Source organism: Temnothorax americanus, unplaced genomic scaffold (genome assembly GCF_048541705.1).
Source record: "Temnothorax americanus isolate GAGA-0224 unplaced genomic scaffold, ASM4854170v1 Scaffold55, whole genome shotgun sequence".
NCBI classification, from domain to species: Eukaryota; Metazoa; Arthropoda; class Insecta; order Hymenoptera; family Formicidae; genus Temnothorax; species Temnothorax americanus.
In genome coordinates, this window is record NW_027509705.1 from 821,429 (window position 1) to 883,928 (window position 62,500).

Genomic DNA, 62,500 nt, shown 5'->3' on the forward strand with positions numbered 1-62,500 from the left:
GTGTGTGGTGTGTGTGGTGTGTGTGTGTGTGTGTGTGTGTGTGTGTGTGTGTGTAGGTGTAAATAATATCACCCGCGCGCGATATTATTTGACTTTGTATTTATATAGACTTTTAATGTGCCAATTATTTTCTGCTTCAAAAAAAGCATTAACTCCATTTCTATTATCTTGTTTAACCATTAAGTTAAAAAAAAATAATAGAAATAGTTTATGCTTTTAAAGCAAAAAATAATTAATATATTGAAAATCTATATAAATACAAAGTATAATAAATACAAAGTCAAATAATAGCACATAATTAAAGTAAGGCGCCAGACTATTATAGGACAGATTGCCATTATACTGTATTATTATTGTAATTTCATGTATTTTTACGTCACTACGCATTATCATGTGCGTCTACATCATGTCGGTATGACAGACATTCTAACCACGCAATTATCAATTTTAGTACTTAATAACTTTTTTTCTAATTGAGAACGACAATTTTAACTTATAGATTTATGTTTTACGCACCAAAATACACAAAATTAAAATTTTTGCCAAATCAGTGTGAGTTAAAATAAAATAAATAAATTTTTCTTGTAAAAAACTTTATCTCTTTATGCATATGCTTATGCATCTATATGCAAGTTTGTCTGGATTGATCTTAAAAAAGCAGCGCCAAGTGTCGGCGCTGTATTGTCATTTCGATGTTTTGTATTCCGCGGTCTCGCAGTCGAATCGTGCTCTCGCGATTTAATGGCGCTGTCGCGGATTGGGTCGCGCAGTTACTCTAGAGCTCTAAAAAAGAAGGTATTCTTGTTCCGCCATTTTGGATCCAATCATATGTGAAAACATAACCTTTTCGTAAATGTCAATACGCTTTTCGGTCTCGTATCCTCAGTTTCAGTTTTAATTTTACAGAATTGATATTTCAGCTAAATTTTTACATTAATCGCGAGACCGAAAAACGTATTGACGTTTACGAAAAGGTTATGTTTTCACAGATGATTGGATCCAAAATGGCGGAACAAGATTACTCACATTTATAGAGCCTTAGTTACTCACGCTTGACGCGCGTGTGTTGCTTTCCCCCATTAGGTTTTTGTTCTAGAGAGTTTGAGTTTGCTTGTATCCGTAGAAAATAACACTCTCGTACGTTCTGTAAGAAGAAAGTCCCTCAACATAGCGTGACTTTATATGTAAAAATTGAGCGATATATTGTTTGTATCAACACGAGAACGAGCTCAGTAAAGACAACTGTTTAACATCCACAAAGAGAGTATTTCTTTGCCAATTAATCAAGCCACAAGGCTTATGAGAAAAACCGCGTGCACATACGCAAAGGGCACATACCCCCACTGTTTGGCGCTCGCCTGTACATATTAGATGTTCGTGTCATTAGTAATCGTTGTATATATTAGTTGATAAGTTGCGCGTACAAGTAACGTACGAAATCGTGTTTTTCGTGACTCGCGCGAGACGTTGGCGGATCGCGACATATAGCAACACTCGCGCGACTCACCCGACTCGTGCTGCCCGCCCACGGGTGGCCCGCAATTATTTGGAACCATGAGTACTCGCTCCGGCCGCTATTCGCAGGTGCGCGAGCCGAGGAGTACCGTGGGGAGATTCGCTGTGCAAACGTGGACTCGAGAACACACACTCGCCTGGCGTTCGCACGGTTCGGAGTAAACGGAGCGAACTCGCAATTTCGGAACTCGACAATTCGCCTCAGCAATCTCGGGCTTGGGTGTTTGCTTGCACATGTGCCTGCTATATCGCTTGCTTGCCGTATTGTACGTTATTGCCTGCCTGCCTGCCGCGGCACGTGAGTGCCTGCACCTCCTAGCCTGCTGCACGCCCTCCGCTCTCCATCACGACAGGGAGGACCGGACGCCACGAGGCCGCGACAAGACCATCGGGCAACGATACGGTGAGTCGCTTTTCGCTTGCTCCCGCTTTATTCGCCTAATTAAAATTGTGAGGGGATTGCCCCTCTGGTCCTTCGAACCGCGAAATCTCGTAGACCGATCGCAAATCCGGGGCGATTAACACCCCCCCGAGCACCCACATTATGGTCCTTCGAGCCGGATCTCTTTCCTTCTCGCGTCTAGAAGCTTCCGCCGACCTTTCGCGCGATTCACCGGAACTCCGCGTGAGCGTTTGTCATTACATTCGACTAATCGGCGTGCGTTATTGTGGTCTTGCCTGCGTGCGGGCCATCATTTGAATTTTATTGCATCGTGTGATCGGCGCGTGCCCCCTTGCCCTGCGTGATATCTCTCGTCCTTCGTCGCACTCGGCACGGGGCGACGAAGATAGCCGCGTAGGAGTAATTGCTTGCGCGCGTGCTATCACTCGACCACCTAGTTGGTTCATTAATCGAACATTGATCTCGCGGTCCATCGGGACATTAGAATCGGATAATCGGGGTGTGCCTTTCGCGGGATATATCTTGTCCGCACGTCGCACGGCACGTCGCACAGAGGTCATTTTCATTTATCTAGGAATTAATAATTCAATTTATCACCATGTTACAGATTACGTTGGTACTCGCCTTCGGCTCGGGCGGCAAACTTCACACTCGTTTGAAAAACGCTACTTTCGTTTTAACCGGTCCTAACCTCTATTATTTATTTATTAAGATATTGTTACCGTACATAAAAAATAATTGTGAAAAATCTATCACACAGCCTTGGTTATTTTATTTATTGGATATTATTTGTTCAAGGGGTATATACTGATTCTTAAAATTACTGTACTCGTCACATATTATATTAAAAATTTAGAAAAACCTTGATGAATGTCGTTTTTTCCGTTTTTACATTTATAAAATAAACCCGCAATACATATATCCGTGTTTGTTCGTAGTGTTTTAATTTTTTTTTTAATACCTAGATATGTCAGCATTTCAATCCGAGTATTTTTTTTTGCCAAGAAATGCCAGTGACTTAGTATTTATATTTTTTTTAGGTATTATGTCGCTAAATAAGAGAGAATTGTTCGAAGTTTGGCGTAAAGAAAAGACAATTAAACAGAAGAATTTATCGGTTTTGGCTTTTGTATCTTTCAAATTTGGTGTAGAAGAGTGTGCTAATGATGAAAAATACAACACCATTAGAAAAAATGTTTGTCGTTTTAACAGCAAGGTAGCTCAAATGTGGAAGGAGTGTAATCGTACATTAAAGTTTTTTGAAGAAAGACACCATCAATGGCTTGATGAAAACATCGAATTTTTTAGTAAAGATGTCGGTGAAAGAGGTCATTCGCAAAGAGGTCGACCTTCAAAAGATTTCAGTAAAGTTGGCAATCAAAGCAAAAGGCAAAAAATTTTACCATTATTAAAAAACTATTCTTCTGAAGAGCTAGCTTTTGCGACGCGTAAAAGCCTTGAAACCTCTGGTAGGAGAGATGCTGCTAAAATAGTACAAGAAGCGACCACATCTTCGCCCACTAGAGCAACTAAGATTAAAAAAGCTTACCATTCTACTGTATCATTGCCTACTAAGTACACACCAGAAGAAGCTCTTGCGTTGTTTGTTGATTGCCATTGTACAAAAAAATCATATATAATGATGCAGCAGGGAGCTAAATCAAGGAACGCGAATATTTATCCAAACTATAATGTTATTTTACACGAGAAAAAGAAGTGCTATCCAGACAAAGAACATATTATCATAACAGATATTTCAGCGGAGGTTAATTTGCAGGAACTAGTCAATCACACAGCAAGAAGAATCATACAAGTGCAAAGTGATGTTATTAAACAATTCCTATCTGAGATATCGAACGGAGTGATACTTTTGTACAAATGGGGATGTGATGGCAGTGCTTCACAGTCTACTTACAAGCAACATTTCAATGAAGAGACCAGTGATAGTAAAAGTGATGCAAATTTATTTGCTGTGTGTCTAGTTCCATTGCGTCTTTGTACCGAAAATGGGCATATACTGTGGCAAAATCCTCGATCTTCGTCCACACGATATTGCAGACCCATCAAGTTGATTTTCAAAAAGGAAACTCCAGAATTAGTTAAAGAAGAGATTCAAAATGTAAAAAGCCAAATTACCAAAATTCAAGTTACGAATTGTGTCATAGGCAACAACCAAATAATTGTAAAACACAGTTTCAACTTGACTATGATTGATGGGAAAACGTTTGGCGTTATAAGTGATTCATCCAATCAAAGTTGTGGAATCTGTGGTGCCACACCAAAAATAATGAATCAGCTTAATAAAATTAGGAACCTCCAGCCTAACTCTGAATTATATAGCTATGGAATTTCCAATCTTCATGCGTGGATAAGGTGCTTAGAGTGCTGCTTACACATTTCATATCGGCTAGATGTGAAAAAATGGCAGATTCGCGATGATGAAGACAAAAAACTGGTGAAAGAAAGGAAGAAGCGAATCATAAAGAACTTGAAATCCGAAATGAGTTTATTAGTGGATATTCCAAAGCAAGGTTACGGAACGACTAATGACGGAAACACCGCGCGAAAATTTTTCCGGGAATATGCTCTATCATCGTCTATAACCGGACTTAACGCAGACTTTTTAAAACATCTACATACAATTTTAACTACATTGTCATGTGGATATGCAATCAACACAGAAGCATTTGCAGAATATTCAAAGGCTACTGCTGAACAGTATGTGGAACTTTATCCGTGGTATAATATGCCTTCAAGTCTTCACCGTATACTAATTCACGGGCCAGACATTATAAAGGCAGCTACACTTCCAATAGGATTGTTTTCCGAGGAAGCTCTTGAGTCCCGAAACAAAGAATTTCGGAAATATCGAGAGTGCAACACAAGAAAGTTTTCTAGGGAGGAAACAATGCAAGATTTATTTAATGCACTTCTTGTAACGTCAGACCCTGTGATATCATCTTTATCACAATGCATTGGAAATCGATCGTACAAACAAGCACTAAATAAGGAAGTTTTGCAGTTACTACAAGAGCCCGAATTACAGAAGGATTTGTTGATTTCGAGTGAAAATGAAGATAACATGTTTGATTAATAAAATAAAATATTATATTAAAAATAAAAAATATTAATGTTTTAGCATTTGTCTGATTTGTCATTTAGTTTGACTTTGGATAGTCGTTTGAGATCACATGAAGGTCACTTCCAATTTCTTAAATGGAACTCCCCATATTATAGTATATATTTTTTGAAAGGGCACAAAATAAGAAAAATTTTGGCGCAAACCAGAGGTCGATACGTTGACCCGTTCAGGAGTTATTTAGAGTAAAAAATTGACTTTTTTGAAATTTGACCCTAAATAACTGCCGAACGGATCAACGTATCGACCTCTGGTTTGCGTCAGAAATTTTCTTTTTTTATGCCCTTTCAAACGATACGTATGAAACACTTTACTCTAAATTGTCGCGTTTACGAAAAAATCGGGTGATACGGGTGTTCTGGGTCACCCTGTGTATCTGAAAATGAATTTTAATTTAGTACACTATATAGCCAAAACATCCACGCTAAAGTATTAGTTGTAAAAATCAAAGATATAACAAAAATATATTACAAATAAAAATTTAAATGTGATACTATTTATTATTTGCTAGAATAATCAAAATGACCTCTGTGCGTCGCGGCGAATATATCCGCGTATTCGTTGTTTTCGCGCGCACGCCATTACTCCGATCTCTCGAGCTAATCGTAGCATAATTGTTGCGGATCTTGCATTTGGAAAATTAATTGCGACAGGCGATCGACTATTCGTGAACTTTCATCGCCATCAATCTTTGTTTTCGAGCTCGAGTCGTCCGCCCCCCCTCGACCTTGGCGAGCGGCGCGGCTTTCGCTCATTATTTGGTCTCCGCATTCCGGAGCGAGACATACTTCTTGCGTTTGTTGTGCTGGCTGCCACCCCCCTGAATTCTCTCGACTTTCGAACTCGTTGCTTTGCTTCGTGCGTTGTGTATATATTTTCGCTACCGGCTGCCGAGCATAGCGTCGCGCGTTCACGAGCGGCCTTCAATTTGAGACGAGTACATTTTGTACTCCGATTTCAAGATGACTCGAGGCAGCAGCGCGCGGCGCCGCGAGCTGTGCATTCGGCGCATGCAGGAAGTGCATCAATATTCGATGCTCGCGATAAACAACGTGGCCATGAGGCCAACCTTCCTTGTTCGGTATCCGGCGGTGGCGCAATTAGTTCAGGATTTTGAGGAGGCCCACCTCCAAATAATCCAAGACGCTACGGATGAAGAATTCGCCCGAGAAGACGTGATACGTAATGACTTTGACACAATGCGGTTCGCGGTAATAGGGCGTTACGAAAGCTTCGTTCCCGCGCCGGGGACCGACGACTCCGCACGGGGCGCGCAGCCGGCGCATCACTCCGCGATTAAATTGCCGAAGATCGCCCTTCCTCAATTCAACGGTGATCTTAACAAATGGCCGTTTTTTATCGCGCTGTACAACCAGGCGATCCACGAAAATCGCAGTGTGTCCGCGATCGAGAAATATCAATATTTGCTGGCCTCACTATCGGGGGAGGCTCTCGGCGTGGTGAGAAACCTGCCATTGACCGCGGAAAATTACGAGATCGCGTATGTTGCGCTTTGGGAGCGCTACCAGGATAGGCGCAAATTAGCGACGCAGTACTGGCGTTCGTTTGTACACGCCAAACCGTTGGTTGCGGATTCCGCCGAATCCCTCCGCGCGTTGCTGGACGTGTTCACCGAAAACACGCGCGCCCTGAGTATGCTGGATTATCCGGTCGACGCGTGGGACTTTATGCTGCTTAATCATTTACTCGAAAAGCTCACTCCCACGCTCCGGGAGAAATTCGAAGCGGCCCACATGACCGTGGAATCGCCGCGGTATGATCAGTTAACGAAATTTCTAGCGGGATACTGCACGGTTCTCGCGTCGGCGTCGGGCTCTTCGGCGCAACCGAGTAAAAGGAAGGCCGCGTCGACCACCTCGCTCGTCGTCCAAAACGCCGCGTGCCCTAAATGTACGAAGCAGCATTTGCTGGCTAAGTGCCCCGTTTTCCTGCAGCTCTCGGTCCGGGATCGGCACAATTTCGCTCGCGAATCGGGGCTCTGCCTAAACTGCCTCCGCGCGGGACATAACTTGAAGAATTGCTCTAGCCCGTTTACCTGCCGGCATTGTCAGGCGAAGCATCACTCGCTCCTGCACTTCGGGCAGGCCGGCGCCCCATCGTTCGAGGCCGCCTCGGCGGTCACTCCAGTCGTGGACAGCCCCGCGGCTCCGGCGAATACGGGCGATAGCCCAATCGTCTCCCTGGCGAGCACTTCAAGACGCGTAGTCCTGCTCTCGACGGTGCGTGCGGAGGCGCTCGACGCTCGCGGCGTCGCCTTCTCGGTTCGTGTATTGCTCGATAGCGCGAGTCAGGCAAATTTCGTCACGGAAAGCTGCCTTCAGCGGGGCGGTTTCGCTCGGGCAAGGCATCGTGCGACGGTGATGGGCGTCGGCGAGACGAAGGCCGCCACTACGAGAGGCCTCACCTCATTCGTAATCCGGGCGCGAAATGAGCCCGACATCCGATTTCCGGTGGAAGCCACCGTGCTCCCTCGCATCACCTCGCCGTTGCCGGGTAGCCGTGTCGATTCCAAACCGTAGAATCACCTGCGAGGGCTGCCCCTCGCAGATCCGGAATATTATTTGCCCGGCTCCATCGATATTTTGCTGGGGGCGGAATCCTTTGTGTCCGTGTTGCGCGACGGTCGGCGTACCGGTAAAATTGGGGAACCGGACGCCTTTAACACAGCATTCGGCTGGGTTTTGATGGGCGCGGTCACTCCTTCGCTTCACGCGCAATCCGTGCACTCCTTCGCCACCACTATCGAGTCGATTGACGCCGCGGTGGAGCAGTTCTGGAAATTGGAGGAGGTTCCCGAATCTATTCCTTGCTCCGAACAGGATCGGCGTTGCAGGGAGATATTCGACCAAACCACCTATCGCGACCATTCGGGTCGCTTTGTTGTCTCATACCCGTTCATCTCGGACCCCCCTACGTTCGTAGATTCGCGACCGATAGCCGTCAATCGACTGCGCGCACTCGAGCGTCGGTTCAAGTCTAATGGGGAGTTTCGAGAGGGCTATAACGCGTTTATGCAGGACTATTTGGATAGCGGCCACATGGAGCTGGCGAGCGATCCCTTTCCCGCGGACGGTCGCGTGTACTATTTGCCCCATCACGGGGTTTACAAGCTGGACAGCGCGACCACAAAACTTCGCGTAGTATTCGATGCTTCGTCGAAATGCCCGAACGGGCTATCCTTAAACGATACCTTGCTCAGTGGCCCAAAATTGCAGCCCGACATAGTCGCGGTTCTACTTCTCTTTCGCGCGGAGCCCGTGGCCATTACCGCGGACGTAAAGCAAATGTTCCGGCAGATCCGGATCCACCCGGAGCATCGCAATTATCAGCGCATCGTTTGGCGCTTTTCGGAATCGGAACCGATCCTCGATTACATCCTCACGACGGTCACATTCGGTACCACGGCCTCTCCTTTTCTGGCGATTTATTGTTTGCTCAAATTGGCCCACGACAATCGGAAGAAGTACCCGTTGGTGTACGCGGCGCTGATCGAGTCTCTCTACGTGGACGACGTCGTCGTCAGTGTCCGCACCGTCGAGAGAGCTGTTGCGCTCCGCGATCAATTGCTCGAGTTCTTTCGGAGTGCTGGATTTGAGTTGCGGAAGTGGGCGAGTAGCCACCCCGCCGCGTTGGGTGGCCTCGATCCGGAAATCTGCAGTCAGAAGACGCTTTCCTTCGAGTCGGCCGACGATCAGGCGCTTAAGGTTCTGGGTCTTCGTTGGCACTCGCAGTCAGACAGTTTCGGGTTTCAGCTAAACCCTCTGACGCGAGGATGCACCAAGCGAACGATACTGTCGGAGGTAGCGCGCATATTTGATCCATTAGGTTTCTTGGCGCCGTTGACCTTTACCGCAAAACGATTAATCCAACGGTTGTGGACCTTGAAGCTCGAGTGGGACGACGAGCCTCCATCAGATGTGCGCCATTAGTGGGAACGATATAAGTCAGAGTTCGACGCGTTAGCTCCCCTGCGGATACCCCGTACCTTTCCCTCGGGCGCGAACGTTCGGCACGAATTGCATGGCTTTTGCGATGCGAGCGAGCAGGGATATGGGGCCGTCGTGTACTTGCGTACGGTCGCTCCGGCGGAGGCCGGGGTCGCGATACTTTGTGCGAAATCTAAGGTGGCTTCATTGCGCGCTATCTCCCTTCCACGTTTAGAGCTCTGCGCTGCGGTACTTCTCGCGAATCTGCTCGCGTACGTCCGCCGGGTCCTGCAAGGACACATAGAGATCGACGCCGAGTACGCCTGGTCCGATGCCCGAGTGGCCCTGTGTTGGATCCGCTCTTCCCCGCACCGATGGAAGACCTTCGTTCGCAACCGCGTTGCTCGGATACAGGACAAGATCCCGATCTCGGCGTGGGGTCATGTGGCCACCGAGTTTAACCCGGCCGATCACTGCTCCCGTGGGCTTTTCCCTCGCGAACTCGTGGCCAATTCACTGTGGTGGAGAGGCCCTGAGTGGCTCATAGACTTCGAATCTCGCACCGAGCCGACACTCTCTGAGGAAACTCTCCCATGCGAGGAAGAGCGGATCACAGCCCTCGTCGCCTGCGATCCCCCTCATTCTATACTTTCGCTATTACATAAGTTTTCGTCGTTGGATAAGATTTGTAGGATTATCGCGTATCTTCTAAGATTCACCCGTCGATCCGGGGCCAAGTCGGTGCCCGCGACCTTGGCCGTGGATCAACTCGAGGCGCAGTCGGCGCTACTAGTAGTAGTTAAACTCGTCCAATCGATTTCCTTCAGTGAAGAAATCGATCAACTTCGAACCGGGAGGAGGCTGCCCAAGCCGTTTATTAGACTCGCTCCCTTTCTTGACCCAACGGGTGTTCTCAGGGTGGGCGGCAGACTCGCCCACTCGGGGCTGACGCTTGAGGCCAAGCATCCTGTGCTCCTCCCCCGCAAACACCGACTTACCGAGCTCGTCATCGAGCAGACACATCGTACGCATCTGCACCCGGGGAGACGCACGCTCCAATATTTGCTCGCCCAGCGATTCTATATAATCGGGGTCCATCGCGCAATCCGCCGCGTCTTAGCCGATTGCTACATGTGCTTCCGAGCCAATCCTCGCGCTCTCCAGCCTCCTATGGCCGATCTCCCGGCCGACCGGGTTAATGCAGTCAAAGCGTTTTCAATCAGCGGTGTAGACTTCGCGGGGCCGTTCTCGATCGTACCCCGCCGAGCTCGGGGAGTCTCCTCCTTCAAGGCTTATGTATGCCTGTTCGTTTGCTTCACAATTAAGGCGACCCATTTAGAAGTCGCTCTTTCATTATCTACAGACTCCTTTCTCGCTGCGCTGCGACGCTTTGTATCCCGTCGCGGACGCTGCTCACTCTTGTATAGTGATTGCGGAACGAATTTTGTGGGAGCAGCGCGAGAACTCGAGCAGCACATGTGCCACGCGGCGGAGCGAGAAAGGATCCAATGGTCCTTCAATCCTCCTTCGGCGCCCCATTTCGGGGGCATCTGGGAGTCGAATGTTAAATCGTTTAAAACCCACCTTCGACGAGTGGTAGGGGACCAAATTCTTTCGTTGGAGGAGTTCACGACGGTCCTCACCCAGATAGAGTCCGTTTTGAACTCTCGACCCCTCTGTCCGATGAGCACCGTTCCCTTAGATTTGGAAGTTCTGTCGCCCGGACATTTCTTGACTATGGAGCCGCTCGTGGCCGTCCCTTCGCCCGACCTGACCCCGCTGGCGACGAGTCGCTTAGGCCGGTGGCAGCTGGTACAGCGGATGCACCAGGATTTCTGGAAGCGCTGGCACAAGGAGTATCTCCATACCTTGCAGCAGCGTCCCAAGTGGTGGATCCCCGCCAACCCGCTCACCGTGGGCTCGTTGGTACTTATTAAGGACGATAACGCGTCCCCGTTGCGTTGGAAACGCGGCCGTGTAGAAACGCTACATCTCGGTATCGATGGTGTCCCGCGTGTCGCCACGGTTCGGGTGGCGGACGGCTCGATCCTGCGTCCCCTGGTGAAGCTATGCCCCCTGCCGACGGGCACACCACGGGCCGCGGATTCCGAGTAAAAAAAAAAAAAATACAAGGCATTGTATTTTGGTGGGCGGCATGTTTGGCGCTCGCCTGTACATATTAGATGTTCGTGTCATTAGTAATCGTTGTATATATTAGTTGATAAGTTGCGCGTACAAGTAACGTACGAAATCGTGTTTTTCGTGACTCGCGCGAGACGTTGGCGGATCGCGACATATAGCAACACTTGCGCGACTCACCCGACTCGTGCTGCCCGCCCACGGGTGGCCCGCAATTATTTGGAACCATGAGTACTCGCTCCGGCCGCTATTCGCAGGTGCGCGAGCCGAGGAGTACCGTGGGGAGATTCGCTGTGCAAACGTGGACTCGAGAACACACACTCGCCTGGCGTTCGCACGGTTCGGAGTAAACGGAGTGAACTTGCAATTTCGGAACTCGACAATTCGCCTCAGCAATCTCGGGCTTGGGTGTTTGCCTGCACATGTGCCTGCTATATCGCTTGCTTGCCGTATTGCACGTTATTGCCTGCCTGCCTGCCGCGGCACGTGAGTGCCTGCACCTCCTAGCCTGCTGCACGCCCTCCGCTCTCCATCACGACAGGGAGGACCGGACGCCACGAGGCCGCGACAAGACCATCGGGCAACGATACGATGAGTCGCTTTTCGCTTGCTCCCGCTTTATTCGCCTAATTAAAATTGTGAGGGGATTGCCCCTCTGGTCCTTCGAACCGCGAAATCTCGTAGACCGATCGCAAATCCGGGGCGATTAACACCCCCCCGAGCACCCACATTATGATCCTTTGAGCCGGATATACGGCAAACAGATATATGATAATAGTACGAACATTCAAAGAATACATTTTTTAAAGTCGTACTACACCAGGTAAGCGCAAATCTATACGATTACCGCATAGGTTATATTACATACCGTACCAAATAGAAATTGCGTATCAATCATTTTCGCGTTCGTCACGGCAGATATATTGAATTCTTTAACCATTTCATCTCGTAACAAATAAGCATGAATTCGTTAACATTAACGGAAGCCAAAAACAAAAGATCTCACATACGAGCTTCAGCCACGCGATTAAGAACTTTTTTAGATAGCTTTAATATAAATCAAGGCTCACGACACGACGTTACCGAGCGCAAACAAAAATTAGCTGATCTATGGAATCAATTCGACACGGTACAATCACGCATTGAAGATCTCGAGAACGCAGATTCCGCGACTGACAACTAACATCTTCTCGAACAACAAATACAGCAACGCACTAGCTTTGAGAATCCATACTTTTCTCTAATGTCGCGATACGATGCAACTCTTGAATTATTCGGCCAACCCGAAATTCGTACAACTTCTCGATCGGAGAACAACCACACGGTTAATACGAGGGAAACACGCATTAAACTTCCCAAGATACTTTTACCAGTTTTTTCAGGTTCTAACAAAAATTGGTATTCTTACCAAGACACTTTTGAAAAGTTAATCCATCAGAATGAAGATCTAACTTAAATTGAAAAGTTCCACTACTTACGCTTTTCCTTAAAGGACAAGGCTGCGGAAATTATAAAGTCCATAGACACTACCACGGATAATTATTATGATGCATGGGCAGCAGTCAAGGAACGTTATGATAATAAGCGTTGGATCATACAAAAACACAACAGAGCTATATTTGATATACCAGCTCTTAACAAAGAAAATCATTTAGCTTTGCGTGAGTTACTCGACAATATTCTTAAGCATTTGCGCGCTCTTAAGGCTCTTAATAGGCCTACTGAATCTTTGGACGATTTAATTATTCATATTATAGTTCCTAAACTCGACATAGCTACGAATAAAGCGTGGGACATAAGTATTCTTGATGCCAATGTACCCGATTTGAAAACATTAACAGATTTCCTTTCAAAACGTTGTCAAGCTTTAGAGTCAAGTCACAGTAGAACTCATAACAGCGCAACAAACAATTCTGTTCAGAAACAAGGGAAGTACAAGGGTACATCAGTTGCTAACATTGCTACATCTAATTTATCTTGTCCATTATGTAAAGAGAATCATCAATTATATCATTGTGAAGAGTTTCTTAAATTATCAATCGAGGATAGAATTAAGAATGTGAAAAAGGCTCACCTCTGTTTAAATTGTCTAAGATCTACGACCCATCAATCCAAGCTTTGTAAATCAAGTGCTTGTCGCAAATGTAGCAAAAAGCATAACATTTTATTACACATGTCTACCATAGATAGCGAAAATCAGTCATCGTCAAACACAAAGACGTCCTCTGATAAGTTAACAGACGCTCCTCTTCCAGTCTCCACACAATGCATTTCAAGTCATTGTCCGTTGAGCATTTTGCTGTCCACAGCCATAGTAAATATATAATACGATTCTAACAACAAGCCTCTTTCTTGTCGCGCATTACTTGATAGCGGTTCTCAAATTAATTTTGTAACGCAAGAGTTTGCTGATAAATTGCAACTCAAGGAAAGATCGCTTGAAATGTCAGTGGCAGGCGTCATGGAAGGAATAGTACATGCTAAAGGTTTCGTAAATGTATGCGTCAAATCACGTTTCAATAATTTTTGCGAGAATATAGATTGCGTAATATTACCAAGGATTACACAACATCTACCGCAACATTTACTACCTATCCAAAATTTCGTGATACCTAAAAACATAAAGTTAGCTGATCCAAACTTCAACATATCTTCTAGTATTGACCTGCTCATTGGTGCTGAATTGTTTTGGTGAATCATATATGCTGTTCAAATTAAACAACCTAAAAATTAACCGATTCTACAAAAAACACATTTTGGATGGGTAGTATCAGGCTGTACAGAAAATCACATAGCTGGACCGACTCCTTCAGTTAACTTTTATTTAACCCTATCCAATGAGTTAAGTCATAAATTGAATCGTTTCTGGGAAGTAGACCACAACATTTCTTCACATACACTAACTAGCGAAGAACGTACTTGCGAAGAGTTATTCATGAAAGGATTACGGCGAAATCCTGAAGGACGTTTCATCGTTAAGTTACCAATAAAACAAGATAAACTTGATAAATTAGGCAATTCTAAGGACATAGCTTTACGACGCTTCAAGGCTCTAGAAGCTCGTCTTATAACCCAGCCTGATATGTACTCTGAGTACAAGAAGTTTAAAACAACCTGACTTCGAAGCGCGGATCTAGCTCGCGGCGGGTCTGGGTTCGAAGGAGGTGCGGAGAAGCAGACGGGTGGCGAGGTTAGCGAAATGAAGGCGTGTCTCGGTTAACAGACAATAGTAACGTTTATTTTTTTACAATATACACTCGCGACATTTGCAAAGAGTCAATACGCGTGTACCGCTTAGGCTGGGTTTGCTCGCGTGTGACCGCGCGGTTTTCGACGGTTGGGCGTGCGTGTAAGGCGTCGTTGGTTCGGCCGCGGGTGGCGCGGGAAAACCCGCGGTATGTGCGGGGCGGAGCCGGCGTTTTTCGTTCGTCGCGTGGGCCGGATCGCGTGGTGGTAGGTATCGGTCCGGGTGGTGCCGATTTCCCGGTCGGCGTGGCCCGGAGCGCGGAAAAATGGCGCGAGGCGCGGCGGCGATATGGATCGCGAAGCGTGGGTAACGCGGTTGAAGCGGGTCGCCGGCCGAGACACACTCGGCGAAGACAGAGAATGCCGGAGGCGCTCTATCCTCTTGTCCGGACAGGCTTCGGGTGATTCGGATAACTGCGCAAAGCTGGTCGTTTAGCCGAGACACACTCGGCGAAGACAGAGAATGCCAGAGGCGCTCTACCTTACGTTCGGACTGGCTTAGGGCAGAAATTCAGGATTGGTGTTGTCGGAAAGACGGGTGATCGGGAATCGCGTTCTGTGCCAGCGACGCCGGGCTTATATACGCGTCGCGGCGGCGTCGCTGCGGCGTCGCGGCGTGGTGGGAATAGCGACGGCAATCGCGAGCGCCGGGACGGTGCGGCGGAACGATCGGTGGTTACGGCGTCCTGACGCTGCGATCGCGTTCGGCGGTGTTCGGCCGCCTTCGGCACCGCTCGGCGCGGTGAGGCGGTTGCCGCGTTAAGTCCGTTCGCGGACTTCCTAATATTACGTGTTCAAACGATTAAAAAAATGGGCACACCGTGCCCGGTCTTCACCCCGCGGGTGGTCGGCGGGGTGGCTTTGGCGAGGTGTTTGCGCCGGAACGATGCATGTTTGGAGGTGCATCGTTACAAGTTCATGCAAGAATACATTGATTTAGGACATATGCGCGAGGTGAATTGGTCGATGGAATCCACTCTAAATAAATCTTACTTTTCCCACATCATGCAGTAAAAAAGGAAACGAGTACCACTACTAAATTTAAAGTAGTGTTCAATGGTTTATCGAAGACTGACACTGGCATATCCTTGAATAATGTATTAATGGTCGGGCCTAACCTACAAGATCTTTTCTTCATTTTAGCGAGATTCCGCACGTTTTTGATTGCCCTGACGGCTGATGTAGTCAAGATGTACAGACAAGTACTAGTTGATCCATCACACACACCATTTCAACGTATCTTCTGGCGCAAGGCGATCAACGAGCCCATCAAAGTATACGAATTACTCACAATCACTTACGGTACGGCTTCCGCGGCATTCGAAGCAATCAAGTCAATGAGACAATTGGCTAAAGGTTATGCAGAACAATATCCACTTGCATTCAAGATGCTCTTACGAGACTTCTACGTTGACGACTTGGTCTCTCACCCAATTACTGCACGAAGGAAAATTCGAACTAAGGAAATGGGCGTTGAATGAACACTCCTTACGAGATGAAAAACCCTCGGACAATCAAAAGGAATTCATTTTGGCAGATGACAAGGAAACAGAAAAACGTACTCTAAGCATTATATGGGATTGCACTTCCGACACATTCAAATTTTCCAGCATCAAGTGTCTACCACCACTTGAAAATTCCACGAAGAGAGGCATCTAATCCAAAATTGCATTAATTTTTTACCCTCTGGGATTACTAGGTCCAGTTACATTGGTGGCTAAGACCATCATGCAAGATCTCTGGCGTCTCAAACTCAATTGGGATGAGTCCATACCTTTGGACTTGAACACGAAATGGAAGCAATACGAAGAAGAGCTACAAGAGTTGAGAAACCTAAGTATTCCGCGTAGAGTTATAACAGCTGAACCACGCATACGCTTGGAACTACACGGGTTTTCTGATGCAAGCGAAGTCGGATACGGAGCCTGCATCTATTTGCGTTCCACTTCTGCCACTAGGGAACACTTCACAAATCTCCTATGTTCAAAATCCAGAGTAGCACCACTGAAGAACTTATCTCTTCCCCGTCTTGAATTAAGTGCAGTTTTGCTGCTGACGCAACTGTATGACAAGACTTCAAAATGCCTTAATTGCACCATAGATTTTGTATCTCTGGGTACAAATTTTAAAATTGTTTTAGCATGGCTTCAATCTTGTAGTCATTCCTGGTCTACCTTTGTAGCAAACAGGGTAGGAAAAATACAACAATTAACTCCAATTCACTATTGAAATCATATTCGCAGTGAGGACAATCCTGCGGATCCTTTATCAAGAGGCGTTATGCCCAATGCTTTAGCCGGTCTAAGAATATGGTGGACAGGACTAATCTGGCTGAGATGACAAGGAGCAATGGCCACAAAATTTACCTTCTATATCGTCTCAAGAACTGCCGGAAAGAAGATCCAAGACAATCGCCACAACATTAGCAACTTCAGAAAGTCTAGACTTATTTAACCGATACTCGAAACTCACAAAACTCGTTCGAGTTGTCGCATATATGTTGCGTTTTTTCAAAAATACAAGGTTACTCAAGACTTCAAATGATTCGGTAATATCTCCACCTAGAGAGATACGAACCATTCAACCTATTTTACCGGAAAAATTTAATCAAGTCATCTTTCGTCTGGTGAAGCTAATACAAGCCGAGTACTTTTTTGAAGAGATTAGGTTACTTACAGAACAATCAGTGTTAAACAAAAGTAGTACCATATTGAAATAAAATCCGTTCATGGATGATTCTGGATTATTGAGAGTTGGAGGTCGCCTAAAATCATCGTTTTTGCCGTACGCTGCTAAACACCCTATGTTATTACCAGGGCATCATCCTTTTTCACGTCTTATCATTATACACAAACATGAAGCACAATTCCACGCTGGTCCGCAGGCCACCTTGGCTGCGATACGTCAAAAATACTGGCTTATTTCCGCACGTAATGTTGTACGACAAATTGTACGAAAGTGCATAATCTGCTTTCAAAGTTTGCCACAAGAACTGCTTCTACATTGATGGGCAATCTTCCTAAATCCCGAGTTAATGTACCACGCAAGATCTTTTACAAATGTGGTGTTGACTATGCTGGTTCTCTTTACTACAAGGAAGGGACTAGACGTAATACTAAACTTATAAAATGTTACATTGCAGTCTTCGTGTGCTTTGCAACCAAGGCGGTACATATAGAACTAGCTTCCAATTTATCATCAGAAGCATTTTTGAGTGTTTTCAGACGTTTTATTTCCAGAAGAGGATGTCCCTTTGACATTTTTTCAGACAACGGTCTAAACTTCGTTGGAGCTGAACGCGAGCTCAGAGAGTTAGCGGATCTAATCAAAGACCAAAAGGTGCAACAGCAGGCCATCGATCAAGCAACCAATAAAGGAGTTCATTGGCACTATATACCACCGAGATCTCCACATCATGGCGGATTATGGGAAGCAGCTGTAAAGGCAGCCAAACGACATTTAATCAAAATGACGAAAGATAGTCACCTCAAGTATGAGGAATTGGAGACGCTTCTTATTTAAATTAAAGCTATATTAAATTCTCGCCTACTTACTCCTATTTCCTCTGACTCTGATGACTTTATCTTCCTAACTCCAGGACACTTCCTGGTAAGTACACCTCTCACATAGTATCCTGAACCATCTTTGGAAGAAACACCGTCAAATCGTCTTTCACGCTGGCAATATATACAGCAATTACGCCAACACTTCTGGCGACGTTGGTCACGAAAATATTTACATCAATGCCAACAACGTAACAAATAAAGAACCCAGGATGCATCAATATACATATATCGGACAAATGGTTATTTTAAAGGAGGATAATGCCCCACCATTATTTTGGCCCAACGGAAGAATCCAAGAATTACATCTTGGTGACTATGGAATAGCTCGTGTCGCTACCATACGCACAGCTAACGAAAGCTACAAACGTCCTATTACAAGGTTGTGCCGACTTCCTATTAAGGATTCTGCCTAGCTATGTTGTTTCGCAATACGTATATTTATTATAACTCGCGTTTATATTATTGTTACTTGCGTTTATATTATTATTACTTGCGTTTATATTATTATTACTTGCGTTCATATTATTATTACTTGCGTTTCAGTTGCGTATAATCTCATCGACTTATTCTCTAAGACATGTATCCTGCGATTTTATTACTCGAATAAATTAAAATAATTTTGTGTTTCTTGTTGAAAGATGATCCTTTCAAGGGCGGCGGCATGTCGGCGCTGTATTGTCATTTCGATGTTTTGTATTTCGCGGTCTCGCGGTCGAATCGTGCTCTCGCGGTTTAGTGGCGCTTTCGCGGATTGGGTCGCGCAGTTACTCACGCTTGGCGCGCGTGTGTTGCTTCCCCCCGTTAGGTTTTTGTTCTAGAGAGTTCGAGTTCGCTTGTGTCCGTAGAAGAGAACACTTTCGTACGTTCTGTGAGAAAGAAGTCTCTCAACATAGCGTGACTTTATATGTAAAAATCGAGCGATATATTATTTGTATTAACACGAGAACGAGCTCAGTAAAGACAACTGTTTAACATCCACAAGGAGAGTATTTCTTTGCCAATTAATCAAACCACAAGGCTTATGAGAAAAACCACATGCACATACACAAAGCAGAGCACATGCCCCCACACCAAGTTTTTCACAAGAAAAATTTATTTATTTTATTTTAATTAAATATTTTTATTTTATAATGTTACCTTTTTAATTCTTTGTGATTAAAATGATTCTTTGTAATATCATAATTTTATCAAGGAAAATTAAAATTACTACCACTTGGGTTGATAGAAAGACCCTCAGGAATACAAAGATACATACCACTTGGGTTGAGTTAGGTAACACAATTTTATTTTATTTTTTAAGAGTACTTGCACTACAATTATTTTTCAAAGCAATATATATATATATATATATATATTCTCTTTGTAGTTGGCGTAATTTAAAGATTTCATATATTTTTTTGAAATAACATATCACTTAGGTTGAGTTAGGTAACGCAATTTTGTGATATAATTTTGTTAAGGAGAAATAAGGCTACTTCTACTTAGGTTGGTACGTATCACTTGGATTGAGTTTGATAACGCAATTTTGTGATATAATAATCTATTTGCAAAAAATTGGCGCAATTTAATTTAAGGATTTTATATCTTTTTTTGAAATACATGTCACTTGAGTTAAGTTAGGTAATATAATTTTGTGAAGAAGAAATAAAGTTATTATTTAGATTGGATTTTCGAATTTACAAAATACATTGCGTGTACTTGGCGCCTTTTTTTACCTTTTTTGAAAAAGATAATTTTGTACTGATTTACAGGACGATAGAACGTCGTTTGTTTTAACAATTGTGCTTGTGTTACTTGCAAATTGCTCATTATCTGTTTCTATTAATATTTATTGGTTAATATTATTTTTATACTTTCAATTATTTGAAATAAATATTTATAAAAATGTAGGACTGTAATAACTTCTTCATTAAATGTTAGTTTCAGTTATTTAATATATTAGGTTGGCCAATAAATCCGTGCGGTTATTTATAAGTAACATTTATAAGTAAAAAACCGCACACGGACTTATTGGCCAACCTAATATTATATGTATATAGTAGGGGCGACCGGGGCTAAACCGTCAACGGGGTTGAACCGTCAAATCAAAAATTGACGGTTTAGCCCCGGTCTCCCCTAATTTTCGGTATTAATTAATACTTTCATTGCTAATATAGACAGACATGTTTAATACTAAATGAAGTATTTAATTAGTAATATATATTACTGTACGAGCTATATATATCATACATAGATATATATATATATATATATATATATATATATATATATATGTATCAAGGTGGGGGGAGAGAGTGATACTCACTGAGAGAATTTATATATGTTAATCATAATTATTAGAACGGTCGTTTTATAAACAGGTACGCATGGAATGCAGCACAAAATCTTAAGGCTTGTCGTTATACATTTACATATTCAACTCAATTATAAATATAATCACACAGAAATAATCAAATCAATAAACGTTCAACTTATAGTTAATGCGAATAACGTTTGATAGGTAGAAAGAATATTATTTAATTCTGAATCGTTAACTCTATTCAGTTGCAAAAACGTAAATCAAGAAATCTAAATATTACTGAATAATTCTGAGTTATTAAACACAGAGAATAAATAAAAAACTAAATGAACTCGAAAGACCATGTAAACTATAAATGTCGTCTTATTAAAGAAATCAAAGAGAATAATTATGTAAAATTGATACGTATGTAACGTACATTACTCTCAACGTTAATGTTATCAAATTATAACATTAGAACATATCAGAACGTTAAAGTTATTAAATTATTACATCAGAACGTATTCAAAAATTAAAGTTATTAAATTATCACATCAGAAAATATCACAACATGAACATGAATTATATGATTCAAGCAGACGCATCTTTGTGTACTATAATTAATCACATTGATTAATTTTACAATTATCAAGAACAAACATGATAGAAAAACATGACTGATATTTGTTTCAAGACGTCAAAGAGAAATGAAATGTAAATGTTATTGAGTACAACGAAATTGTCGTTATATTGAGTAATGACCAATGATTATTACAATAATGTAAACTATGACGAAAAGAATTGAACGTTCTCACAAAGTCTTTGTAACTTGATGTCATGAATCTTAACTCGTTGATTGAGCGATGTTTTTGAAACCAAGAGAGATCGTTACGTCTCAACTTACATCTCGGGCTTCAGGAAACACTAAAGTACTTTTACGAAAGCTGCACTGTTCATGGAACAGACAGAGAACAGATGTCTCATGAATTGCTCGTATCAGCGTCGATACTAGGCTCTCAATTTGTGATGTCTGCATCGGGATCATAATCTCTCTATCTGTCGATAGCAGGATAGATGGTAGCCACACGTCGTCGTTCAAGGGAGAGATCCTTAACGATTTTTCGTTGTGATTCGGAAGATGCAGTAAGTTCCCAGCAACTTGGATGTGTAGATTCGATAGCGCTCGCAAAAACAGGTTAAACGACTGCTTACAATTTCACAATTCAGTTAAGAACACTCGAATCAAAGATATAAACGGTTAACAGGCCCTAACTAAAAAACGTGTTACTTTTTTTGTTTCCCGTAGGAAGAGAGAAAATGCCTCGCGCATCATTCCGGGGCCGGCCACCCGGGGTATGTGGGGCTTGCACCCACTAAAAACTCTCCCTGAAACACAACACACTGGACTCTATAGTCACGACACACGGAAGACACAGTGGTATAACGTAGTGTGACGATACAGTCCGTGCACCGAAGCGCCAGAAAACACGTAACCAATTACTCAAGGACACATGGAAGGTCAGATATAGAGATGCTTCAATCCCCGAGGGAAATCATCCCTAGTCGGATGGTGAAACGCGTATGCACCACCATCTCACCGCCTCGGGAATCCTCCATGATGACGGGTGCGACGCCGATCTACAACCGCATCACGGGGATCTCTTCATCGGCTACGAGGATAGTTTACTCGGGGAAGTCCACACTCCATAACTACACGCACATGAACCATCACGGGACGTGCACGAACAACACAAACAGGAACCCCCTCTATCCGGAGAGGGGTTTCACATAGACAGAGCACGAGTGCGAATCCACGCACTCGTCTAAAAAGAGGGAAAAAAGCCCACTACACAACTAAGACGGACCCGACTCCACGAGTCCGCATAAGTAAGCCGAGATAATTCGGCTGGAGAGAAGAACCGTGCCCCTCCCCTAGACCCCGCGCGAACACACGGGGCTTAAAGAAAGGGCAAGAATTCAAAAGAAGGGAAGTTCTCGCCGCGGGAGACGGAAATTCCCCAGAGGACGGCATAGCAGTGGGGCCGGAGCCCGACAGTAGCGAGCGGCAAACCGCGGCCGACCAACCCCAGGAGGACCCCGATCTCTCTGATCGAAGGAGCGGATTCACGCTCGGCCAGCTTGGCCTTGCATGTTGTAAGCTCGGCCTTACACATATCATGCGCGTTCTTTATCGCGGTCATTCGTTTATATAATTTACCTACCTTCTTCCAAGGCAAGTGTATCCTTCTCCTTACGCTTAAGCGCCTTTTTCCCCTCATCGATTCTTGTCCACATTATCTTGGCGATGTCGTAGACCATCTCGCCCTCTTCCATTAATTCTGACAAACAATTCTCGGCGAGAATCACGTCGAACACACAAGTCCGGATCTCCTCAACCAATTCAAAAGCCTCCATCGACTTAAAGTCCCGTGGTAGGTTATCTCCAATCTGTCCCGTTCGAACTCCGATTTGGCGGCGATCGCCCTTTCCACCGCTGAGCTTGCCCCAAACTCAGCAGCTGGCTCATCGTTTGATGACGACAGGGGGAGAGCTGGGACAATACTCTCCCCGTGCCGACCCCTGGATGTCCGAACATCCTGGGGTGGTAAGCCCGTTCGTTTCCTTTTATCCGTCATATTAATTTTAAGGAATTGGTTTCTGTCTGGGTTTTCCTTCCAATAAGCTGGTTGGCTTCCGGGCCTAACGATCGAGCTCAGCCTGCCCGAGCTCAGGTGTCCCGGGTTTGCTAAACCCGTATCAGTGACGCCTCTGAAGAGCCGCCGCACTGACCCTTGGGGGATCATAACGGCTCCGCAGAGCCGAGCGATTTATCATAGAGGGCGCCTTCCTCGCGAGCCCCGAAAGGCTCCCCGGTCTCCGTCAGCCTCGAAAGACTGACGGAGATTACGGTGCTGCTGTGCTCGGGACCTCGGGTTTACAAATACCTGTATCAAATAGCACAAATGCCAAATGACCCCTGGGGAGTAAAAAAAATCGTGTTATTGGCTCAACTTCCCGAGAGCGAATGGCCGAAACCGACGCGCAGAGAAACGATTGTCACTTCGTCTTCTTCCTTGCGAAAATCATCGGAAGTACGCATTAGCAACGCCAAACATAACTTAGTTACCACGCCGCTCGCAAACATCGGAAGCACGTTTGGTGACAACGCCAAGCGTTGCTCGATTATCACGTCGCGGGTAATCGATGAAATTGATTTATCGATATAACGGTCGATACAACGGTGCTCTGCCTCTCCTCGCGAGATCATATTACGCGGTTATTTCAAACAATTACTTTTTGATTTATGTGCGTATATTATTGATATTTTAAAAGCACATTATATAAGAGAAGAATAAATTTGCCTGTTAAAACTGCCCATTTTCTTACTACAAAAGTTGAGCGGAATATTTTTAGTATTATACATTACTTGGAATCATGCTTTAAATTATAATATTATTTGTTATAGCTTTTATTATTATTTTTTTTTATATTAAATAAACTTAACAGCCAATTTGCTGTAGTTATAATACAGTCATAATATAATTCTAAATATGTTAACGTTGATATAAATTTTATTGACAACTTACTTTTATGCCCTCAATGTCTATGGTGATATAAATAAAAGTAGAAGTAAAAAAAAACAAAAATTATTTGTTATTTTAATATTATAAATATTCTTTAAATGTTTAAATATTTTGTATGTTCCTACCCTCACAAAATCCGTACTTTTAAAATAGCCTTAAATTTTAATATTAAGAATTCGTAAAAAAAAAAAAAAAATTTGGCCAAAGAAAGAAATATTCAACGATATCCTGTGTTCGGTTTGTTTATATCAATTTCTTGAAACATATGAAAATGTTTTATGGGTTTTATGTGTTTTATAATTTATAATATTTATCGCCTCTGTCAACAATATTTTAAAAAATAATTTCTATATATTATCTTATAAAAATTATAAATAGAAATAATAAAAGATTAATTAATATGGATAAACGTAGTTTTTAAAATAATTTATTATACTAAACGTTTATATATATATATATTTTTTATAAACAATGTCTCGTAATTTTTCTAGGTTGTATAGGTAAGTGCAACGTATATATTCGTAGTAAAGTGAAACGCGTGAGAATGTGTCATGCTCAACACAATTTGTTATTCTCATGTTATTTCCGGGTGACTCAAACAATAATGTCATTAACATATACGTTAACAGACATATTATTTGTGCTAATTCAATGCAAATTATCAATCTGGCATTAATTATTATATCATGTGTAGTGCATTTTCTAATGTATGTATTAGTTTGTACGCGATAAACGTATGGAAAAAATACGCCGTACGCGGTTGACTTATAAGTATATGGTTATTAATTTTGCAATTTGTCAAAGATACATTAGCTATTTGTCATGTTTTCAATTATCACGATGGAAAAATTTCATGCTGTAATCGTTACAGTACTATAACAGTTTTTATGTTTATTTATTTTTTTCGAATGCAACGTTGAGATAGCGTTAAACTATATCTTTGTTAGGCATAATCGATAATTGGACTGATAGCGATTCTTTTTACCACTGATATATATAAACAATTTTGAGACTTGACAAGCACAAACGGCATTATGTCGTGGACAACGAACTTGTGTACTCTTTTGCTTTTTGCAAGCGGCTCCTTCGCTAACCATAAGAATAATAAGATTCTCAATAAGTCATTGTGGAATAACACCGTCTTCTATCAAGTTTATCCGAGAAGTTTGTATGACTCGGATGCTGATGGAATAGGCGACTTGAAAGGTAAGTGTATGCCAACAGCCTGTTGTGATTATGTTCCATATAATAAAATAACAATGAATTGTTATATAATATAATATTACAAGTTACACTCAATTAATTGTTACATAATTTTATACAGTTAATCTGAAAACTGTTGTTCTCTAAAAATTTTGAGACAAATGTAGTCAAAAATAGGTACGTAATGTCGGCGATATTTAGATGTGTTATTTTACATTGTCAGAAATAATTTCAAAGTTGGACTATATCGTGGACACTGGCATCAATTCAATCTGGTTGTCGCCCATATATCCAAGTCCCATGATCGATTTCGGATATGACATATCCGATTTTAAAATCATCGATCCGACCTTCGGTTCATTAGAAGACTTCAAAGTTCTTCTAGCGCGCGCTAAAGCACTTGGTTTAAAAGTGAGACGTCTTGCCAATATCGTGCACAATTATAAATAAATTTTTTATATTATGATTATATATCTAACAATAAGTCAAAAATGTATAAACTTACTTCTCTTTATGTTATTTCAGAAAACACGTTACTTTTTATTTTTTATTGCAACTTTAGGGCCACTTTATAATATCATTCTTACAGGTTGAACGGGGATAGTTTCGCCCCGGAGGCAAGATTTGCGATACTCGAAGGACCAGAGGGGGGTTTCCCTCACGACTATCAAATGTTTAACGCGGAAGCAGAAACGCATGCTACGAAATATTAAGCGAAGCGACTCACCGTGTCGGCCGTCGTCCCCGTGATTCCGCCAATCCTCGTCCTGTCCCCTGACTTGGCCGCTCCGTGGGTCTCGTTCGGCATGCGATGGTAAAACTCGTGCAAGCAAGCAAAACGGTGGAGAGCAAGCGATAGAGCAGGCAGGAAAAGGCAGTAGGAGACGTGTGCACTCCCGGTTGAGCAAGGCGGCAAAGGCGATTCCGTGATGCGTTTTGCCCGGCAAACGTACGTCGTAAGACGGTTCTTAGACTATGTGTGTGTGTGTGTGTGCCGCACGGCGGCTTGACGAGAAGTTCTGATGAGAGGTGTGTCCTCTTCGACTATTTGACGATGAGAGGGTGTGCCGTAAGGCGGCTGTCCAAAATGTGTTTGCCGTAAGACGGCTGGATTGCTAATGCTCTGTCCTCGCGGTCCTGGAACATGTCGCTGCGGCGAGTAGTTGTTCCCTTTCCGGGGGGGTGGATACCGTCGGCGGATGGGCGATGGCAGCACCGACAGGTGAGTCGCATGATTTGGCTGATCGCGATCCGCCGACGTTTCGCGCGAGAATTACAAACGACTTATGCAACTAGGTATAAACGATAAATGAATACATGAACATGAAGTAACTATGCTATTTATAAGGCGATACGCCGAACATACCGCCCACCAAAATACGACGTATTTTCTACGCTTAAATAGATTCCTCTAGCGAAGTGTCCATCGGCAGTGGGCACAATTTCACCAGAGGACGAGTAAGCACGCCATCCGCCGTCCGCACCGTAGCGACCCGAGCAACGCCGTCACGGCCCGGGTGCAGCTCCACGATTCGCCCTCGCCTCCATTGCAAAAGAGGGGCGTTTTCGCCTTTTACCAGGACCAGTGTGTCCTTTTTTACCGTAGGTGCCGATTGCAACCACTTCGGTCGCTGTTGGAGGGTGTGCAGGTATTCATCATGCCACCTCTTCCAGAACTGCTGGTGCATATGTTGCACCAGTTGCCACCAATCGAGTCTGTTCATCGGCACCGGGTTCAGGTCAGGGTGTGGAACCGCCACGAGAGGCTCCAGGGTGAGGAAATGCCCCGGGGAGAGCACCCCGAGGTCGCTGGGATCTGAACTGGTGGGACAGAGGGGTCTGAAGTTCAGGATAGCTTCTACTTGGGTTACGAGCGTACTGAACTGAACGAGCGTACTTGCTTCAAGTAGGTCTTCATCGATTTGACCCCGGCTTTCCAAAGGCCACCGAAATGCGGTGCCGAGGGGGGGTTGAAGGCCCACTGGATTTGCTCCCGTTCCGAGGCGGCCTGCATGCAGCCGACGAGCTCCCGTTGAGCTCCAACAAAGTTGGTGCCGCAGTCGCTGTATATTCGCGAGCAACGGCCGCGTCTAGCGATGAAGCGCCTCAGGGCTGACAGGAACGATTCTGTAGATAGAGAAAAGGCGAGCTCTAGGTGAACTGCCTTGGTTGCAAAGCAGACAAAAAGGCACACGTAGGCCTTGAACGGGGTTGCTCCGCGGGAACGACGATTGTAGACTGAGAATGGCCCAGCGTAGTCGACTCCGGTGATCGAAAAGGGCTTAGCCTGGCGTACTCGATCTAACGGTAGGTCCGCCATGGGCGGTTGCATCGGGCGTGGATTCGCCCTGAAGCACCGATAGCAACGCGATAGGCAGCGTTTAATGGCCTGATGGGCCCCCAGGATCCAGAAGTTTTGTGACAGGATATAATGCAACGCTCGACGTCCCGGATGCAGATGCAGGCGGTGGGTGCGCTCTACTATAAGTTCCGTGAGTCGATGTCGGTTAGGCAGCAGTGCCGGGTGTTTAGCCCCGTATGAGATGGCGGAATGCGTCAGCCTGCCGCCCACCCAGAGGACTCCGCGAGCATCCAAGAAGGGGGCGAGTTTTCGCAAAGGTTTGGAGCAACCTTGATTGCGTCTTAAGCTACCGATATCCTCTGCGAGATTGTACAAATTTGACGAGGTATAACAAGGTCGAGTGAAATTCGATTTGATCCACGACGAGAGTGAGCGTGTTTGATCTTGTTTTGGTAGCGAATCGGAGGCAATACGCAAACACTCTGACAAGTCTGTCTAACGACGAGAAGCGATCAAGAAGCGAATCGACAACAGTAATGAAATCTACATCATCCGCAGGATTTGTGCAGACAAAGGCGCGAGAATTTTCTTCCTCCTCGGGAAGATCCTCAGCTTCCAATGTCGTTTCTGGAGTGGGTTCGAATTCGACGAGCCACGCAGGACCGGTCCACCACAGCGGGTGGTCGACTAGTTCCTGGGGGAACAAGCCCCTTGAGCAGCAATCAGCGGGGTTAGATTTGGTATCGACATGTTTCCAGCAGGAAATGTTAGTGTTGGACTGGATGCGTGCGACACGATTACGCACGAACGTCTTCCAACGGTGCGGAGCCGAGCGTATCCACGCGAGGGTAACCTCAGAATCCGACCAGGCGTATGTGTCGTCGACGGCAACTTTAGGTCGGAGAATTTTCTCGACATATTCCAACAAATCTGACAGTAAGACCGCCGCGGAAAGTTCGAGTCTCGGTAAGGTGATGGCCTTGAGTGGGGCCACCCTTGATTTGGCGATGAGCATGCGGATTATCACCCCATTCTCGGTGACGAGTCTAATATATACAACGGCTCGCGTCACAAAATCCGTGGATTTCTCGCCTGACTACGTTATTTACGACCGCGATAGTACGAGGTATACGAATGGCGGCTAACGCGGAGAGCTCCGACTTGTATCTTTCCCATTTAGAACATATCTCTGAGGGAGGCCTGTCGTCCCACTCTACCTTGAGCATCCAGAGTTGCTGGATCAATCGTTTGGCCATGAATGTAAGCGGGGTCAGGAACCCCAAGGGATCAAAGATGCGAGCTAATTCAGAGAAAATGGTGCGTTTGGTGCAATCTCTGTCCAACGGGTTGACCTGAAATCCAAAGTCGTCCGTTTGAGGGCACCAACGAAGTCCAAGGACCTTAAGAAACTGGTCTTCCGGCGATTCAAAGGATAGTAACGACTGGCTGCAGAGTTCCGGATCCAGATCAGCTAAGACCGACGGATGGCTACTGGCCCATTTTCTGAGTTCGAAGCCGGCAGTTTTAAGCAAGGCTTGTAGTTGCCGCTGAAGCTCGCGGGCCTTCTCCACTGACTCGACACTTGTCACCACATCGTCGACGTAGACGCTCTCCTCCAAGGCAGCCGCGGTCAATGGGTAACTTGTCTTGCCTTTCGTCGCTAACTTTAACATGCAAGCAATCGCTATGAATGGAGAGCATGTCAATTCGAAAATGACAGTCAACAAAAGGTAGTCCGAGATCGGATCGTTTTCTGAGAAACGCTACACTATTTGCTGATGGTCACAATGACCGAGTTCGACTAATATCTGAAGAAACATCTGTCTGACATCCGCGGTGAGCGCCACGAAACCGAGTCGGAACATCAACAATATCACAACTATGTCTGATTGTAATTTGGGACCGGATCGCAACATTTGATTCAGCGAGACGCCGTTCAGATCCTTAGCCGATCCATCAAATACGACGCGCAATTTCGTAGTCGTGCTATCCGACTTGAATACCCCATGATGGGGTAGGTAAAAAATAGGTCCGTCCACTGGAAACGGCTGCTTGATCAATTTCATATAGTTATTATCTAAGTAATCCTGCATGAATTTGTTGTAATTTATTTTGAATTTTTTATCCGTTTTGAAGCGACGCTCAAGTGCGCGAAATCTGTTCACGGCTACTTGACGCGTGCCAACGAAACAAGGTTTGTCCTTTATGAAAGGATACGATATTACAAATCGACCAGATACATCGCGACACGTGGTCTGCGCAAATAATTCCTCGCAACGTCTATCTTCCTGTGAATACGGCGGAGCCGTGGGAATCTCGTCTAACTGCCAAAATCGACTGAGAGACGCGTCTAATGAATCGAGAGTCAGGAACGAGTGTGTAGACCGAGATGCCTGAGTTGATACCGAACCGACTAAAACTCAACCAAAAATGGAATTAAAGGCGTCTGGTTCGCCCTTCTTCCCTACGCGACGACCGTCTCGAAGCAATGACGTAAAGATCTCTGCGCCGATTAAGATATCGATGGGACCCGGTCGGTGATACTGCGGATCCGCCAGTTTCAATCCCTCTATGTGTTTCCACGCTCTTTGTTTGACTTGACTACTAGGTAATTGGGCGGAGATGCGTGGGAGAATCGTAGCCTTTATCGGAACGCGAGTATTGCCGTTACCCTGTACTTGAATCACGAGTGAGGTGCTACCTCGAGTAGCAGCTGCCTTAGTATCATTAACCGCTAAAACTACCGTGCGACCTTTGGTTCGTCCGAAACCACCCCTTTGCAGGCAATTTTCCGAGATAAAGTTCAACTGACTGGCACTATCTAAAAGCATGCGAACAGGGAATGGATTCCCGTGGACGTCGAGAGCTTCGGCCTGTACCGTTGACAGTAATACGGTCGAGCTCGATTTCGCGACGCTGGTCATGGTGACGAGGGGCTCGTTACGTTGTGGCGACGAACTCTCGTCGGCGGCCGATTCAGAGGGGGCTCCGGTATCCGCCGGGGTGCCCACTGGACCCGAATTCCGTCCGAAGTGCAATAAGGTATGATGCCTAGCCTGGCACGACCGGCATGTCCCCGTCGATGTGCAGTTGTTAGTGCCATGACCCGCGCGAAGGCAATTGAGACACAAATTCGCGGTTTTGGCCGTTGAATGCCTTTCCCAAGGGGATAATTTCAAGAATCGAGGGCACTTAAACACGAGATGTTGTTCCTTGCACACCGGACACTCGGCAGTTCGAGTTGCAAGCGACAAAGCCGACGCGGACGATTGTGATTTGAACGGCATGGTTGACGGACCCGAGATGGCCTCAAGGACTTTACAGTGCTTGGAAAGAAACTTGATGAGTTGAGCGTATTGCGGTATCTCTTCGGCTCGATGAACAGATTCGAACTTTTCCCGCAATGATCGGGGAAGCTTCACGAGCAGGAAATTGAGCAAAAGGAAATCCCACGAATCGGTAGGGAACTTCATCAGGTTTAGCGCGCGAGTGTTTTCGGTGAACGTATCTAATAATTTATGGAGGGCATCGGCCAATTCTATTTTTAACGGTTTGGCTTCGCGTATCGATTTTAGGTGGTGGTCCGCTAGTTTCCTTCTGTTCCGATATCTGTCGAGCAGCGCGTCGTATGCAATCATGAAATACTCCGCGGCGAGGGGCAAATTCTTGATTACATTAAGCGCCTTCCCCTTTAGCGAGGCCAGCAGATATTGATACTTCTCTATTGACGAGATCTGTCAGTTGTCGTGAATCGAGGTGTTGAACAAAACGATAAAAGACGGCCACAGCGTGAGATCGCCCGAAAATTACAGAAGCGTAATTTTGGGTAACTTGATCGCCGACGCGTGGCTCGCGGAATGAGCCTGTGTGGTTCCGGGCGCCGTGCCCGTGAGCGCGTGATACCGTCCCTTCACGGCGTAATGCATCTTGTCGAAGTCTGCCCGAACCGCATCTTCGGTGTCGAACTCAGTAGTCTCTTGTATAACCTTGAGATGCGCGTTCTCAAAGTCCTCGGCGATTCTCGCCACGCTCTGATAGCGGGCAAGAAAACTTTCTAGGATCGTCGGTTCGGACGAGGCCTTCCGGGCAAGATCATAAATCTCCCTCATCCGCCGGACGCATAACTCGCGACAAAAGAGAGCTGACTTTGATTTCGACATGTTGATTGATACGTAAAGCAATCAACAGCAACGGCGAACGACCCCAAGGACACGTAATGTATTGTCGCCCCGTGAAAATAACGGCTAACAATAGGCTTCGAGTTTATATGCTAAGGGACGAAAGAGAGAACGAAAGCAAACAACCGTTCCGTTCGTCAAGGTGACGAGGAATAGCAGATGGTTCGTTTCGGATTCCTACGCGAAGGCTCAATGGAATGTTCCCGGGAGAACGTTCCTCAATTACGATATAATAGCGCAATTAAAATGACAATTTTGTTAATCGCAAGAGCGAATGGCGAACGCAAGGAAAGGGGATCAAATGCAGTGTAGAGCTAGCAAGGAAGAGGGTTGCAAGGGATGCACAAAATAAGAAAATAGTTGTATCAACGATCAAAATCATCAATTAGGTTGGCACAGGTGCCCGGTTACGGCGAGAAATGCACTCAAGTATTTGTTCAGATTGAGTTTTCAGCAATACATGTTGCGCGCGGAACTACGACACGAGCAGCGTATACGACAGTACACACTGAGCAGTACACACATGACACGAGCAATAATCCACGACATGAGCATCAATTACGCCAACTTCGTTGCAATTGTGATTATAATTGTAATTATAATCTTTAATAAGTTTACCTTGAGTGCTGCAATATATTCTATACCGGGGACCAGTGCCGACGAACAGTATATTCGATCGGTGGCAAGTATATTTGCGAGAATTCCAACAATCGGAATAATAGTTTCGGTATGTATTTTCAATATGTATTTCGAGTCTGGCCGAAACACACCCAGCCACAACGAAAATAATGTAGCGCGTTATTATGGAACGCGAGCTTATGTAGAAAAAATGTGTATATACGCTGCCGGCCCGTGACCGAGCGTCAAGGCCGTCGACGGCGCGGCGAAAACGTATGGCTTGCCCGAGAATATTCGAGATCTGAATATTTCGGTTTCTATGTTAACAATGACGGGCTTTAATAATTACCGCGTCAATTGCACAATTTACGATTAGTACAAATAACGGCGATGGAACGTGTTACAACGAGCGAGAGAATTGCGAGCGAGAGATATCGCGCGAGATCGTAAATTCACGCGAGTATTCTCGTCGCGAATTAATTAGATTATTAACACGCCACGCGTTATTGCAATTCGCGTTAGTGCGGATAACTGCGGCGGAACGTGTTACGACGAGCGAGAAGTTCACGCGAGTATTCTCGCTGCGAATTAAGAATTGCGAACGAGATATATCGCGCGAGACTAAAGATTTTAACACGCCGCGCGTTATTGCGTCTCGCGACTATGAAAACAAATAATTAAGCGTATTCACGACAAAGGCATATAACGACGATAGCATGGTTGCGAGCGAGCAGTTCACGCGAGTATTCTCGTCGCGAATTAAGAATTGCGAACGAAAGATATCGCGAGAGGCTACCACGCGCCACGTGTTATCGCGATGCGCGATTACAAGAATGTGCGAAAATTAACAAGTTAAGGAATAATGCGACGTGAGCGAAAGGTCGGCGGTAATTTTCTAACGCGAAATCCGGCTCGAAGGACCAATGAACGGGGATAGTTTTGCCCCGGAGGCAAGATTTGCGATACTCAAAGGACCAGAGGGGGGTTCCCCTCACGACTATCAAATGTTTAACGCGGAAGCAGAAACGCATGCTACGAAATATTAAGCGAAGCGACTCACCGCCGTGTCGGCCGTCGTCCCCGTGATTCCGCCAATCCTCGTCCTGTCCCCTGACTTGGCCGCTCCGTGGGTCTCGTTCGGCATGCGATGGTAAAACTCGTGCAAGCAAGCAAAACGGTGGAGAGCAAGCGATAGAGCAGGCAGGAAAAGGCAGTAGGAGACGTGCGCACTCCCGGTTGAGCAAGGCGGCAAAGGCGATTCCGTGATGCGTTTTGCCCGGCAAACGTACGCCGTAAGACGGCTCTTAGACTATGTGTGTGTGTGTGTGCCGCACGGCGGCTTGACGAGAAGTTCTGATGAGAGGTGTGTCTTCTTCGACTATTTGACGATGAGAGGGTGTGCCGTAAGGCGGCTGTCCAAAATGTGTTTGCCGTAAGACGGCTGGATTGCTAATGCTCTGTCCCCGCGGTCCTGGAACATGTCGCTGCGGCGAGTAGTTGTTCCCTTTCCGGGGGGGTGGATACCGTCGGCGGATGGGCGATGGCAGCACCGACAGGTGAGTCGCATGATTTGGCTGATCGCGATCCGCCGACGTTTTGCGCGAAAATTACAAACGACTTATGCAACTAGGTATAAACGATAAATGAATACATGAACATGAAGTAACTATGCTATTTACAAGGCGATACGCCGAACACAGGTAGTTCTTGATCTTGTGCCGAATCATACATCTGACAAGCATATATGGTTCCAAAAGGCTCTACAAAGTCACAAGAAGTATAAGAACTATTATGTGTGGGCACGCGGTCGAAATGGAGACGGCCTAACACCGCCCAACAATTGGATCAGCGTATTTAGTGATTCCGCGTAGACTTATGTCGAATCACAGAAACAATGGTATCTTCATCAGTTCGAGTATAGACAACCTGACTTAAATTTTCGTAACTCTGCAGTAAGATTAGAGATGAAAGTAAGTAACAAAAAAGAATTTTTTTCTTTAAAATGTTGTCATATGTTGTAGACTTGGAAAATTTTTATAACACTAGACACTTTCCAGATAGCACATACACATTTCAGAAATGTTTTATGAGTGTTTTTCCAAAATGTTTTATAGCCGATTTCTAGAAACGTTTTTTATGAGTAAAAATGTCTATTCAAAAAACGTTTGCGATGGAACGTTTCTTTTCCGATAAAATAACGTTTAAAAAACTATTATAGAAACGTTTTGTTTTAATGATAGACATTTTAGATAAAGACATTTAAAATTCCTACTTTTCACGTCTTTTGAACGTGTTTATGACGTCTTTGAAACATGCGTGAGAATGTTCTAGAAGCTTTATGCATATACCATCCATGACGTCTATTCTTTTTCAAAAAAATTCCTGAACTGGTGCACATTCGTGCAATAAGTTAAAGTAAAACAAAATGTACTTGTTTCACTTTTAACTTAATTGCATTACTGATGTGGACCAGTTTAGAAAGTTCTTCAAAACAGAACACGTATAAATGTTCTTTCAATGGCCACGTTCAACAGAACGTTTATTTTGCAACTGTTGGATTCTAAGCTCAGATTTGTCCGATGACAAATAGATTAAGACCAGTAGAACAAAATTAATTTAAGTAAATAAGTGGATATATGTGCATGGATAAAATGATTTATTTTGTGCAATAATTAGTTCAATATAATTTAAAATGTTTCAAAAAGGCTATTAAAGCTATTATATGTATATAAATAAAGCAAATTATAATTTAGAAAAAAAAAATTTAACAAATAGGTATTTTTGTTAACTGTAGAAACGTAAAAAATACGTATCATGGTTTCCAAAACATTTTTGTTCAAACGTTTCTTAATGGTTTTTTACAGTTATGAAATAACTATGTATACGTTCAAAAAACGTATATGAAACTAATATGTGCTATCTGGGTTACGATTATATAATAATTTATATCTTGAATACATCGTATTTATTTATCTTACTAACATTATTAATGTAATTAAATAAATTTATTACAATTTATGTTAATATAAATACTTAATATGAACTTTGACGCGTTTTGTGTGTGATCGATGTTTTTTCTTACTAATATATGCAAACGGGAGGGTCCCAATTGTCTACAAATCGATTGCCTACAGTGTCGTTTACCAACATCTCATTTACCGACACTTCGTTTGCGCACAAAAATTATTGCCTACAAGTCGATTGCCTACAAGCTCGAGCTTGTAGGCAATAATTTTTGTACGCAAACGAAATGTCGGCAAATGAGATATTGGCAAACGACACTGTAGGCAATCGATTTGCAGGCAATCGGGACCCTCTCTATGCAAACCTAGTAAAATAAATAATTACATAATTCTAGTAAAATAAATAATTATTATAAAAATTTGTTGGCCTTTATTTTTGTACGTATAATACATTTTTTAATTACTAAATTTATTATGTATTCTGAATTATAATTTTTTTTTAAATTTAAGACATAAATTTCTTGAATAATGTAATAAAATAACAGTAAATTAAACTGGAAATTAAATTTATTTGTGCAACAAGTGCTATAAGATGAAAATTCCCGGGTGCGGAGTTGACGCATTCGCCTTTTGTTGCACAAATAACTATTTCACAACACCTCCACGGAAAGTTCAACTTTCCATACCTGTAGAGAGGGGTGAAAGTGGCCAATTTCACGCCAGGGCGGCATAACGGGCGGAAAGTAATCATTTTCCTAGCTAGGGCAGATACGGGAAAGTATCAATTTTCTTACCTAGAAAGGAAAGTAAGCCCTGGCGTGAAATAGCCACTCTCGCCCTTCTCTAGGCATGGAAGTCGAACTTTCCGTAAAAATGTTGTGAAAAATATAGTGTGCACCTCGGGTCGAAAGCTTTTTCAGACTCGTGTGATTTGCCGCCCGAGCCGAAGACGAGGGCGGCAAACTTCACACTCGTCTGAAAAACGCTGCTTTCTCCCCTTAGAGTGCACAATATACTATTAAATATTATAATTAAAAAGGCATAATATATATATATATATATATATATATATATATGCAAATATTCTAACAAATAATTTAATTACAAAACTAAACACATGTTTATTATACTTATTTTTAAAATAAGTTTATTCTGAAAATTTTTGATCTTATGTTTGATTGGTTATAGAAAGTTTTGATATTTTGGCTGGATTTGGGTATAGACGGATTCCGCATTGATTCCTCCGCATTTATTTATGAAGACTTAAAGTTACGGGATGAACCTAGAAGTTTTGTGGAAGGTGCCACGCCACGAGATTATACGTATTTGAATCATACTTATACTATGGATTTAATCGAAACTTACAAGCTGTTTGGAGAGTGGCAAAAATTCGTAGATTTGTATGCTGCTAAACATAATCAGGATCAGAAGGTACATGAATTGATTTTCTGTTTTCTTATATTAAATCCATCCATATTGTGCTTTCTTGATCTTCGTGCATGATGCAATACTAATACGTACGTTTCTCTTTTGATTCAGATGGTAGTGATGAAGGCGTACACTACTTTAGAGCACACTATACAATATTATGATTACAACTTGCTGCCTTTTAACTTTAAGTTTATTAGAAATTTAAACTCAAAATCGTTCGCGCAAGATTTTAAATGAGAAATGGATTCTTGGATGAATTCAATGCCAAGAAGTGAAGTCGCTAATTGGGTGGTACGTATTTATATGAAATTATTATTATTATGATAAAAACATTACAAACAAACTGCGTTTTTTCTTTATAAAATTTAGTAAAATGTTTGTTAGTCTAAATTTATTTAAATTTATGTAAATTGTGATTTTTGTCTTATTTTTTTTGTAAAACTGAATACATTATATGTATTACATATTACATTTTTAAAGGAACGTATACTCTTTCATAACAATATAAAAAATTAGTCGTACTTACAAAGCATTAAGGACAATTTTTATTTAAATTCGTACTACAGTTGAAAAATATCATTTTAGAACTTTAATAAAAAGAATCCAAGTTATTATAATTGATTTCGGTAATTGTGTAGATGGAGAAGGTCACCTTGGGTGACCTTGATTTTCAAGTATGTTGTCAAAGTTACCCTCCTGAGTGACCTTCGGAAGGTTCCAGCCCGCGCTCGTTGTTTATTGAAAAGTTATTAACAATCATACAATTGCACGTTCATTAATTAGCATATTCATTAAAGCAGCGAATCGTTGCTTTCGGCTCGAAACGAGGTCTATAATTGTTGTTCTATGAACATATCGTATAATAATTAGAAAACGCCACATGGGTTTATAACTTTCCACGCGTGGAAAGCCCACGCATGTGTTCTGTTTTGAAGGCACACTATGTGTCTAGTTCAACAATAGTGGAGTCCCCCGCAGGGGAACTATCCAAAAATACAAACTATTACCTGCTTTAAACATTTAATTGCATAATGGCAATGTATATTAAAGCAAAAAGATTTCAATATATTTACGATTCACTGCTTTAAATAACTTTTCTTGTTCATGCATGTACTATTTCAACGTATATATTAGTCATTTATGCCTTTTAATACTCATAACTGCTACATTTCTCAAACTTTTTTTATTAATAACTTTTTAATAAACTACGAGCGCGGGTTGAAACCTTCTGAAAGTCACTCAGGAAGGTGACCTTGACAACAAACTTAAAAATCAAGGTCATCCAAAGTGATCTCCTCCATCTACACAATTACCTTGATTTCTTTTAACTGTATAAGGATTTATATAAAGATTTTTTAAATTGCCGATTAATCTGTAACAGAATGCCTGTCTCGCATTACATAAAAATAAAAAATCAGTTACTTATTTTATAAGGGAAGTTAAAATGTAATATAATTTTTTTCAGTTGGGTAATCACGATAATCCGCGTATTGCCTCTTGTTTTCCTGACAGATCGGATCAAATGACCATGTTATCTATGATCTTACCGGGTTTGGCAGTGACGTATAACGGTGATGAAATCGGCATGGTGGACTAAAGGAATATATCCTGGGAAGACATGAAAGATCCTCAGGCATGTCGCGGGTCAAGCGCAATACCTGAGTGTGACTCGAGATCCTGAACGCACGCCATTCCAATGGGACGCAACAAAGAATGCAGGTAAAGGATGATCATTTGTGTCCTCTTAGTGTGTTTAGTAGAATGGATAATATACTTTAATTTCTATACTTTGCTATTTAATTATTTCTTGTTACGGCAGGTTTTAGCACGGCAAAGTCGACGTGGCTTCCGGTAAATCAGAATTACAAGCAGTTGAATCTGGCGAAGCAGATGGAAGCCAAGGAATCACACTACAAGATTTATAAGACCTTAGCCCTCTTGCACCGTACGGAGCCGGCTCTTACCGAAGGAAGTTATAAATTGATCACGACAAACAATGACACTGTTCTGCGTGTAATTCGAAACAATGGTTGCCGCGTCGTGGTGCTTCTGATTAACTTCAGTGACGATGAATCTCAAGTTGTCGATCTGTCACAAGAAGGTTTTCCTTCGGATCTAAAGGTCCAAGTTGCTAGTTTGGGTTCTAATGTGAAAGCTGGGTATGATTTATGTATTTTTTGATATTGTTTGCAATGTTTACATATAAATAAGTAAATAATAGTATAACTTTTCATATAAAGATTATGATTTTTTTATGAGCGTTTTGTCAACAACAGTTGTAATTTTCTTCATAATTTCTTGGTAAAATTATTAATTTTTTAAATTACATTTTATGAAAGATCTAATTACAGAAACGTTTAGATACTGTTAATAATAAAAATAAATTTTTGTATTTTAATTAATTGGTTGTGTACATATAAGACACATGTAAAAAATGCAATTTTTTAAACAATTTTTGTAAAAAATTTGCTTTTAATAGAATAAGGAAAAGGCTGTAAGGGTCACACGCGGTTCTTCAAGCGTAGTCTCAAAGCAATCAAGAGACATGGTAGTGTCTCGCGCCAAGTACACGCGGAGCGAGACCGACCGTGACTCTTTTACGCGACGCGACGGGTTGCGAGTACCCGAGATGTTGAGATCTCGATAACGAGTGAACGGATCAAGTTCTAAGTAGGCTTGATCGATAGCTTGGGGTCCAATTAGGGGGGGGGGGTTTCTCTCATAATATTCCGCTACGTGCCCTACGAGCGGAGATATTACGACGCAAAGTCCAAATGCGAAAATTTATTTTTAAGATACGTCGTCTACGTCGACCGCTCTTCTTTATAACATACATGTAACAAACAGAGAACGTCACTTTCACTTTTTTGACACTGGCGGCTAGCGGCGTTAGTATCGCAGTGCAGTGCAGTGCAGACAGTGCGTTCGTTTAGAGCGCTATCCTGTCAGTCAGTTCATCATCTGATCAGTTAACCTATCTCGATCGATCGAGAGACACGGTAGTACGCGCGGAGCGAGACCGACCGTGTGACTCTTTATTACGTGTTGCGAGGTAAGGTGCGACAACGCGCGCATACGCGCGTACGCGAAACAGCAGTAACACCGTAATCGTGCCGGCGATATACTGAATTGAATTGCTTCGTGCTTATCTAAAGATTTCATATCCCTACATTGGGTGCGTTCAGCCGATACTCCGCTAGCCTAGCAATCGTGAGCAGTCGCTCGTTTTCGCTCGTTTCCTCTCCTTTGACCCAATGGATTAAAAGGAGAGGAAACGAGCGACTGCTCACGATTGCTAGGCTAGCGGAGTATCGGCTGAACGCACCCATCGTGTTACTATCGCTGCCGGAAAAGAAGGTTCTCTACGCTTGGCAGAAAGTGACGACTGACACGTTCGATCTCGACTTCGTTGATCGCAGAAGAGCTGAACTCGAGGTACGTTTCCGATTTGCAATTATAAAAGTATCGTGCGATGAATGTTGTACCCAATTATAACCTCAAATGAAGTTGTGCACGTTGCTGAAAGATATATATATATATATCTTGATATATAGGCTACGGTCAACGTGATACAAATGCTCTGGAGCGTTCTTCTTCTCCTTCTTTCTTCATTGAAAGAAAAGAGAAGAGGAATGCTTCGAAGCATTTGTAGTGTCACGTTGACCGTAGCCATAATATCATATTAATACATTATTTTATTTTTAGATATAGGTCAAGGATTGCCATTTAAAGCTGGTACGTTTGATGGGGCTGTCAGTATTTCTGCGCTTGTGGTTGTGTTATGCAAGCAAAACTTTGCACAATCCTACAAAACGTTTATATCGTTTCTTATCAACGTTGTATGCATGTCTGTCAAGAAGCGCAAGAGCAGTGTTACAATTCTATCCAGAGAACGGTGAACAGGTTGTTGATATATATATATCTTGATATATAGGCTACGGTCAACGTGATACAAATGCTCTGGAGCGTTCTTCTTTTCCTTCTTTCTTCATTGAAAGAAAAGAGAAGAGGAATGCTTCGAAGCATTTGTAGTGTCACGTTGATCGTAGCCATAATATCATATTGATACATTATTTTATTTTTAGACGTAGCTGTTGATCCGTACAAAATTACCTTTTTAAAAAAAAGGTAAAAAAGAGCGCCAAGTACACGCATAATAGTGTATATATATTATGTTGTTACCCTGTTATGTTGTTACCTCGAAAAAAACAAAGTGGTAGTATTATACCTCCAAATACCTTTATCCTGTACATACTGTTTATACAATGCGTAATATACTACAAAAAGGCGTGATATCCGCACAAAATTACCTTTTTTAAAAAAAGGTAAAAAAAAGGCGCCAAGTACACGTATAGTAGTGTATATGTTGTTACCTAAAAAAAAAAAGAAAGTGGTAGTATTATACCTCGAAAAAACCTAAGTAACAAGTTTTAGATCTTTATATCTCGAAAAATCTCGAAAAAATCTAAGCAGTATTATCTTTATTTCCGAAAAATTATAACCCAAGTGATACACGTCACAAAATTATGTTACCTTATCAAAAAGAAGAGTCGCGCTTCAAGTGATCTATTACAATTACAAAAAAGAAATGATATCTCTTTAAATTAGAGCGCCAATTACAGAGAGAACATGTATATTGCCTCAAAAAATAATTGTTGCACTACTTTGAAAAATCTTTACATTGTGTCAATTAGAAAAGAATGTATAATAACAATTTTATAAGATTAAAAAATTTTATTTAAATTTAACAAGGGAATACAAGATATTTAAATACAAAGTTATTTACATGTGTATTTTTTAATGGCCACAAAGAATTACAGAGGTAACAGTACAAAATAAAAATATTTTATTAAAATACATAAATTTTTCTTGTAAAAAAACTTGGCGCTGCTAGACCTTTTAAATAAATAAGGACAACAATAAATAAAAATAATTCAGAGAAGAATGCAATGGGAGTAATATTAAATGATTATCAGCGTGGATGTGGGAGTGAGTGATATGGGTGTGCGTGACTACGCGGACGGCGGATAATGCGGCTTATAATTAAGTATAGAATAAGTTTATTTATTTATTTAGCGCCACCTACGATTGAAGAAGGTCGGGGTAAATGGTTTACTATACCATATGTTCCTAATATATCGGAGAAATTCAAAAGTGTGGTAAAGGATCTGAATGTTAACTTGTCTTTCTTTAGTCTTAATAAATTGAAAAGGTTCATTAGAGTTCAGAAGGATACTCTCCCCACCCAATCAAACAAGCATGTTGTATATAAAATTTCCTGTAAAAATTGTGACGCCACATATGTTGGGCAGACTTTGAGACAAATAAAAACGAGAGTTACGGAACATCGTAATCTCATTAATAGAAATACAGCAACTCAATCCGTCATGACTGAGCATAGAATCAATTTCGATCACGACTTTGATTGGGAAAATGTGGAAATCCTTGACAGAGAGAGCTTCTTATCTTTGCGACTAGTTTCTGAAATGCTACATATAAAATTACAAAAGAACAGTTTGAACTCGCAAACCGACACAGAGTTTCTACACCACGCATACGTTTCTATTTTAGACAAATTGTAAAAACATGCCTATAGCTGTCTTTGCCCTTCGGCAGAATTAGCGTTTAATATTCTGTATTTGGATGTCGATTTTTACATTTGTTATTTGTCCCTGACCTACACTTTTATTTATTGTACCGACTCTTGACTTGAGACTTCTTGCTGCGTGTTATACGGTTTCATATCGTTTGCTTGCGTCGAGGAGACAGGATCTCCGGATCGCTCTTTACATAATTTCTCACCATGCCTTTGTGTGGCACATACTATTGTTTTTTCTGTTCTCCAGACTACTTGGTAAGTTTTCTGAACTTGTGAACTTGTTTGGATTTTTACATTAAATTAATTTTACAGACTTGGCTGTCGTAGTCGTAAGTTTCTGCAAATTTCCAAACAGCAAACTTGCTATGTATAAAGGAGAACGTTTATTCTAATCAAGAGACACGGTAGTGTCTCGCGCCAAGTACACGCGGAGCGAGACCGACCGTGACTCTTTTACGCGACGCGACGGGTTGCGAGTACCCGAGATGTTGAGATCTCGATAACGAGTGAACGGATCAAGTTCTAAGTAGGCTTGATCGATAGCTTGGGGTCCAATTAGGGGGGGGGGGTTTCTCTCATAATATTCCGCTACGTGCCTTACGAGCGGAGATATTGCGACGCAAAGTCCAAATGTGAAAATTTATTTTTAAGATACTCCTCCTAACGCCGCGATCTATCAGAGAAACGTCACTTTCACTTTTTCGACGCTGGCGGCGCAGGTATCGCCAGTTTCGATATCGCGCGCGTATTTCAAAATTAGGTCGATAAACTTATCGGTCAGGAGGATATTTAAGTAAAAATTAGGTATATATATAATAAATATTGAGTCAACGGAAAAGTAGGTTTTCTATGCTTGGCAGAAAGTGCCGCTAGGGAATTTTTAAGTCGATTCTTATGAATCAAGCTTGAATTTGATGTCTATGTATCCCAGGTTGCCGATGACAAGGTCCAGATAGTGCGCTTTATAGTTTTCGGTGTCCAGGTGTAATAATACGTTGAATTCGATGTCTACGTGTCCCTGGTTGCCGATGACGAGGTCCACATAGTGCGCTCCGTAGTTTTTGGTGTCTACGTGTATTAATATCTTGAATTCGATGTCCACGTGTCCCAGGTTGCCGATGACGGGATCCAGATAATGCGCTTCATAGATTTCGGTGTCCAGGTGTAATAATACGTTGAATTCGATGTCTACGTGTCCCAGGTTGCCGATGACGAGGTCCACATAGTGCGCTCCGTAGTTTTCGGTGTCTACGTGTATTAATACCTTGAATTCAATGTTCACGTGTCCCAGGTTGCCGATGACAAGATCCAAATAGTGCGCTTCATAGTTTTCGGTGTCCAGGTGTAATAATACGTTGAATTCGATGTCTACGTGTCCCAGGTTGCCGATGACGAGGTCCACATAGTGCGCTCCGTAGTTTTCGGTGTCTACGTGTATTAATACCTTGAATTCAATGTTCACGTGTCCCAGGTTGCCGATGACAAGATCCAGATAGTGCGCTTCATAGTTTTCGGTGTCCACGTGTAATCGTACGTTGAATTAGATGTCTAGGTGTCCCAGGTTGCCGATGACGAGGTCCACATAGTGCGCTCCGTAGTTTTCGGTGTCTACGTGTATTAATACTTTGAATTCGATGTCCACGTGCCCCAGGTTGCCGATGACAAGGTCCACACAGTGCGCTTCGTAGTTTTCGGTGTCCAGGTGTAATAATACGTTGAATGCGATGTCTACGTGTCCCAGGTTGCCGATGACAAGATCCACATAGTGCGCTCCGTAGTTTTCGGTGTCTACGTGTATTAATATTTTGAATTCGATGTCCACGTATCCCAGGTTGCCGATGACGGGATCCAGATAGTGCGCTTCATAGTTTCCGGTGTCCAGGTGTAATCGTACGTTGAATTTGATGTCTACGTGTCCCAGGTTGCCGATGACGAGGTCCACATAGTGCGCTTCGTAGTTTTCGATGTCCAGGTGTAATAATATGTTGAATTCAATGTTTAAGTGTCCCAGGTTGCTGATGACGAGGTCCACATAATGCGCTTCATAGTTTTTGGTGTCTAGGTGTATTAATAACTTTAAATCTGAATGGGTGCGTTCAGCCGATACTCCGCTAGCCTAGCAATCGTGAGCAGTTGCTCGTTTTTGCTCGTTTCTTCTCTTTTTAATCCAGTAAGTCAAAAAAGAGGAAACGAGCGAAAACGAGCGACTGCTCACGATTGCTAGGCTAGCAAAGTATCGGCTGAACGCACCCAATGTAGGACACGTAGATATCGAATTCGAGGTATTAATACATGTAAACACCGAAAACTACGAAGCGCACTATGTGGACCTCGTCATCGGCAACTTGGAACACGTGGCCATCAAATTCAAGGTATTAATACACCTGGACACCGAAAACTATAGAGCGCGCTATGTGGACCTCGTCATCGGCAACCTGGGACACCTAAACATTGAATTCAAGCTTGATTCATAAAAATCGACTTAAAATTTCCCTAGCGGCAGAATTAAAATTATGTCATGACATAATAAAAATCGCTGAATTAAAATTATGTCTAGACATAATAAATATTGGACAAAAATTATGTTTAGACATAATAAAAATTGGATGAATTAAAATTATGTCTGACGTAAAAATAATTATCAAAAATATCGATACCTGAAGATATCGGTACATATACAGTTGCGAACAACATTCAGTAAGACACGCAAATAAAAATAAATAAAGAATTTTACAGTTAACGACTTATTAACATTAATCATGCTTTATTGCGATTATGTTTTATGTTGAAATTGAAAAATATATACAAGGTGTACAACTAAAAGAGTTACAGATTATTATTGTTAAAAAACTGAGCAAAATATTAAATTGTTGTTTTCTTTAGAAATAATAGTCCGTAACACTTTTAGCTTCATACCTTGTATTATGAAATGTTTATGAAATTATAAGATATATTGTTTATAAGATTAAGTTGCGTAACACTACAAAAAGGCGTGATATCCGTACAAAATTACCTTTTTAAAAAAAAGGTAAAATGAGCGCCAAGTACACGCATAGTAGTGTATATGTTGTTACCTAAAAAAAAAGAAAGTGATAGTATTATACCTCGAAAAAACCTAAGTAACAAGTGGTAGATCTTTATATCTCGAAAAATCTCGAAAAAATCTAAGCAGTAGTATCTTTATTTCCGAAAAATTATAACCCAAGTGATACACGTCACAAAATTATGTTACCTTATCAAAAAGAAGAGTCGCGTTTCAAGTGATCTATTACAATTACAAAAAAGAAATGATATCTCTTTAAGTTAGAGCGCCAATTACAGAGAGAACATGTATATTGCCTCAAAAAATAATTGTTGCACTACATTGAAAAATCTTTACATTGTGTCAATTAGAAAAGAATGTATAATAACAATTTTATAAGATTAAAAAATTTTATTTAAATTTAACAAGGGAATACAAGATATTTAAATACAAAGTTATTTACATGTGTATTTTTTAATGGCCACAAAGAATTACAGAAGTAGCAGTACAAAATAAAAATATTTTATTAAAATACATAAATTTTTCTTGTAAAAAAACTTGGCGCTGCTAAACCTCGAAATTTTAAATAAATAAATAAACTTATTCTATACTTAATTATAAGCCGCATTATCCGCCGTCCGCGTAGTCACGCACACCCATATCACTCACTCCCACATCCACGCTGATAATCATTTAATATTACTCCCATTGTAATCTTCTCTGAATTATTTTTATTTATTGTTGTTTTTATTTATTTAAAAGGTCTAGCAGCGCCAAGTTTTTTTACAAGAAAAATGTATGTATTTTAATAAAATATTTTTATTTTGTACTGTTACTTCTGTAATTCTTTGTGGCCATTAAAAAATACACATGTAAATAACTTTGTATTTAAATATCTTGTATTCCCTTGTTAAATTTAAATAAAATTTTTTAATCTTATGAAATTGTTATTATACATTCTTTTCTAATTGACACAATGTAAAGATTTTTCAATGTAGTGCAACAATTATTTTTTGAGGCAATATACATGTTCTCTCTGTAATTGGCGCTCTAACTTAAAGAGATATCATTTCTTTTTTGTAATTGTAATAGATCACTTAAAACGCGACTCTTCTTTTTGATAAGGTAACATAATTTTGTGACGTGTATCACTTGGGTTATAATTTTTCGGAAATAAAGATACTACTGCTTAGATTTTTTCAAGATTTTTCGAGATATAAAGATCTACCACTTGTTACTTAGGTTTTTTCGAGGTATAATACTACCACTTTCTTTTTTTTTTTAGGTAACAACATATACACTACTATACGTGTACTTGGCGCCTTTTTTTACCTTTTTTTAAAAAAGGTAATTTTGTGCGGTTTGAATTACTGCTGAGGATGACTCGAATTAGAGTCGAAACGTACGGATTGTTTTATTGTGAATAAAATTGCTTTGAGACTACGCTTGAAGAACCGCGTGTGACCCTTACAGCCTTTTCCTTATTCTTTTTAATTTCGAGGGTCTTGTCACTACTTTCTTGAATTTGCTTTTAGACTTTTCAAAGTAATTACTAATATTATATTGTTTTATGATTGAAAAAGAATTATATATTATCTATAGATTTAATATAATAATTAATAACAATGTAATAAATTACGTTTGTGTTCTTTTGTGTAGGAAACTAGTTGACGTGAAGAAGATATATCTACCTGCGAAAGCTGCTGTAGTAGATAGATATATATTTATTTTCAAGCTTATAGCCAAGAAAAGGAACTTGGTTTACAATAAACCTTAAGCACTCATCCATCCACACTATATATAAACTACAAAACCTCCGCTATTAACAGACTTCATTCGCTCGCGTTCGCTTATGTTCTAACCTGTCTCCGCTTCCTCTCCTTCTCTTTCCAAAGTTTTTTTAGTATTCTCCCTTTTTCTGTTCCTAATTCATCGCTACATAATGTATCTAGTCTTACCTTTATAGCTCTTACCCAAATTTACAAACCAATCGCTAATCACCGTGCATTCACCTACATAATGTTCCAGATTATCCCTACCCAGCTTACAAAATCTACAACTTTTTACATCCTCCCCCAACCAATATTTATTTGCTTCCTCTATATTACCGCACCTCAATCCTATCAACGCTCTAATACCATCACCCAACATTGTCTTGTCCATATTTACATTTAATAATAATATAATAATAATAATTTTATTTAATCCTTGCCTTGCGGCTTAAGATAACTTCCATCAACTCTTACATAAATTTACAAACATACAACATAATTTGCAAACATATAACTTTCTCTTTAACATACATATATATTATACATCACTTAGATCATTTTAACTAACTCTAAAACTAATTCAACATTCTAACTGTCTTTCAATTTCCCTTCCTACTCTTCACCCTCCATCCCTTCCCTTTCCTCCGTCTCTTTTCTAACCCTTTCTATCCTTTTCATTACTTCTAGTCTTTTTCCTTCCTCTCCTAAAAATTCTTTTAACTGTATTTCGCTTTTTGTCGCTTCACATTCTTTTAGTATATGTTCTATGTTCTCCTCTTCTTTTTGGCATATTCTGCACCTTCTATCTTCCTCCTCTCTCCAATGTTGACTGCCCTTCACCTCACTTCCGCATCTGTATCTGGCTATCAGCATTCTATCCTATTTCTTCTTCTTTCCTAGTAGATACTTTGGTAACTTCTCTGTTAAAATCTCTTTATAGCTACTATTGTACCTTGACTCGTTTATCTTTATCTGTCTCTCCTCCTTCTCCCTTTCCGCTATTCTCTTTACAAGATTCCCCACCGCTTCTCGGTCTCCCGCCTCCATTTCTCTCCTTAGCTGCTCCTTCTCCATTCCTGCCTTCTCTATCAGTTCTCTTCTCTTCTTTTCCCACTTACTTTCTTTTTTCCTTGGTCTGCTCCTCTCTAGATCTTTTATACATGCTTGAACTATTTTCTTTCCTGACTGTCTCGCCTTCTCCTCATACCTCGCAGCTCTCCTTATTGCCCTTACTTTTATTTCCTTCATTTTGGTTTCTTCTGCTATTACATAATTCGGGGTTCTATTATCCAATCAAATCCATTTAACATACTTTCTTTTTATCACATTTAATCTGCTTTTGTATAGCCACCCCCATATTTCAGCTCCGTATAATGCCACTCCTTCTACCAGTGCCTCGAACATTTTCATCCTTCTTTCAAAATCTTCTTTAAATATTCTCTCTCCAATGCTCCATGTCCTCTTCATCGCTATTGTAGCCTTTTTCATCCTATCCTTTATATGATTCTCCGCTTCCCCATTCTTCTGTAGAATATATCCCATATACTTTAATTTTTTGACCTCCTCTATGTCTTCTCCTCCCCATTTCCATTCCCTTTTCTTCCTTCTCCCCCTAGCTTTCTCGAACGCCATTATCTTTGATTTCTCTGGACTCAAACTCAAACCCTTCCCTTCCAAATACCTCTTGAGTCTCCTCATCATTTCCTTCAATTCTTCCTCTCTCGTCGCCATTAACACTATATCATCTGCGTATGATATTGTCCAGAATTTTTTTTTTCTCTATTACCAGGCCTCCTGCTTGTCCTTTTTCCATTCCTTCCTCTAAATCCATGATGTATAAGTTGAATAGGTTCGGGCTCAACGGGCATCCTTGTCTTAGTCCCTTTCCTGTCCAAAATTCTTCTGTCCTTTTATCTCTTATCTTCACTACATTTTTCGTTTCTTTGTATGTCTCCATTATTCTTCGTCTCAAGTTATCTTCAATTCCTATCTTCCTCATTATTTTATTCAATTTTCTTCTATATCTACTTTATCGAAAGCTGCCTTAAGATCAGCAAAGAATGCAAAAACCTTTCCATTTTTCTTACTCAGCTCCTTATTCGCTACATAGTTTACTGTGTATACTGCATCCATCGTTCCTTTATTCCTTCTAAACCCGAATTGCACTTCCCTTAACTTGGCCTCCGTCTCCTTCTCCAACCTCGCATTTAAGATACTTGCGTATATCTTGTACGCCGTATTCATTAAAGTAACTCCTCGGTAATTTTTTGGGTCGTTTCTCTCTCCTTTTTTATATATTGGACTAATCATGTCTTTATTTCAATCTCCCGGTATACCCTCTCCTTTCCATATTCTGTTGATTAGCTTCAGGAACTCTTCACCTACATTTTTTTGCATATATCTCCACGCCTCGTTCTCAATCCCGTCCTCTCCTGTTGCTTTTCCCATCTTCAGTTTCTTTATTACTTCAATCATTTCTTCCCTCGATATTTCTTCAGCTCCCTTTGTTACCTCCCCTCTCGTGCCATCTTCTTCCTTCTCTTCAATGTCTAGCACCACTTTTTCCTTTGTCCCTCCTAACATTTCCATGAAGCACGGTCTTACATACAGGTCTGGAAACTCCCATGGTGGGGGATGACTCGCTTAGTGAAGCAAATCTGTAGTTATAAATTCGACCACCGAAGTCGCTGCGATGTAGGGGTCGCAGTACGATTAAGTGCGATAGAATATATACATATATACATACAAACACTTTCGATCTCTGTCTAGCAAATGTAAAATTAAGCTAATGCAAATATCTTGTATCCGAGACATACCTGCATACCGTTTTTATTTAAACTGTACTGAGTTTAAACCGAGTCTAATCGATTCATACTAAGTTTTAAAATATTATTAGAGCTTGAGTTCCTGTTTATTATTTGTTTAAGAAAAAGAAATTATAAAGCACTGTAAATAACCAGCATTGTAAATAAAAAATTTATATTTATTGATCCCAAATTGGACGTCAACAGTTATAACACTCAATTACGGGTACATATGGTATTAAATTTGTTCTTATACAAAATGTAATTTAAATCTAGCCGAGATAATGATAAAAACTTCTAAAGAATAAATTAATGGTAAATCAAGTTGTTGAAGGTTTTATGTGAAATTAATTCTTATTGGTTTTAGTCAGTTTTGGGAGAGAAAAAAATGAAAAGACAGTACTTTGTATAATGTGGACCAGTTTTTATTCATTTGTCAATTTAGACAATTTATTTCGTTTCACAAAATCTTTTTTTTTCTTTTGATTATGTTGATACGTGTATTGTCGCATTCTAAGCCGAATATAATAGTAAATCGAATATGATAAAATATTTGAAGCGTGCTCTTTACATGGAAATGTAAAATTATAATTTTCTAGCACTTCCTCTATAGTTAATTCAAAAACATTAATATTAGAGGCATGCTTGGCAAAACATGATTCAACATATCTTATTAAATTATAAAAACAAATATTAGGATGCACCAATCCTCCTCGGGATTTTACATCCACTAACATTGATGGTAAAGCTTTGTTTCCATTCGTGGTCAAAGATCGTGCACAAAATATACAGTCATAACGTCGAAGGACTTGCTTACATAAGTACCCTGAAACAGTAATGTAATGACTGAAGCATGATTACGGCGTTTAAATTTATGAACCTTTACAGAAATAAAAGACTGTAAGTGATTATTGGCTAGTGATTAATTACTTATTTTGAGTATTAAAAGCATTAAAAACAGTGCTTTTAATACTCAAAATAAGTAATTAATTACTTGCCAAATAATCACTTATAGTATTATATTTCTGTAAGAGAAAGCAGAAGAATGTTGATGTTCCTAAGTCTACTTATAAAAAAAATAAACATGTAAAGCGTAAGATATAAAAGGGCAAAGCGTACAGCAGGAATACAGTTATAAAAGTAAAAACCTGTGACATAATACACAATGCAGTCTAATACATGCGGTAATGCATAATTGTTATCTTCAATAAGTTCGTCCATTTCCCACTCTTCATGCTCTATCAGTTTATCCAATTGATGTCGTAATTTATTTATGACTTGTGAACTCTTCGTATCTTTTCGACCATAAATTTTTAGCAAATCGTCAATTGAAAATAAAATATCAGTTGGCTTATTGTTTGTGATTGTACAATTACCATAAATCGGCGGCCTAATCATACTGTACATCGATAGTAATTTGTATAATTGCAAAAATGTTGAACAACTGGGGTGATCGTTAGAACCTGCAGCCTGTCGTATTGTACCAAAGTATTTCTGTGGAGTAGTTCAATAATTCCTATTAGGGAGTTAAAATGAGGTCGATTAAAGCATAATATTATGATGATGAGACGATTGCCTCTAAATTATCTTGATTGACTTTTCCAGTGAGCAAATATTTAAACTTGAAATTAGTAATGAGATATTTGCAAAGGTCCATTGTAGATATTAGAGATAATCTTAATCCGTTAGCTGTGTCCGTTGTTAAAAATTCATCACTTGAAATATCGCCTCTAATTTTAGCATTTTCCCAGTCATCTGGCCATTGCAGAGATGATTGTAAAATCTAAAATATCATGAACCATTTTATCTACTAAGCGTACAGTTTAAAAGTAACCTTTCAAAAAGTTTGTTCACTATTTTACCTCGAAATCTTTCGTCTTTAGGGTTAGGCCTTGATTTGGCATCTTTCGATTCAATGCATCAAACATATCATTGATTTGTTTACAGAATTTTATGGTTTCTTTGCAGCCGGTGAACCCATCATACCTGTGACTGGAATAAAATCTTAGTCCATCAGCAACTGAATTACTGAATATCTGTAATAATACCGAATAACAGTAGTCTCTCTTCGTAAGCATTATTCACAAATATGTAACGAGAAATTAAAGATCTACCTGAGTTGCAAGTCGTACGCGCATTTTACTAACACTGTCTAATTTAATATGGTTTTGAGATATTTTTGGGCAAGCCCTCGCATTCCCGAGATGCATCGTATCCACTTCAAACAACTTTTCAAAATATTTCCATTCGACCCAATCTCTATTTGCACTCAATTATAACAAAAAAAAAGCGTTGATTACTAATCCTATATATTTCCATCTTTTTAATACATTTAGCATACGTACCCGCAGCCGTCGTTTATTATAAAGACGATTACGAATATTTTTTATGAGATGTGGAACGTCGGAAAAAACAAAAACCTGTCTTTCACTATTCAACGGGTGTGTAAACCAAGTTTTTGTATTGTGAATACTTCTTTCGATTCCGAGAATTGAACCCATTTTTGCATTTGTGTGGGCGCCGTCTGATATAATTCCATGGATAAAAACTCCGGATCTTTCTAGAAGAGCTATTGCCTTCAGCGCCAATTTCGCTAACTCCTCACCTTTAACTGGACCTTTAGATGCAAAAACAGCTATTGGTTGCGTAAATGTATCGGCGAGAGGTTGAAATAAGAAGACTAGCCCGTGTGTTGCCTAGTCGTCTATGACGGACGCTTTCGGTCCATCGTCGCCAAAATCCGTTAACCCACTATAGCATAGGTTTTTCGAGGAAACTGTAACGGATCTTCTTAAATTTATTTCGTCAAGCACTAGCAATCTATGGCGTTGGATAGGCTTTTTACATTGCTTTTTTTTTTCAATAACTGAAAAAATTTTTCGTCAAAGCCGCACTCAGAATCAATCAAGGACAAATAACCGCGTATTGTTCTCGTACAGGGAAGAGGTACAATGTTGTTCCTTCTTAAAAAATCGTAATAGCCAGGAAAACAAACGTTCATTAATATACACAACATGAGCCACTCCTTTGTGTATCTTCGAACGTTCGGATTTTTCGTCTTTGCGGCAGCTATTATTTCTTGTAATAACTTCTTTTGCGTTTCTGGAACATTAAACATGTTACACCGTTCCTCCAACAATTGATCTTTTAAAGCTACAAATTCATCTTGTTTTTGTGTCAAACTATCTGTAAGTAATTTTATTCTAAACTTTTGACGATTCCTCAGACGTCGTTCAACATTAATCTTTTTCCGCAAAATGCTGAGCTTTTTCTGATCCATGGAATTCGATAAAACGCGTACGCGTTTAACCGTTACACGCTTCACGTGTCGTAAAGCCTTTTGCTTTAGAAGTTTTCGCAATTTTGCACACATGTTACATTTTTTCCTTTGTCCAATTAATAAACATTTGTTACTGCGCCAAACGTTCAAATTATCTTTTACTGCGGCATTTGTTTTTTTTAAATCCACATTAATTAAACCTAATCCATCGCAGACTCGTAGTGATTGAAAATTCATGATAATTGACTGCAACCTTTGTGGAGTGCTTAAAATTCGTGGAAGATCTTGATGGTTCTCTTTTACCATTTTTCCATGCACATAGTATGTTATCATTCTATCGTTGTCGATTGTGATGCTTTTACTCAAGACCGGAGTAGAACTAAAGTCAGTGTTTATTGATATTTGCGAAATTATTAATTTTTGTGTTTTACTGTTAAACGCTGTAGTTGCGGTCCATGAACTCGAGAGCATTACATCTTCTGGTGAAGCAGGATCTGACCAAAATGTAATCTGGGATCCATGTGTAACTCTGAATTGCAGGAAAACGATACTAGTATAAATAATTCATTAAAGCATTGTATTGCGTATATACCATTACCAATCCGGTCAGTATAAACAGCTTTCGAAATATCCTCGTTGTGGCTAGGAATACCTTGATCAGGTAAACTAGTTACACCGTTGATATTCATAACAATAGCAGCGTTGTCATGCAGATGTTCAGTGTTAACTGTTAATGAGACAAGCTCATTTTGCCCACCAGCATCTTGATCTTCGTGTATTACGTCAATGCTTGCATCAATAGACACTGTGTCATGAACATTGTTTGATTCATCAACTACAATGCAAATGTTTTTATTATAATAAAACCAATAAAGTTACATTATTATAAATTTGGCGACTTACTCTTTATTAATGAACTGTCTTTTGCTGATTGAGAGTCAAATATTGTAGGCATAGCACCATGCATCAAGCGAATACGTTTATATGGCACCTAAGAAGTAAATATCTTTTTAGTTAACATTAAAAATTGGAAGACCTCCATAATAATAAATTGTCCACTGTAAGCTATAAAGACATTAATTGTCTCTGCATAAAGAAAAATTCAGTGTAAAAATAAGAATATTTTCTGCGTAAAGGTTCAATGTAGAATTAACACTTTAGACCAGAAGGAACCTTTTTATATAAAGAATCACTTTCTTCATATAAACCTAGCATAACCAAACTAATTTTTTCCATTGGAACAATCTTACGAGTTAAAAGTAAAATACTATTTACTCATAAACTGTGAGCTGCGAAAAAAACTATTTAAATAACAAAACTTATTCATTTTTGGTGATCTTTGCATAGTATTTTTACATTGCTTTGCCGTCAATCAATCTCTTAAATTGAAAGCGTAAAGTGTGTTATTAAACAATATTATTTTAACATGATACTTACTTCAACTATTATTTCTCCATCAGAATCATGTTTTACCCACCTCCGCACTACCCATTCATCACTAAAGTGTCTCTCGCATATATACTGATGTGACTTTAAATATTGAATGCCCGGAATTGCAGCTGCCCATTTTTCACGCAGATTTTCTTCGGTCGGCACATTAAAAACACTATTTTTTTTTTGCATAATTTTTTGTTTGTGTCACATCCCGGAACGGCACACCTTTTCGGCATTTTCTCACGGTTTATCTCACTGTTTTACGTGACTCTAACCCCGAACTGTAGTCAACGATAACATGACTCCTACATCGCAGCAACTCTGGTGGCTATAAAAAGAACTATAGATTTGCTTCATTAAGTGAGTCAGTCCCCACCACCGAAATTGGCCTGAGTTTCCAGACCTGTATGTAAGACCGTGCCATGAAGTGGTCTCTCCACTCATCCATTTGTATCTCCTCGCTTATCCCCTCAGTTTTCTTTTTCCTGTATTTATTTATATACTTCCACGCTTCCGCTTCATTTTTAATGTTCCTTAACTTTTCTTCTTCCTCCCTTTTGTGCCTCATCTTCTGCTCCTTACACCATTCCTTGTGCTCCTTTCTTTCCCTTACATATTCTTCTTTTCCGATCCTTCCCTTCTTCCAGTCCCTCATCAATCTCCTCAATCTCTTTTCTTTTCCTTCCATTCTTTATTATACCATTCTTTTCTTCCTAATCTCCATGGTATTATCTTTTTCTTATACTTCGTGATAGCACTCTTTACTTTCTTTTTCATCTCCCTCCAGATGTCTTCTGTATCTATTTGTGTGCTCGACCATCCTTCACATTTCTCATGATATTCTTTCCTCCCTTCTTCTGTCCAGTCGCTTCTCTCAAATTCCATTTCTTTCTCCTTTCTCCCTGTCTCCAACTCTCGTGGTCCTGTCAACTCCACCTCCAGCGGGACGTGATCCGATTCTGTTCTAACTCCTTCTTCAACCATATTAATTTCTTCTCCTGCTCTGTCATTCCCTAGGATATAGTCTATAACCGATGATCCCAATTTTCCTATATACGTCTATCCCCTTTCCCTTTCAAAACTCCCATTTAATATAGCCCATCCCCTCTCTTCTATTTTACCTATTAATATACGTCCTTCTCTATTTACAACTTTATCTATCGACTTTCTAGTCTCACTTCTCTTTTCTTTCTCTTTCTCTTCATTTATCGGTCCTCCTCCGTTTCCCGTCCTCGCGTTAAAATCACCTCCTACTAGCAACCATTCTTCGTCCTCTTCTTGTATCCTCTCCCTTAGTGTTTCCATCGAATCCTCCATCTTTTGGCTGTACAACGTGATTATTCTCCATTTGTTTCCATTATACTCTAATCTGCTTTCTACCACTTCGTCGCTAATCTCCCTAACCTCTATAAGTTTCAAATTCTTGTTGACTGCTGTTATTATCCCTCCCTTTGCTCTTCCTTTTTTGTGCTCCTTTTTCGCTGGTACACAATTCCAAATGAATTTACCGGACAATTTATTCTTAATCTTCCTCCATTTATCTTTTTCCATCCATGTTTCAACTAGTCTTATCACGTCAAAATTCTTCAAATAGTCCCATGTTTCCTCACATTTATTAGCCAGTCCCGCCACGTTTCAAAAGCATATCCTTAACCCTCTTTCTTTTTCCACTTTACTTTCTTCTTCTCCCTTCTCTCTCACTCCCTCTCTCTCCCTCTCCTTACCTTCTCTATTTTCTACTCTTTCCGAAAAGCATCTCTACTTTTCAGCATTTCGGTTCTTTCATTCCATTTCCATTCGCAATTGTCTATCCATATTCTTTGATATCCTACCGTTGCTTTCTTCCCCTTTTCTCTGTCTGCTTTTACCATACTCCATAGCTGTTTTTGTATCTGCTTCTCTGTTGCCGTCAGATCGTCATCCATAAATATGTTTCTTGCCTTTCCTATCTCCCTCCTTTTTGCCATTATTTCTTTTTTATCTTCCCATCTATTGAATCTTACTAGCGTCATTTTGTATTCTCCTCGGCCAATTGCCTGCACTTCGTCCACTTCCACCTTTTTTTTAGTGACTTCTTCAAGAAATTTCTCCATCTTCTCTTTTCTTTCACCTCCATTTTCTACTTTCATTCCTTTTATGATTATGTTGTTTTTCCTTCTTCTCCTTTCGGCTAATTCGGCGTTTCTTTCCATCTCCTTCATCTTCTTCATTAGTTCAGTGCTCTCTACCTTTTCACCTCCCCTGTTCTCCACTTTCTCCTCCAGCTGTTTATTCTATTTTCTAAACTCGCTTTCTGCTTCTCCCAAAGCAGTTCTCTCTTTCTGTAATCCTCACACAGGTCGTGTATCTTTTTCATTAACTCTTCTTTGTCCTTCTTTCTTTCTCTCTCTTGATCATCCATTTTCACTAAAATCTCTTTCAGCATTCTTTCCACATCCATATCTCTTTCTTTCTTTTCCTCTCTCTTAACCTTGTTTGGCGGCGATCTTATCACCCTTTTTTCTTTGCTGAAATTTTCCAAAATTTCCTTTTCCGCTTTTTCTGCTATTTCTTTTTCTTCTTCCCTTCCTCTTTTCCTTACTTATTCTGTAATTGATCCTTGGCTTCCTGTCCTATTCCTTATTTTTGACAGCTCTTCCGCCCTCGTGGGCCTGCCTCCCGTACCTTTTTCTATCGTCCTCTTCTCCTTCTCGCTTTTCTTAAGATTGATATCTATTTTCTTGTCCTCCTCCTTCTTCTCGTCCATCCGAATTCCTTTCTCGCTTCTTATCCCTTCGGTATCTCTTTCCTCTTATCATTCTCTTCTTTATCGACCTGCTTTTGTGCTGCTCCGACTCCGGTTTTTCCGTGCCTGTTTCCGCCTCTAACCTTAACCTCCAAATTGTCGCAGCCGCACAGAATCCCCGAATTCGTCCTTAGTTCGACTCCTTCACTGTTGACTTATATCTGCAGTCAGTCCTGCATATTTAAGCATGCAAACTACATGAAACAAAGTCGCCCCACGGCGAAGGGACGGCAGATGAGTTCGAAAAAAACACTGACCGTTTGACAGGCGTGCCTCTCTCTACTTACTCGATCCCAGAAGCCTTATATACTTACATTTAATAAATATCTTGGTTTATTACACGCTATACCCCACCTCCTTGTATCTTATATTGTACCGCGCATTTCTAATTTTACTGTCGATAGTTTGTTCTTGTAAATCTTGTTCTCTTTCTCTTATTACCTTGAGCATGTCGATACCTTTCCTTCTTGCAGTTCTTATCGCTTCAAGACCCCACCCCAAATTATTAAAATAACTTTCCTTTTCACTACTGAATAGATCTTTCTTCCCACTGCCCGAAATATTCTCCATTTTATCTTTTTTCGAACTACTTTCTCTGCTCCTCTTTTCATACTTCATGGCTCTTAATCCTCAATCAATTTTTAATTTTTTTAGGCCCAACTCTCTCAAGATCATATACCGCGGCGTACAAAATTCTATTCTAAAAATCCATCTGATGTAGTCTAGCTAGACCTTTTCTAACTCACTTTTCTCCATCCACCTCCATACTTTCACCTCATATTCCATAACACTTTTGACCAGATAATTAAACAATGTCCGTCCTCTCTTAAAATCATCTTTACATATCCTTTCACCGAGGCCCCATACCTTATTTGCTGCTAATATTCTTTTCCTGCCCATTTCTTTCATATGATCCGTGTAATTTCCTTTTCTATTAAACGTGAACCCCAAATACTTAAAAGTTTTTACCTCCTCTATTCTTTCCTTACTCCATTTCCAATTTCTACCTAACTTGCCACCACTATTAAAAATCATGACTTTTGTTTTTTGTTTTTTCTGTACTTAGTTCTAGCTTTCTATCCTTCAAAAATTTTTGCAGTGTATCCATCATATCATCCAGTGCCTCTTTATTCTTGGCCAGTAGAACCATGTCGTCGGGGTAAACTAACGACCATACCCTGTACATGCCCAATACAATACCACCTATATTTCGCTTCTCTAACGCCTCGTCTCCCTTACAAAAAAGTATTACTGACTAAATACTTAAAATCTCAGTGATTTAATACTGTCAATATTTATTTGGGAAATACTGGGAAAATACTGGTAGTGATAAATATTATAGGTAGTGATTAATACTACACAGAACTACTGGTGCTTAGTATTGAATTACCTACCGATATTTCGATTTCCGATATTTACCCGACATAAAAAAAAATTATTTTTTTTTCAAAATTTTATTACTATTTTATAACTAAATTTGTTTCTTAAGATGCAGTCTATAATTATAAATATTTTCTCGTATTTAAAAAACACACTTACCTTGGTGGGATCGAACTCGGGACCTCTGGATCGTGAGCCAACTGCCTTACGTGGTAGACTACTTCTTAATTTGATGTAAGTGTTATATATAGTCTACATGTGTCATAACCAGCACAAATATATAATTTTTCAAAAATCATCTTAAGAAACAAATTCAGTTTAAAAAGAGTAATAAAATTTTGAATTGGATATTAAAATGATATCTTCAGTACTATTTCAAAACTTAATTGTGCACTTTTATCACGACGAATTAGTACAGACCTTCATATAAAATGTATTTGTGCCTTACTTTTATCTTTTTTCTTTAATATTATCAGGAATTACACACCCATTATAATGTTTTTATACAAATTGTAGTACTGGTCAGTGATTAATTTCACATGGAATATTCAGTTCAGTACTTGAGTATTAATATTAGCCAGTGATTTATTACACATGGAATCCTTGGTTCAGTACTTCAGTACTAACATTGAAATACTCATCAGTAATTCAACACAAGTATTTATTACACAAGTATTTTTCACCTAGTATTAAATGCTTTCTCATCAGAAATTTAATACTAAGTATTCAATACTCGTCCTGTATTAAATACTACTTTCATAAATTACTGACCAGTAATAAAATACTATGCAATACTTGGATCACAGTGATTCAAGTACTAATAAATACTTAATTTTAGTATTATTAATACACAAAATAAGTATTTATTACTAACCAGCTAGTAATACTTTTTTGTAAGGGCTAAATCCGCAATATAAATACTGAACAGGTCTGGACTCAGAACACAACCCTGCCTCACACCAATCTTCGTGATGAAATTTCTTGTAATTCCCTTATTTGTCCTGATTGATGTCTTTGTTTCTTCATACAGCCCCTCAATCCTGTTTAACAAGCTGCTGCCAACCCCTTTTTGTTCCAGTATCTTCCATAATTTTCCCCTCTCCACCTTGTCGAAAGCGGCTTTCAAATCGATAAAAAGAGCAAACACCTTGTCATCTCCACGTTCCTTTACTGTACAATCCTCTCTCTGTACAATGTGGTTCAGAATAAAGATGTTGTCATGGTAGATCTTCCCTTCCTGAAGCCTGCCTGACTTTCAGGTAGCATTCCTTTCGCTTCTATAACTTCCTTTAATCTATTCCTCAGAATTTCGGCATACACCTTATATGCTGAGCACAGCAGTGAAATTCCTCTGTAGTTTTCTGCTTTCTCTTTATCTCCTCTCTTATACAGCGGTACCACTATGCTCATTTTCCACTCCGATGGAATAGTTCTTTCCTTCCATATCTGCTTTATTAAATCTACCAGACAACCCTTCACCGCTGAACCACAAAACCTCAAAGCTTCCATCGGGATTCCGTCTATTCCAGTTGCTTTGCCTAATTTTATCTTTTTTACTGCGTCCGCTATCTCCCCCTCCTTTAACTCTCTCTCCTTTTCTTGCTCGTACCTTTCGTGTTTCTTACCTCGTATTTTCACAGCAGTTGTACCGTCCCCTTTTTTACCTGTCTTTCTCTCAGTTCCGTTCTCCTTTATTGTTATCTCCTTTTCCGTGTCTCCCAATAACTTCATAAAATGCTTTCTCCACTTTTCTCCTTGAATATTGTTCTCCGTCCATTCCTTCTTTTTTCTTCGCCTGTTTATAAACCTCCAAATAACTTTTTCATTCCTCAAATTTTTTAACTCCGCCTCTTTTTCCGCTCTTTTGTCTTTCCTTCTCCTCTCTAACAACTCCCTAAAGTCTCTCCTTCCTTCCATAAAGTTTTCTCTTCTGCCTTTCCCCTTTTTCCATCTTTTGTACTTTTTTTTAACTTCCCTTTTTTTCGTGCAACTCCTGCTCCACCAGTCCTTATAACCTATTTCTTTCCTCCTCGATTTTTTAACCTCCTTATAAATCAGTGCACTATGTATGAGCTCTTTTATTCTTCTCCATTTCTTTTCTATCGACCACGACTTTTACCACTCCACGCTCCCTGGCTCCGTCGTTTTCTCAAAATATAGTTTCCTCGCTTCCTTGTCCCAATTTATTATTTTCCTCACGGTATTTAGTTCCTCGTCCTCTTCTTCTCCTTCTTCTGCAACTTGTCTTCCAGTCCCCTCCATCTTCATTGCCAAGGGTAAGTGATCTGAGTCTACCCTGTCGTCTACCTTAAATTCTAACACTTTGTCATGTATGTATTCGTTTACAATATTATAATCGATTACCGAACTCTCTCTCGCACCTACATAAGTAAATTCGCCTTCCCAGTCCCCCATTATTCTACCGTTTAGTATATACCAGCCTCTTCCATCCATCATATCCGTAAACTGCCTACCTCCATTACATACTACTTTATCCTTGCTTTTCCTTCCCACATCACAGTCCGCCAGTATGTCCCTTCCAAACTCCCCTATCCTTATGTTAAAATCGCCTCCTATGATTATTCCTTCTCGCTCATGCCTTTCAGTAATTTTTTTGAATGTTGTCTCTAAATCATTCACCAGGCCTTTATTATAAATTGTGAAAATATTCAGCATTGTACCATCTGCTGAAAGCCATGTATGAGCAATGCCATCTGATAACATTGCAGTCTTTACCACATCGTAACACCTATATAATCCAGCTTCTCTTTACTCCTATCAAAATTCCGCCAATCGCCCTACTTTTTTTTTTCTCTCCTCGCATTTATGTTCACCCACTCGTGAGACCCTGGTAATTTGTCCTTAATCCTATCCCAACTTTTCTCCTCTAGCCATGTCTCGCATAAACCTACAAAATCATTTCTTATTATATAATTCCAAAAATCCTTGTCCTGTCTCTCTAAACCGGCTATATTCCAGAATAAAACCCTTCTTCTCCTGTTATTCTCTCTCTCCAGTCTCCCATTGTCCTTCTTACGCTCTTCATCATCTACCATTTTCCTCGACTCATCCTTTAATTGGCTGCCCTTCAGAAATTTTTCTTTTCTATAGGCGCGTTCTCCTCTTTAATCCACACATACTTCCTTCCTTGTATTTCTAATTTTTTGTATCTTATTTTTACCCGTTTTCCATCCATCTTTTTTTTCTGCGCGCGGTCTCTTATCAATCTTTGCACCTCTCTTTCCTCGAACGACAGATCGTGATCAATGAAAATTTTTCTGCTTCCTAGCTTACTTTTTGATTTCATTACAATTTCCTTCGAATCCCAGCAGTCCATTTCCACAACAATTACCTCTTTTCCTTCCTTACCTGATGTTTGCATATTCTTCACCTTCTTCTTAACTCCAAACTCCTTTTCCAGAAATGTCTCTGCTGTTTCCCTTATACATCTACTATCTTCCTTTTGCAATCCTCTAATTACAAATTTGTTTCTTCTTTCCCTCTTATTTCTTATGCTTTTTTCGCTCTTCTTTACTAACTCTGTCACCCTTCCTACAATCTCTTTAATTTTGGCCCTCTTTTCGCCCACGACTATGTCTTCCTTTGATTGTTCCATCTTCCGCAACCTAACCTCTAACTTATCCATTCTGTCCTCCAACTTTTTTTTTCTTATGGTCCAACCTTTCTCTAATTTGCTCATTCTCTCTTTTATCCCTTTCATCTCCATCTTCATATCCTTCAACTCCGCATTTATCTCTCTCAAGATTGCCATCATCGAACCGTCCGCTTCATTTTTCTTCAGCACCATCCTGTCTCCGTCCCCTTCTCTCTCCTCACCCTCGGGTCCGGTTCTTATTATTCGCTTATCCAAGCCTGGAGGCGTTCTTATCGTCTTGTTATCTTTCTTAAAGA

General features: G+C 40.9%; 3 protein-coding genes, 1 long non-coding RNA gene and 2 pseudogenes across 5 annotated transcripts; 5 read left to right on the forward strand and 1 right to left on the reverse strand.

The window, feature by feature from the left end:
* Nucleotides 1-6,067: 6,067 nt before the first annotated feature.
* Nucleotides 6,068-7,597, forward strand: LOC143904641 (uncharacterized). The gene has a single exon (XM_077419458.1). The coding sequence runs from the start codon at nt 6,068-6,070 to the stop codon at nt 7,595-7,597; it is 1,530 nt and encodes a 509-aa protein (XP_077275584.1).
* Nucleotides 7,598-7,762: 165 nt separating this feature from the next.
* LOC143904642 (uncharacterized) lies at nt 7,763-9,007 on the forward strand. The gene has a single exon (XM_077419459.1). It carries the CDS (start codon nt 7,763-7,765, stop codon nt 9,005-9,007), a length of 1,245 nt encoding a protein of 414 aa, XP_077275585.1.
* A 1,473-nt stretch (nt 9,008-10,480) lies between these two features.
* On the forward strand, nt 10,481-11,119 carry LOC143904643 (uncharacterized). Its single transcript, XM_077419460.1, has one exon. It carries the CDS (start codon nt 10,481-10,483, stop codon nt 11,117-11,119), a length of 639 nt encoding a protein of 212 aa, XP_077275586.1.
* Nucleotides 11,120-24,820: 13,701 nt separating this feature from the next.
* On the forward strand, nt 24,821-46,925 carry LOC143904656 (maltase 1-like; annotated as a pseudogene). The gene is made up of 8 exons (XR_013259002.1): nt 24,821-25,023; nt 25,244-25,431; nt 33,819-34,088; nt 36,270-36,512; nt 36,621-36,803; nt 37,978-38,231; nt 38,332-38,671; nt 46,793-46,925. The product of XR_013259002.1 is annotated as a maltase 1-like (transcript).
* LOC143904657 (uncharacterized) lies at nt 39,417-41,010 on the forward strand. Its single transcript, XR_013259003.1, has 3 exons — nt 39,417-39,947; nt 40,218-40,415; nt 40,598-41,010. It is a non-coding gene; the product is annotated as an uncharacterized LOC143904657 (long non-coding RNA).
* Nucleotides 46,926-47,140: 215 nt separating the features above from the next.
* On the reverse strand, nt 47,141-49,832 carry LOC143904655 (uncharacterized; annotated as a pseudogene).
* Nucleotides 49,833-62,500: the final 12,668 nt, after the last annotated feature.

Excerpts from the sequence above, each read along its gene's own strand:
- LOC143904643 (XM_077419460.1), top strand. The coding sequence starts at position 10,481 with ATGTGCCACGCGGCGGAGCGAGAAAGGATCCAATGGTCCTTCAATCCT.
- LOC143904642 (XM_077419459.1), top strand. The coding sequence starts at position 7,763 with ATGGGCGCGGTCACTCCTTCGCTTCACGCGCAATCCGTGCACTCCTTC.
- LOC143904641 (XM_077419458.1), top strand. The coding sequence starts at position 6,068 with ATGCAGGAAGTGCATCAATATTCGATGCTCGCGATAAACAACGTGGCC.